Consider the following 54,082-nt stretch of genomic DNA (forward strand, 5'->3'; position numbering starts at 1 on the left):
GTGATCAATGTTTTTGTTCTTGAGTGAAGATTGTTCTTGGGTGATAATGTAGGTTCTTATTTTTCAGTGGTGATTAATGTTCTTGTTCTTGAGTGAAGATTGTTCTTGGGTGATAATGTAGGTTCTTGTTTTAGAGTATTGATGTTTGTTCTTCTTGAATTAAGATTTGTGTTCTTGAGTTTAAATAAAGTTCTTGAGTGGCAGTGAAGATCTTGAGTGATTATATATATATGTTTTTATGGTAATTATTGTTATTGAATGTAGGTTCTTGTTTTAAAGTAATGAGGTATTTTTCTTGATTGAACTTCATGTTCTAGATTGAAGCTGTTTGATCTAGAATGGAAGTGAAGTTTTTGAGAGGTACTGTAGAATCTTGTCATATGTATGTTCTTCACTTGAGGAGGTAATATGTGTGTTCTAGAGTGGAAATGAAAGTCTGAGTTGTAGTATATGTTCTTGAGTGGTAATTGTATGTTCTTGTTAATAAAATAATGTTCTTGATTTCATATGTATGTTCTTGGGTAGTAATGTATGTTCTTGAGTGGCAATGTATGTTTTTGAGTGGTAATGTATGTTCTTGAGTGGCAACGTACGTTTTTGAGTGGTAATGTATGTTCTTGAGTGGCAATGTATGTTTTTGAGTGGTAATGTATGTTCTTAAGTGGCAAGGTATGCCCTTGAGTGGCAATGTATGTTTTGAGTGGTAATGTATGTTCTTGAGTGGCAAGGTATGTTCTTGAGTGGCAATGTATGTTTTGAGTGGCAATGTATGTTTTGAGTGGTAATGTTTGTTCTTGAGTGATATGTATGTTCTTGAAAGGTACTGTTTGTTCTTGAGTGGTAATTTATGTTCTTGAATGGTAATATATGTTCTTGAGTGGCAATGCATGTTTTTGAATGGAACTGTATGTTCTTGAGTGCCATTGTATGTGCTGGAATTCAGTAATGTTTGTACTATACATGTGACAATGCAAGATAATGATTTTGTGCAATACTCTATTTGCTTACCAGCAGGCTTTATAGTTGTATAGGATCTACCATTTTACCACTATGTTTGCAAGCCTACATGTTAAACTTGTGTTGAAAATTATTATGTTATTTGATGATGTGTTATTTGATGATGTCAAAGACATTTCTCATCAGAACATTTATAATAATCTTTAGTGAAGATATACATAGAATATTTGCATGTCTAATCATTGTTATGTTATGTACAAATCATTGTTAACCATTCCCAATTAAATATAACTCTTGTTTCTTCAAAAAGAAATCAGGGTATTGCCACAACTTAACCTTGGTCCATCTTCACTAACATTGTAAGCCTGAATTTGAGACTTGGGCTCAGACAATTGAAATCTTAATTATTTCCAAATATCTATTATATAACATTGTTTATACAAAAAATGTCTGTTTGAATGTAGAACATTTTTGTTTGTAAAAGGCATAACCACTTTTATCATCTTCGCTCCTATAGTAGCATTTTTACAACAAAATCTTTATTTTGCTTTTTTGAGCCTGGCCAAGTGTCAAGATAAGACTTAAAATTGTTAGTAAATACGGGCCTCGCCCTGTATGTAGGTGTGTAATTTTTGGCAGGTGATATGGGGAAGAAAAACACTTGTATTGTTGTATGTAAATAGATAATCAGGTCGTTACAGATATAGATTTATCTTTTAAGGCCACTTATATCTGTCATTGGGCCATTTGTTCAGAAATTTGTTAAAGTTAAAAACATGATGAATGACATCATTGTTAACTTTTAAAGCTGCACTCTCACAGATTGAACATTTTGACAACTTTTTTATTTATTGTCTTGGAACGAGCCAATTTTTGCGAAATTCTATGAAAACCAGTCATATAAGATTGCTGACAAAAAATAGATCGCAGATTTTTATATGTAAGTTCAAAAATTGATGTTTATGCATATTTCTTAAGCCGTTAGTTTAAGCCATAAAACACTAATTTTTGAACGGAAATAGAAAAATCTGCGATCTGATCTTTTGTCAGCAATCTTTTATAATTGGTTTGCAGATATTTACGCAAAAATTTGCTCTTTTCAAGACAAAAAATAAAAAAAAAAGTTGCAAAAATGGTATATCTGTGAGAGTGCAGCTTTAAAGGTAAAAAATAATATGTTGGGCTCCTAAGTTTATAAAAGGCAAGTTCATTTAAAACAATTATCTCAAATCGTGTTATATAAGGAATACGAGGGAACATAAGCCTACAATGAGACCTCCAGAGGAATATCGATTTGAAAGTTAACAACGGTGATGTTAACAATGTTGTTAACTTAAACCAAGTTCTGAACAATTGACTCAATGTCACTAAAACGTTGCATTCAACTTGCTTTAGTGTATTTATAGACCAAATCTCAAAAGAAAATATGATAAAATATTTATATGAATATATAGGTCAGATTAAGTCAATACCATTGTTAATATAGTCCACATGCTGATAAATATTTTCTTTTCTTCATAAGGCCACACTAAATGATTTGTTAAATGGTTTTACCATCCCTGTTATTTTAGAAAAATTAAGTGTTTATAAACATTTTTGAAGGACTGCTCCTCTTTTTTCAGAAGAAAAAATCGAGAAAAAAATGTCCGTTGAAACAATAGATCTATATTAAAAAATTAATTAACAAACTTAAATACCATAAGAATTTTGTCGCATCAAATCAGGCAAAATGTAGGTCTCTGGCCTTTTAGAAAGGCTGAAACAGTTTTTAATTTTTAATATCTTGAAAGTGATAATTGTATTATATATTAAATTATTATAAATAATTGTATAGAAAAAAACAAGTGTGCTTTTGCCCACTTCTGTTTTTAATTGTATTTTAATGTATTTTCATTTCACCCACTTGATTCCATTGTTTTTCGCCAGAGTATATCGAACAAGACATTTGTTGAATGTTTTTTTATTCTTTGTGTATACAGGATGATTTATACCCTCTTGATTATGTAATTATAAGCTGAATATCCAATGTTCTCCCTCTATTTATTTGTTTTATGTATCAAATTGTTACAGATGTGTGATTTTCTACAATAAAGAACACTCACTAAAATAATGGGCGTTTGTTCAAATCCAAGATAAATATTCTTTCATAATCCAAGGTCAATATTTTTTCATAATCCAAGGTCAATATTCTTTCATAATACAAGGTCAATTTTTTCATATTCCAAGGTCAATATTCTTTCATATTCTAAGGTCAATATTCTTTCATATTCCAAGGTCAATATACTTTCATAATACAAGATCAATTTTTTTTCATATTCCAAGGTCAATATTATTTCATAATACAAGGTCAACATTCTTTTATAATACAAGGTCAGTTTTTTCATATTCCAAGGTCAATATTCTTTCATATTCCAAGATCAATATTCTTCCATATTCCAAGGTCAATATTCTTTCATATTCCAAGGTCAATATTCTTTGAGCAAACTAGAGCTATCACAGAAAGTGATTAATGATTTTAAAATCTGATGTATGACAAAGATATGGTAGGGACACAAACTATTATCAGTAAGGCTTATATAGCAAAACATACTCAGTTCAGAAGGTTGCTGTGACCTTGACCTTAAATTAGGGAATCCTGTCTTCAACCCATCTTCATCCTATTGTAGTCACTACTGCCAAATAATTTTGAAATCTGACCATGAATGAGAAAGATATATATGGACCGGACACTATTTTTTTATCAGTTAGGCTTATAGAGCGAGACATACTAAGTTCAGAAGCTTGCTGAGACCTTGACCTTGAAAGTACGGAAACAAGTCTTGTGCATGATTTGTCCTTATGTTTCTGCAGTACTGTTACTTCTGCAACATATTTTGAAATCCAACCATGACTAAGAAAGATATATAGTAGATGAAAACAGAACAGACCGACGGACACACTAAGTTCAGAACATTGCTGTGACCTTGACCTTGAAGAAGGGAAAATCTAGTGAGTGACACATCTTCATGCTTTGGTGGTAACTTCTGCCAAATAATTTAAAACCCTGACCTTGGAAGCCTAGAAAGATATGGAATGGGTGAAAACCGGACGGACCATAATACACACTAAGTTCAGAACATTGCTGTGACCTTGACCTTGAAGAAGGAACACCGGTCTTGTGCACAACACATCCTCATGCTACGGTGATCACCATGCCAAATTAATTGAAAATCTGACCTTGAATGAGAAAGATATGGAACGGACAAAAAGAAACAGATGGACGGACGAACGAACATGATCATCACACAATTCCTATGTAGTCCCTACATCACTTTATGAAGCTGGGATTTAATGTCATAACAGGTAGTTTATGTCATAACAAGAAATCTATACGTTCCAGCACTGTTTGTCTGTTTATTATAAACAGCATATCTATATTCAAGACAATGCAATGTACAATCCAGTCAATTGTTTTGTTTTTTAAATTGTTCAATAGGTATAATAACACAAAAGTATTTCGGCTCATTTGTTTTGCAATTGTCACACATGCTTTATTGTAAATATTTGTTCCTTAACATTTCTTTTTCTTCGCCTTCAATAATGTATCCATCACCAAATCATGAATCGGTAAATAATAATCGGCATGTCGATTCTTGCGAATGGCTTGGTACGCTTTTGAAGTTCTAACAAGTATTTGTGAAGGGTACAGTAGGTTGTTGAAAATAGCCGTTTCCCAGTCAATACCAGCTTCGACATCCCGTAGAATCTCCAACTGTTGAACCGGTGTTACGACTATCTCATCTCTGTTAGGATTATTTGTCAACCTGAAAATGCATAAACACATATACAATTACACGTGTATAGAGCAAAGAGTTTTCTATGTGGTTGACTGGTTAGCGTAGTGGTTTACGCACTCTCTTCTCACCAAGGCGACCTGTGTTCAAATCCCAGCCTGGGCACATGTGAGTTTGGTTAGTGGTCACCAAGCCGGACAATTGGTTTTCTCTGGGCACTCCAATTTTCCGTACAACACAAGACCAAACTCTCGCGCAACATTGTGCCAACGAGAGTGACTTTGTTTAAATTATCATAACTTATCATAACTTTCTACACAATCGTTGTAAAATACATAATGTTAAAACTAAAAAGTATTGTTCAATATTTATAGCACTTCACACAGTTCATGAGGTATTTAGAGTCTTGCACACAATATAGTAACAGTAAAAGTTGCACTCTCACAGATCGACCGATTTGACTTTTGTATTTTTTGTCTCAGAATCAGCTCAATTTGACATCTATGCCTTCAATTCAATCATATACATGTATTAAGATAACTCACAATATAACAGATCTGAATCGTTTGGAAAATGCCAAAAAAATATTTTTTCTTAGAGCGCTAGTCACGCTTTTAGCCATTAATCACCAATTTTCAAATGATTTTTAACTTGTGATCTGATATTTTCTCATCAAAATTGTTTCTATATTTCACTGTATGTGATTGATACCCCCAATTGCCGCCCTGATAGGAAACCGCATGGAAAAATTTAGAAATGCCATCTAAAATGTCAATGCTGTGGAGGGGGGTATTTTTATCTTTTTTTATTTTTAAACCTTCTTCTTTAAATAAAGATATTTTTATATTCTGCAATAACAAGCGTACATGGCAATATATTTACGTACTAAGTTTTTCAGTTATGCAAAAGGGACATTTTTTGATTTCAGGATGGGGGTCATTTTTTTCTAATTTTTACGATAACGATTTTTAGACCAAACTATGAAAATAGATATATTTGTAACTATGAAATGAATCTGGTCTATTTTGGCGCTACTTTCAGTAAAGAAAAACAAACATGTTTATCAAATCAAATGAAAGAGGTGACTTACATTACAAACTTTGATATCGGCAATGTGGCATGCCTAATGTTATTTCTCATGGCGTATTCTAACACAAGATCTTGCCGAATTTCTAAACCGAAGTTGAATATCACAGGAATATCGTCCGTGTTATTTTCATACACATTGGGTGAAGAGTTCGAAATGAAGACCAACTTTTCCCGTGGAAAAATTTCTCTTTCCTGATGTACATGATGAAAATTTGATGAAGGAAAGTCCTTTTCCGATTGTCCAATGTTAATATTTTTCTGACATACAAAGTGCAAATTCAAAGGACATTTATGACTTCTGTTCATATCAGTATAAATGTTTGTTGAATAGTTGTTAAAAGCATTTCGGCAAATGCTATTAACTGATATATGTTCACGAAATGAGTTAATCCCTTGACAATTCACTACGACATTTTTTCCAAAACAATTCGCTAATCTGTCATTCCAAACATTCGCTGACAGTTGACGTGAAGTGTTATCCTCAAAATCCAGATAAAATGGATTTTGTAATGAAGTCTCACTCTCGGTAGCTTTTACAAACTCTTCGTCATTTTGGATGTGTCCGAGTTTAATTCTTTCAAGAATCTCTTCCTCTTGTTTGATCGACTTGTAAAGCAAGCTGCTGGCATTTGGATCCAGGTTTCTCAGCGCATACCAATCTTCTGGTCTCATAGATTTGGGCATCTAAAAATATATAATGAAATTCATAACTAAAATGTTGGATTGTAAAAGTGCTTGCCTCCCCCATTGTGTGGTCGTAGCTGAAAAATAATCGTTGATGGACATGAAATTGGTAATTTTGAACTTGGGACAAACCTATAGTGACCTTGTTTGACCTATTCACCCCTATTCAATAGTGAATATCTACTGCATGAGATCAATGATCCTATAAATATTAACAAGAGCTGTCACAGAGACAGCGCGCTCGACTATTCTGCCGCTTTTTGGTGTATGGATTGAAAAGTTTTGGCGAAACATGCAAGGATCACTGTTAAATTAGATTTCAATCTAATGTGCTGAGAAATTTACATAAATTTAATTTGAAAATATTTGTGGTAAGCAAACTTTAATGTAAATTCTAAGTCGTAAAAGGGGCTTAATTTTGTCAAAATGCATGATAGAGTTACCTCCTCCTGTGTACAGGTTGGGGGCATGATGGTGAACAAGCCTGCTAAGTTTCAAAGCCAGATGTCAATGGACTTTGAAAATATTTGAGGTGGTACAAAAACTCTTACAAAAACTTTAACATAAGTGGTTACGCCTACGCCGACCCCGACGCTCGGGTGACTAGGATAGCTCTCCTTTCTTATTCTTTGAATAGTCAAGCTTTAAATTAATGGATGTAAGAAGTACCATCTTGTTTAACTGATCTCAAAATCAATAAGAGTCATCTACAAGTCATGACCAACTGGCATACCAAGTATGAAGTTCCTTGGTGCAAGTATTCTTCAGGATATAATAAAGCGGAAACCTGATTATTCAGCTTATGATCAACGCCTAAAAATCATATTTTACCTGAAGGTAACGGCAACCTTGACCATCAACCTACTGATCTGATAACCAATAGGGGTCATCTACTGGTCATGACCAACTGGCATACCAAGTATGAAGTTCCTTTGTACAAGCATTCTTTAGAGTGAGCTGAAAACATTTTTCAGCTTATGTCATCACAACCTTGGAAGTTGACCTACTGATCGCATAATCAATAAGGGTCATCTACTAGTCATGAACAGCTGGCTTACCAAGTATGAAGTTCCTGGTAGCAAGCATTCTTTAGCTTATAAAAGAAGGAAAACCATCTTCCAGCTTATGGTCCCCACCAAAAAATAATTTTTTAACCTGTTGGTAACGGCAACCATTGACCTACTGATCTCATAACCAATAGGGGTTATCTACTGGTCATGACCAACCTCCATAACAAGTTTGAAGCTCCTGGGTCAAAGCATTCTACTACGTTATAGAGGGGAAACAAAGTGTGACATACGGACTGATGGAATGAAGAACAGGACCAAAACGATATGTCTCCCCATGAATGTGGGAGAAGTAATATCAGTCTTAATATAAGTCATTATGACATTGCAGGCCTTGAGGTCATGCAACACAATTTGCATTGCAGGACCGTGTTGGTATTTAAAGGACCAATTAAAATTTTAGTCCTGCTTTTATTAAAGATTCAAATAAATCTTAGTATATACAGATACTGTCATTTACAAACATATTCAGTCTACAGATTGGATGCCAAATTTGGAACTTTAATCAGTACTGTTTGTGTTTTATTTTTCATAGAAAAAAAATCAGTATTTCTTTAAACATGCCTTTTTAGAAGAATAAAAAACAAATCCTTCAACCTGAATCTTTTTGGGCATGTGACCAGAAACAAACCTATTTTTTATTTGGCTCTAAGTTTTATTTTAAGTGAATGTTCAAAGAAGCTGGCGCATGTACACTGGGTAGAATAGAGGCATTCGATAGGGAATTCATGATGAACACTTAGAAAAGAGGCAATTCTTTCTGGTCTTCTAAAAGATAAGCCAGCCCCAGGCTGTGTTTGGCCTGCCAATTGCAACCTAATCATTTAGAAGATAAAAATAATAGCATATTATACTGTGTAAAGAACAAAAATGGTGTCTGCTTATTTGGACATTTTTCAATGAGTTCTACCTATGGTATTAATGTTTTTTTACCCAATTGTTCAGGTATTTTAATTTTGCCCCGTCCTATTTATGCTGCGTCCTATACATAGTATAATATGGTTGCTAACTATTACCTATGGAGTTACCTATGGAGCCATTATTTATGAAATCATTCTAGTCAAAATAAAATAGATGTGAACATGTATACATGTACCTGTATATTTCCCGTAGCCTTCATAACCTCGTACTGAATTTTCAGGACTTCAAGAGGGTCTCTCTGTCCTGGACTATTGTCATGTCTGTATACATTAGGGTCTGCACTGCTCTTTTTGAACTTCTAAATAATATATGTAAATAAAAATATACCGGTATAAAAAACAAGAGGGCCAAATGGCCCTGAATCGCTCAACTGTCATATATTGCACATTCTTCCATTATATACAAATATTGAAAACCTAAGCCTATGAACACGTATAGAGAAAACCCATCAGCCCCGGGGTGTGGCCAATTTTGACCCCAGGGCCATAATTTGAACAAACTTTGTAGAGGTCCACTAGACGATGAATCATGCCAAATATCTAAGCTCTAAGCAACGTAAGTTCAGAGGAGATGATTTTTTAAGTTTTCACTATAAACATATAGAGAAAACCCATGACCCCCCAAGGGGGCGGGGCCAATTTTGACCCCAAGGCCATAATTTGAACAATCTTTGTAGAGGTCCACTAGACGATGAATCATGCCAAATATCTAAGCTCTAGTCCAAGTAAGTTCAGAGGAGAAGATTTTTGAAGTTTTAACTATAAACATATAGAGAATACCCTAACCCCACGGGGCGGGGCCAATTTTGACCCAAAGGCCATAATTTGAACAATCTTTGTAGAGGTCCACTAGACGATGAATCATGCCAAATATCTAAGCTCTAAGCAACGTAAGTTCAGAGGAGATTTTTGATATTTTTTACTATCAACATATAGAGAAAACCCATGACACCCCAGGGGCAGGGCCAATTTTGACCCCAGGGCCATAATTTGAACAATCTTTGTAGAGGTCCACTAGACGATGAATCATGCCAAATATCTAAGCTCTAGTCCAAGTAAATTAAGAGGAGAAGATTTTTGAAGTTTTAACTATAAACATACCAAGTATACCCATGACCCCCAGGGGCGGGGCCAATTTTGACCCCAGGGCCATAATTTGAACAATCTTTGTAAAGGTCCACTAGACGATGAATCATGCCAAATATCTAAGCTCTAGTCCAAGTAAGTTCAGAGGAGAAGATTTTTGAAGTTTTAACTATAAACATATAGAGAATACCCATGACCCCCAGGGGCGGGGCCAATTTTGACCCCAAGGCCATAATTTGAACAATCTTTGTAGAAGTCCACTAGACGATGAATCATGCCAAATATCTAAGCTTTAGTCCAAGTAAGTTAAGAGGAGATGATTTTTGAAGTTTTAACTATAAACATATCAAGTATACCCATGACCCCCCGGGGCGGGGCCAATTTTGACCCCAAGGCCATAATTTGAACAATCTTTGTAGAAGTCCACTAGACGATGAATCATGCCAAATATCTAAGCTCTAGTCCAAGTAAGTTCAAAGGAGAAGATTTTTGGAAGTTTTCACTATAAACATATAGAGAAAACACATGACCCCCAGGGGCGGGGCCAATTTTGACCCCAAGGCCATCATTTGAACAATCTTTGTAAAAGTCCACTAGACGATGAATCATGCCAAATATCTAAGCTCTAGTCCAAGTAAGTTCAGAGGAGAAGATTTTTGAAGTTTTAACTATAAACATATAGAGAATACCCATGACCCCCCCCCCCCCGGGGCGGGGCCAATTTTGACCCCAGGGCCATAATTTGAACAAACTTTGTATAGCTCCACTAGACGATGAATCATGCCAAATATCTAAGCTCTAGGCCAAGTAAGTTCAGAGGAGAAGATTTTTAAGTTTTCGCTATAAACATATAGAGAAAACCCATGACCCCCCGGGGCGGGGGCAATTTTGACCCCAAGGCCATAATTTGAACAATCTTTGTAAAGGTCCACTAGACAATGAATCATGCCAAATATCTAAGCTCTAGTCCAAGTAAGTTAAGAGAAGAAGATTTTTGAAGTTTTAACTATAAACATATCAAGTATACCCATGACTCCCTGGGGCGGGGCCAATTTAGACCCCAAGGCCATAATTTGAACAATCTTTGTAGAGGTCCACTAGACGATGAATCATGCCAAATATCTAAGCTCTAGTCCAAGTAGGTTCAAAGAAGAAGATTTTTGAAGTTTTCAATATAAACATATAGAGAAAACCCATGACCCCCCGGGGCGGGGCAAATTTTGACCCCAAGGCCATAATTTGAACAATCTATGTAAAGGTCCACTAGACGATGAATCATGCCAAATATATAAGCTCTAGTCCAAGTAAGTTCAAAGGAGAAGATTTTTTAAGTTTTCACTATAAACATATAGAGAAAACCCATGACCCCCCGGGGCGGGGCCAATTTGGACCCAAAGGCCATAATTTGAACAATCTTTGTAGAGGTCCACTAGACGATGAATCATGCCAAATATCTAAGCTCTAAGCAACGTAATTTCAGAGGAGATGATTTTTTAAGTTTTCACTATAAACATATAGAGAATACTCTAACCCCCTGGGGCGGGGCCAATTTTGACCCCAGGGCCATAATTTGAACAATCTTTGTAGAGGTCCACTAGACGATGAATCATGCCAAATATCTAAGCTCTAGTCCAAGTAAGTTAAGAGGAGAAGATTTTTGAAGTTTTAACTATAAACATACCAAGTATACCCATGACCCCCCGGGGCATGGCCAATTTTAACCCCAAGGCCATAATTTGAACAATCTTTGTAGAGGTCCACTAGACGATGAATCATGCCAAATATCTAAGCTCTAATCCAAGTAAGTTCAAAGGAGAAGATTTTTGAAGTTTTAACTATAAACATATAGAGAATACTCTAACCCCCCGGGGCGGGGCCAATTTTGACCCCAGGGCCATAATTTGAACAATCTTTGTAAAGGTCCACTAGACGATGAATCATGCCAAATATCTAAGCTCTAGTCCAAGTAAGTTCAGAGGAGAAGATTTTTGAAGTTTTAACTATAAACATATAGAGAATACCCATGACCCCCAGGGGCGGGGCCAATTTTGACCCCAAGGCCATAATTTGAACAATCTTTGTAGAAGTCCACTAGACGATGAATCATGCCAAATATCTAAGCTTTAGTCCAAGTAAGTTAAGAGGAGAAGACTTTTGAAGTTTTAACTATAAACATATCAAGTATACCCATGACCCCCCGGGGCGGGGCCAATTTTGACCCAAAGGCCATAATTTGAACAATCTTTGTAGAAGTCCACTAGACGATGAATCATGCCAAATATCTAAGCTCTAGTCCAAGTAAGTTCAAAGGAGAAGATTTTTGAAGTTTTCACTATAAACATATAGAGAAAACCCATGACCCCCAGGGGCGGGGCCAATTTTGACCCCAAGGCCATAATTTGAACAATCTTTGTAAAGGTCCACTAGACGATGAATCATGCCAAATATATAAGCTCTAGTCCAAGTATGTTCAGAGGAGAAGATTTTTTAAGTTTTAACTATAAACATATAGAGAATACCCATGACCCCCCGGACCGGGGCCAATTTTGACCCCAGGGCTATAATTTGAACAATCTTTGTAAAGGTCCACTAGACGATGTATCATGCCAAATATCTACACTCTAGTCCAAGTAAGTTCAGAGGAGAAGATTTTTTAAGTTTTCACTATAAACATATAGAGAAAACCCATGACCCCCCAAGGGGCGGGGCCAATTTTGACCCTAGGGCCATAATTTGAACAATCTTTGTAGAGGTCCACTAGACGAAGAATCATGCCAAATATCTAAGCTCTAAGCAACGTAAGTTCAGAGGAGATGATTTTTTAAGTTTTCACTATAAACATATAGAGAATACTCTAACCCCCTGGGGCGGGGCCAATTTTGACCCCAGGGCCATAATTTGAACAATCTTTGTAAAGGTCCACTAGATGATGAATCATGCCAAATATCTAAGCTCTAGTCCAAGTAAGTTCAGAGGAGAAGATTTTTGAAGTTTTCAATATAAACATATAGAGAATACCCATGACCCCCCCGGGGCGGGGCCAATTTTAACCCCAAGGCCATAATTTGAACAATCTTTGTATGGGTCCACTAGACGATGAATCATGCCAAATATATAAGCTCTAGTCCAAGGAAGTTCAAAGGAGAAGATTTTTGAAGTTTTCACTATAAACATATAGAGAAAACCCATGACCCCCAGGGGCGGGGCCAATTTTGACCCCAAGGCCATAATTTGAACAATCTTTGTAAAGGTCCTCTAGACGATGAATCATGCCAAATATCTAAGCTCTAGTCCAAGTAAGTTCAGAGGAGAAGATTTTTTAAGTTTTAACTATAAACATATAGGGAATACCCATGACCCCCCGGAACGGGGCCAATTTTGACCCCAGGGCTATAATTTGAACAATCTTTGTAAAGGTCCACTAGACGATGTATCATGCCAAATATCTAAGCTCTAGTCCAAGTAAGTTCAGAGGAGAAGATTTTTTAAGTTTTCACTATAAACATATAGAGAAAACCCATGACCCCCCGGGGCGGGGCCAATTTGGACCCAAAGGCCATAATTTGAACAATCTTTGTTGAGGTCCACTAGACGATGAATCATGCCAAATATCTAAGCTCTAAGCAACGTAAGTTCAGAGGAGATGATTTTTTAAGTTTTCACTATAAACATATAGAGAATACTCTAACCCCCTGGGGCGAGGCCAATTTTGACCCCAGGGCCATAATTTGAACAATCTTTGTAAAGGTCCACTAGATGATGAATCATGCCAAATATCTAAGCTCTAGTCCAAGTAAGTTCAGAGGAGAAGATTTTTGAAGTTTTAACTATAAACATATAGAGAATACCCATGACCCCCCCGGGGCGGGGCCAATTTTGACCCCAAGGCCATAATTTGAACAATCTTTGTAAAGGTCCACTAGACGATGAATCATGCCAAATATCTAAGCTCTAGTCCAAGTAAGTTCAGAGGAGAAGATTTTTGAAGTTTTAACTATAAATATATCAAGTATACCCATGACCCCCTGGGGCGGGGCCAATTTTGACCCCAAGGCCATAATTTGAACAATCTTGGTAGAGGACCATTTGGTGATCCTACCTACCATATATCAACGGCCTAAGCCTTGTGGTTTGGGGGAAGAAGATTTTTAAAGTTTTTCTTTTTGGTTGTCATGGCAACCAGAGTTCTGCATGGAATTGAATTCTTTGAACAACTTTGATAGAAGACCACCCAAGGACCATCCCTATGAAGTTTTATTAATATTGGCCCAGCGGTTAAGGAGGAGACGTCTTTTAAGTAAATTGTTGACGGACGACGCACGATGCACTACGCATGACGCACGCTGGACTCCGGACAAAAGGCGATCACAAAAGCTCACCTTGTCACAAAGTGACAGGTGAGCTAAAAACACACACACATTGTTTTTTTTTAAAAATTCACAATATTATCTAAACCCTTCTGCATTACATCATCAGTTGACAAAAATATACATGTTTACAAGTGACAGGATAAAAAACAATCAGAGAAAGGAAGCAACATCAACAGTATGATGAGTTTAGTGAGAGCATGCTGTTTTATTAAAAAAAAAAGTATTTGCTAGATTTTCATCCATTTTTTTTAAATGGGGGATGGGGGGTGACATTTTTTCTTTCTTTTTTGATGACAGTTTCACCTTTGAATATGTGTTCATGTTCTTGCTTATTGCATACAAAACTTTAAACATGTGCAGACGAGCCATAAACACAATAGTAACATTTCTCCTTTTTCAAATGTGAATGTTATACATTGACACCGTAGGTATGAATAAACACCACTTCCAGACAGTACCAGACAGGTATGCAAAAACAGACTGAGTTCAACATTTTTTATTTGAGTCAATAAAACTAAAAAGCGGCGAATAAAAAGAGCAGGGGGCGGGGATGAAAATCTAGAAATTAATTTATAGTCGCCTTCAAAATATTTTTAGATATGAGGCAATCGGCACACCATATATTAGTAAAATAGATTTTTTATTCGACAATGGATTTTTTTAATAGATTATATCGATAGTGGGCAGTAATTAAAAATTGCTTTTTACTTTCATTAATTGTATATGGAGCAGAAATAATTAACTTGCATCAATTGGGATTTATGTTTATAAAAAAAAAAAAACTGTGCATTTAAATGTTGACAAGTTTCATGAAAATTTGATTTAAATGTTAAATTTATGACAGAATGGGGGGGGGATATAGCCATCAAACTAACTTCAAAAGATAGGATGTCCATGCTTGTCTGTTTTTATCAGTAGATCAAGGTGCAGAACTGTGCAAATATCTCAGAGTGATGGAACTTGCTTATAAATATTGGGAAAAAATAATATTTTCTTAAGCTTCAAGAGGAGCTGAAAAAATTTAAGCCCTATATATTTCTATAAACAGTAAGTAGTTCCAAATGTTTTTGCTGGATATCCTTACCTTGCCCAATGGCAAAGATAAAAAATATCCACATGGAACAACCTTTTCTTCACTTGTAACACAAAAAAGAGTTCCAGCATAAAAAATACATTTTTACTATACGGTATTTAGTTTAACTGAGGTGGGAATAATAGTATCCACCATGGCCGCTTGTGTAAAATAGTTCATACCAACTCTTGCAAAAGGGTGTTCTCGGAAAATCAGTAAACATCTTTTTTGTAAAAAAACCTATGCTTGGGTTGGGATGAACCTTTCTTACACTCTCGACCAATGAAGATACTTATTATCTAACATAATATTTCACACACTCTCTAGTGAACATATACCTGGGATGTTCTTCTTCTGGGTCGCAGTTTCTGCAGCATGTAGCTGAAATGCCTGTCCTTTGAAGTTTGGAACTGTTCGTGAAACAACAGTGGGTATCGATCAAACGCTTCATTTCGACAGCTTCTAACAAACTGGAGAAACATGAAAAGAAATATAAAGTCAAACAAGCGTTTTATCAATGTTATATAGTTGTATTGCCCAGCTGAATTAATTACGTATTAAAAGACCACTCATGTAAATTTGAAATTAGGGAAACAAAGAAGTTATTTGTTTCCACTCATGCACCAGTCAATAGCAACCATGCCCCCCCCCCCCCCAGGATCGGGGTATACCACTGATAAAGGGGGAAATGGGCCATGTTATTATCTTCCAGGTGGCACTGCATTGCCAAGTGAATGTGGTAGGGGGGGGGGGTGCGCAAAAAATAGCAAGGAATGGGCCTTAGCTAGGATGTCCCTGGGGTGCAGGGGCATTTGGCGGAGATTTGACCAGCAGTTTGTCCACGCAGGGCGAGGTTTACCTGGGATTGGCTGGACCAAAAGTCCCCACTATTCCCAGGACCAAAAGGAGGGGGGTGGGGGTGGGGGTCCGATTGGTATATAAATCCAAGATTAAAAGTTTAAAACAATGTGATATTAGTTGTCATACATTGAGAAATTAGCAATTATATAGTTATGCATTTATATATATATATCTCAATTAATTGAAAATAACAAGTGAAATACCTTCACTAATGTTTTATACACTTGAAAACTCGGTCCAGATTTTGCTCCAGACAGTAGTGACATATTGGACTCAAGTCTGAAAAATATCAGAAAATCCTGTCAGCGTTGCTTACTTTCCCTTGGGTAGTGATAAGTATACCTTATTACACAGAAATGGTGAATGATAACAAATTAAGAGTTACCACAAATTAAATAAAAAGTTATGTGCAACCTCAATGTACATACATGTATATATTTATATCAAAATAAAAAAAGTATCCCTGAAGGCACATTATTGTAGCTATAACCACATAACAGGCATATGTTGACAAGCATCAGTCCTTTTTTTACATGACTGAAATAAGTATTGATTTTTTGAGAAGATCAGTAGAGTGACTGATATCCAACTTTTAACTCTTTTAACTTTGAAAGGCTTAAGAATATTGATAAAACTGGATTGAATGACAAAGGCGATGAATGCAACAAGTCTGCCAATACCAACACTGGAAGAAGCATGGCTAGAGTAGAGTGGCATGACTGTAGCCTCATCCACCTAAATGGCTATCAACGAGTCTTTTGACAATTTTATCACTATGGCAGACTTGAGACGTTACAGAGCAACAAAAGAAATGTCAAAGTAATAAAAATGTATCCCTGTTCTCTCATTAGTGTAGCTAGGCAGCAACCTGCCCTGTGAGTTTCTCCAAAAGTACTATTCCATTTAAAAAAAGCCAGTACTTCAGAGTATTTTTGGTTTTGGCAACTCTTATGTTAAGGGAATATATATATGTATAATGCATGTTCAAATAATAAAAAAGTTCCCTTACATGGTATCGTCAATAACACGATTTTTGTGGTTACCACACTACAGGCAGATGGTTATTTTTTACCTGGGTTGAGAGTCAATTTTCATACAACCAGACCACGGACCCGCAGTGGATTATACTTATTGCTAAGCATCCTGACAGATGATGAAAATAAATAGTCGCGAAATTGAATGATATTGAGAGTGGTGCTAAAAGCCGAGACCCGGTGTCGATATTGAGAAAAGCCGGTATGACTGTTTATGATATCTACCAGAGTATGTTGATACCGGGTTTTTCGTCACAAACGGTACCGGGTAATATAATATTCCCTTCATTCGGAACTCCTCGGCCATTTTTTCAAAAACAACCACGGATGTATGCCGGTACATCTGTTGAAGTAGTCCGTATTTTTTTTAATAAAAGCATTAATTAAATGTAGTGTTTAAGAGTTGTATTAATTGCTCTCAGTTTAAATTGATTGCCAGTGAAGTGTATTATTGCAAACATAGTTACGATTCCCAAGAGTTAAGTCATAACATTTAACTACTAAATAAGATTACAACGCGATCTATTTGCAGCGGACTTAAACGTACCACTTTTTAAGTATGTAAACCGTCCATATACATCCGAGGTTGTTTTTGAAAAAAATGGCCGAGGAGCTCCGAATGTATTCCCTTAAGAAATTCCGGTATCGATAGGCCCGGTATCAATGTCCCCAACAATCAACCATGGCCTTTAAAATTGTTATTTATGCATGCATGTTTATTTATTTTTTCTTTCACTTAAATATGCTTAATTAATATGCAATTAATCATGATTAGAAATAATTATTACTATGTCACATGATATATAATCTAAATTTAACTTATCATGTAAAAAGAAAAAATATGTTTACGTTTCTTAATAAATATGTTTGAATCTTGAATCGTTGATTATGTTACACAAATACAACATAATAGTTAGTTTGATGAACGAAGAATAGTATGATTAACCTGTATTAATATGTTGACAGTCCCCTTAATATTCACAATTTTAACAAGTTGTAAATCTTGAATATAATACATTATAATTTGATAATAAATGACTTTTGGTTTTTATTGTGATATTTGAATAGAAATAATTCATTTGAATTAACATCCAGTGTTGATCTTCAAAACGCCGACGTGCTTATTCGTTTTTTCTCGGTAGGTTTAAATCTTATATGTATGAAAAATCGTAAAAAAGAAAATTCCAATTTTGTTGTCTGTCAAGCCTTTAAAACATGTTTTTTTTAGTATACATTTCTTATAATATGTTAACTTCAAGCATGAGCAGCAAGATATTTCCCCTTGTTTATTGCACTTGTCTCACGGCATGGGGTCAATTTCCTGTGTATCTGTTTATTGGTCCAGTGCCTTTTAAAGTTGACACTTTCAGATGTGACAATATCATTGTCTGACTAATACATATCCAATTCTTGTATAATCATTATACATACGGGATTTACATCACAATCGGTAACGGATAATAAAATACTATCTTCAGAAATCCCGGTATCGATAGGCCCGTTATCCAATGTCCACCGATGGTCTCGTGATGCATGTTTAAATTATAACATTGATTGAAAATGCGTTTGGCACATAATGGTTTGTGCAATTACCTATGTTTTTTGTGTTTGTTGATATTTTCATTATATGCTTACGAACTTATATCAATCATGCGTGTTTAAATTATAACAATAATTAAACATGCGTTGTGCACATCTTTTTCCGTGCAATTACCTATGCATTTTGTGTGAGAGTTCGCTATTATTTGTTATTGTCGCTAGTTTGCCTATCTTGCAATTCAAAAATATGACAGTAAACGATTTTAAATGGTTGTTTATAACTCAAAAAAATACAATCAAGATACAATAGAACAATCAAGCATACCGCCAACATCAAAGATCATTATCCGATAATGATACCTTCAGAAGGCAATACAAAAGCGGGTCATGTCATAATGAGATTAGTCATCTGATAACATTGCGGTAGCACTCAATCCGGTATCGACAAGTGGTACCGGACACCGGGCGATACCGGATACAGGGTAACAGCTTTTAGCACCACCCGATATTGAGGGGTCGTGCTAAAGTGCTGACCTATTAGCTGACGATATAGAAAAAGAGGATATTTGCTGACCAATTGCTGACCATATATGTTTTATGTTTTGGTTGACAAGTATTCAAGTTATAGTAGTGAAAGACAAACACAAGACGTGAGTCTGCTACTAAGTTTATTCCACAAGTGAAGTCCAGTGGTTAAACAAGGGTACAAGTATTAATAGATCTATAGTCTGTTTCATAATAGAACATCTCCCTGTTTTAAAAAGGAAAACATATATGATATTCATAATGTTCATCAAATCATTATTTATATGTTTTATCAACTAACAGTATTCAACAGTGTTTTAAAGAGCTTCCTTCTTTGTAATTTGATACATACATATACATGTGTCTTTTAATTAAAGTGTTATATCTAAATATATTTTTAAGTAAAACATTGTCTTTTTATTTAGACTTCACTATCTGATGTTATTGTTCATTCTCAATTCACCCATTCACTTCCTACATATTTTCGGTTGTCACGCACTAATCGTCCAGCCCTTGTTGAATATCCAGAGTTTACTGGCGGGTCATTATTGTTATCTGGAACATTTGAGTGTTTTGGGGGAGACACAGGGGTAACAGGTATTTGCTCATGTTGCAAAACTTGCGCTTGGAACGGTTCAATGTCATTCGTGTTTTCGCGCGTTTTGTGTAATACTGACCGATTTCTTCGATAACTGCTGCCATCAGGCATTTGAACCTGATATGATCGGTCACTGTGAACTTTCACAACTTTTCCTAATTTCCAGATTTTTCCGAATTTTACACGGACAGATTGACCTTCACATAATGGTGGTAACGATCGTGCTGACTTATCAAAATTTGACTTTTGTCTTTGTTTCGATTCGATCATTCTTTTTCGTACTTCATGATCATTCACCAAAGTTGGTTTTAATGCTTTGTTTGTTATCGGCACGATTGATTTTGTTCGGCGCCCTAACAATAATTGACTTGGTGTGTATCCGCATTTCAACGGAGTATTGCGATATTCTAGTAACGCTAAATAAGGATTAGATTTAGTGTCCTTGGCTTTTTGCATTAACTTTTTCGCGATACCTACACCTTTTTCGGCAAGGTCGTTACTTTCGTTACTTTCGGCAAGGCCGAACACCTGGAGATGAGGTTCGGTGTTCGAAACCCCACTCTTTCGCGAAGTTTTTAAATTCAGCGCTGGTGTACTGGCTAGCATTATCTGATACCAATACATCGGGAATTGACATTCGCGACATGTGTTTTTGTAATTTTAGAATTACTGTCTGTGACCTTGTGATTGGTAGGTAATCTACTTCAAAGAATCTACTGTAGTAGTCTATTGTCAATAGGTATTCTTTTTTTCATGAAAATGGAAAAGATCCGTCGCGATTTTTTGAAATGGCCTGTCCGGGAATTCAGTTGTGATCAATGGTAGCGAAGCATTCGCATCCCTGTGGGCAAGGCAGATTGGGCAGGTTGTTACATAATCAGTAACTTGTTTAGACATGCCTGGCCAGAATAATGAGTCTTTCGCTCGTTCAAGCGTTTTTGTAATTCCCAGGTGGGATGAGTGAACCTTTTCTACAAGCTCATTTCGCATTGATTTCGGGATAACAAGCGTATGACCTCGAAATATCAGACCATCCTCTGTGCTTATCTCATCGCGATGAAATTCCACGATACTTGGATCACAGTTTGACCTACTCTCTGACCAGCCTTGACTTATAGCCCGTTTCAATTTTATCATTTGTGGGTCTTTAGCAGTTTCGGCGCGTATGATCTCGAGTCGTTTGTCTGTGACATGTAATTGTTTTTGCACTGTATGAACATGATAGTCCAAACCGTCGATCATTCCGGGAAATGTATCGGGTAATGATTGTCTCGAGAGACAGTCACTTACAGGTATGTTTTTGCCGGGTACGTGGCGAACATTTACCTCGTATTTTGACAGTGCGAGTAACATTCTAGAAAGGCGCGGCGGGGCAGCCGACAATGGCTTTTTCATTATCGCTGAGATTGGTTTATGATCGCAGTGCACAATAACTTCTCTGCCATAAGTTAATTGATGGAATCTTTTTAATGCAAATAAGATCCCGAAGAGTTCCTTTTCTATGACAGCGTAACCTATTTCAGTCTGCGTTAATGACTTACTTGCGTACGCGATGGGTTTTCCGTCTTGCATGAGACAACAACCTAGTCCATATTTGCTTGCATCCGTTTCGACGACAAGCGGCTTTTTAGGGTCATAATAACCTAGCACTGGGGCCTGTGTTATTATTTCCTTGACCTTTGAGAATGCTTGCTCTTGTGGGGCGTCCCACAGGAACTCTACGTCCTTTTTCAGGAGGCTTCTGATAGGCGCGGTAACCTCTGCTAGGTTCGGGGCGAATTTTGATAGGTAATTAACTAATCCTAATAGTGTTTCAACCTTTTCGCGGCAATCCGGCCTTTGCAATTGCGTAATTGCCTCGATTTTCTTAGGATCGTCCATGAGTCCAGTGTCGGTGATCACGTGACCAAAGAATGGAACTGATTTCACACCGATTGAACATTTCTGTGCGTTGAATTTTATCCCGCGTTCGCGTGCGCGTAGCAAGACTTGATTGAGGTTTTTGTCATGTTCCTCAGGGGTTCGTCCCCAAATCAAAATGTCGTCTACCAGCGGGTGAATGCCTGATAATCCCTCAAATATTTCGTTGACCTTCTGACAAAAAATGTCAGACGATGCTTTACATCCATACGGCAAACGTAAGAATCGATATCTTTGAAACGGCGTTGCGAATGTAGTTAGGTAAGAAGATTCTTCGTCTAATTGTACACTCCAGTATGCATGTGTCAAATCTAATAGGCTAAATTGTGTCGCGCCGGCGAGTTTAACGGTCACATCATCTAGCGTTGACATTGCGTAGTTCGGTCTGCGTATCGAGTCATTGAGAGGTTTTGGATCCAGGCAGATCCGTAGCTTTCCGTTCGGTTTTTCAACCACTACAATTGGATGAACCCAGTCGGTAGGTTCCGTAACTGGCGATATGATTTCGTCTTTGAACATTTGATCAAGTTCGGCTTTTAAACGCGACTTTAAAGCTTCCGGTACGCGTCTGGGTGGCGTTATTACCGGTATAGCGTCTTCACGTAAATACAGTTTGCTTTTTCCGGGTAGTATACCTACGCCCTTGAATAGGTCACTATATTCTGACATGACGTATTCTTTGTTAACTGGCTGGCCATGCTCTCGGTCAATTGCGTAAGTCAGTTGTATTAATCCTAGATCTACAGATGTCTGTAGCCCGATTAACGGCGGTGCATCACTGCTTACAATATAGAACGTTGTGTTCACGGTTTTCGAACGATATTTGCACGCGAGTGTAATTTTACCGTCGACTTGTATTTTGTTACCAGAGTAAGACGTTAGATTTGATTCGGAGGCCTCTAATGGCGATTTGACATTGAGCTTTTCAAAGTGGCGTTTTGGCAAAGTATTTACGCTGCTTCCTGTGTCAATTTTGAAACTAACGTTTTGAAAATGTGGACCAATGCGTAAATTTACAAATGCACGATCTGGGGCGGACGATTGTGTATGACTTACCGTATCTAAAAAGTAATTATCCATCCAGGAATCCTCCTCCTCTGAATTGTCATGCACACTCATCTGCGACACGTTATTTGTCACTTGGTGCACATCTTTCTTCGACCGGCATACAATTTTCCAGTGATTGTATTTCTTACACCGTATGCATTGTTTTCCATATGCTGGACACTTCCTTCTGTCTGATTGGTTGTGTATTGTCCCACATTTTCCACAAGTCGGTTCTTTCCTCCTATTCTGCGGCGAATTTTGCGCTCTTGGCATCTCAGGTCTGCGTCCATGTCCACGTCCACGACCTCGGCTGTTGACGTAGTTGACATCTTGGGGTGATCTTGCATTAAGAATATTCATCTGTTGTTTACAATATTCAAAATTTTGAGATAGTTGAATGGCCCTTTCTAAGGTGAGTGTTTCGCCCTCATTGATTAGTTTCTCTCTTAGTTTTTGATTACTAATACCAAATACAATTCTATCTCTGATCATTTCGTCCACAGTATTTTCTTGATATCTGCATTCCGTTATTTTTAACTTTAGTCTGGTAACGAATTGTTCTATGCTATCCTCTCCTTGCCTTTCGTTGTTAAATTGGAATCTGGCGAATACTGGGTTTAGTTTCGGCTGAACATGTTTCTTGAATTTTGTGAAGTATGTGTCAAGTTGTTTCTGTTCTTCATTTGTTAATGTCCATGATTGTGAAACATCTTGTCCTTTTTCTCCGACCCAAATAAGTAAGAATGCTACTTTTTCTTCTTCGGTCTTGTCTTTTAAAGGTCCTGCGAATATCAGTTTTATGTGCCTTTCAAATTTTTCCCACGTGGTCGGCAAGTTTGTACTGTCCCAATTCATCACAGGTGGAGATATTCCAGATAGAGCCATTTTGCTGATTAGTGTTCACTTATAAGAGCTTTTATTTTATAATATCCATTTTTGTTGACGTGAATTCGATAATTTCTGACACCATGTTTTATGTTTTGGTTGACAAGTATTCAAGTTATAGTTGTTCTCAACAGCTGGTGTAAACGTTGGCGTGTGATGATTAATACGTCAAAATCAAAATGCATGCACTTCCGGAAAGGACGTACTCAACGAACACAGTTTAATTTTCACATCGGTGAAAATGTCCTTGAAATCGTGGACAAATACAAATACCTCGGTATCGTTTTCCAAGATAAAGGCGACTTCTCGTTCACTTGTGAAGGTCTCTCAAAAGGGGCCGGCAGAGCACTTGGAAGTGTCATCAGTAAAGTACACACACTGAAGGACCTTGGATTTAAACCCTATGAAAAATTGTATAACGCATGTGTTGTGCCCGTCATGGATTACTGTAGTTCGGTGTGGGGATACAAGCAATTTCAATCATCGGATAACGTCCAAAAACCGTGCCCTACGTTACGCTCTTGGTGTTCATCGATTTGCTCCAATACCCGCCCTAACCGGGGACACCGGATGGATTCCCACCCGCTACCGCAGATGGAGTAATATGCTACGCCTCTGGAATAGACTCGTGCTAATGGACCGAGACCGGCTATGCGCGCAAGTATTTGAAACGGACTATAACAGATGTACTACAAACTGGTCAAGCGAGGTCAAGGAGATCATGATGCATATCGGATTATTGGATAAATTCAATGCTAAGCTACCTGTTGAAATCCCGACTGTGCATATGCTTGTGCGAAATCATTACATTAATAACATTTGGTCAACAGATGTAGGATCCATGCCAAAACTACGAACATACCGTGAATTTAAACAAGAATTTAAATGTGAAACGTATTTGAGCTCGGCTCTTAAGAAGAACGAACGTTCACTACTTGCTCAATTTAGGACTGGTATATTGCCACTACGAATAGAAACAGGTCGTTATTTAGGTGAACCAGTCAACTCCAGACTCTGTAAACTTTGTGATTCCCAAGAAGTGGAAAACGAGTGCCATTTTGTCCTGAAATGTCAATTGTACAATGCTCCAAGAACTACATGTTTAGGACCACTTATGTCCAACGATGAATTTGTAAACCTCTCTGATACAGGCAAAATCACATATCTCATGCAAAAACATGTCAGACAGTTAGCAAAATATATTGTGAAGGCATACACCATAAGGAGAAATACGTTATATTCTTAACGCATGAATGACATTGTGTTTCTATTCAATATACATGATAATGTTTATTTATTTTGCCTCCATATTTTTGCACATGTACACGTTTGCTTTCGCTTTTTTCATTTAATCTTTATCGAATGAAATTATTACCTCTTTGAACAATCTCCATATTTATAACTCATAGATGCTACATATGTATAAACTTGATTATCTATACCAGATTAACTGCACTGTAACATACAAATTTAAAAATGTATATCTATAAATATATGCTTTACATAACGTTAATATTTAGGTGACTTATAGGTCCGATGGACCGGGTGTAGAATGTACTATATGTTTGTATTGAAAATGTAATTATGTTATATACACATGTCACTATAATAAACAATTTACTTACTTACTTACTTACTTATAGCAGTGAAAGACAAACACAAGACGTGAGTCTGCTACTAAGTTTATTCTACAAGTGAAGTCCAGTGGTTAAACAAGGGTACAAGTATTAATAGATCTATAGTCTGTTTCATAATAGAACAATATAGACAAAGAAGGAAAAAATATTATTGAAATTATAAGTTTTTTTTGGGTGGGTGGGTAGGTGCGTGCGTGCGTGCGTGCGTTTGGGTGCGTGGGTGGGTAGTTGGGTTGGTGAGTGAGTGAGTGAGTGAGTGAGTGAGTGAGTGAGTGAGTGAGTGAGTGAGTGAGTGAGTGAGTGAGTGAGTGAGTGAGTGAGTGAGTGAGTGAGTGAGTGAGTGAGTGAGTGTGTGAGTGAGTGAGTGAGTGAGTGAGTGAGTGAGCGAGCGAGCGAGTGAGCGAGTGAGCGAATGAGTGAGTGAGTGAGTGAGTGAGTGAGTGAGTGAGTGAGTGAGTGAGTGAGTGAGTGAGTGAGTGAGTGAGTGAGTGAGTGAGTGAGTGAGTGAGTGAGTGAGTGAGTGAGTGAGTGAGTGAGTGAGTGAGTGAGTGAGTGAGTGAGTGAGTGAGTGAGTGTAATATAGAACAGTTTGGATATAATGAATTCAACGTCTACATGTGATATATCCACTGGTGCTTTTACACAATGATTATGATACCATTGGGAACACTTCTTACACTGTATTTGATCACCTTTATTTATAGAAATTTAACCTAAAAAAACAAAAGTAATTGGAAACTCAAGTAATAATGTCAAGATGTTTTAATGATTCCTGTCGTTATTATATTTTTAGAATAAGGTAAGTATTAGAAGGCCTACAAATGAGCATGCCAAAATGTTTCAAGACATTTTGATGGAGTGGGGGGATATTAAATGCTTCTTAATGGACTGGTTGGTTGTTGCAATGCGTTTTCTTGGACAATGATTCTTAAAATGACACTCTCATTTAAAATCAATACATACACATGTATAAAAAAAACATAAATTCTGAGTAATAAACCTTCAACTTATTACTAGATGATGCATACATGAAAATATTAATACAGGTAACAAGTTTAGAACCGTGTATTTAAAAGCTGAAAACGCAAAAATATTACATGATTGGTGAATGCTTAAAGATTTACTGCGATCTAGCATTGTTTCATAAGGTAGAAATACCGTGTTTTCTGCACCGTTCTTTCAAATTAAACAAAGTATCCTTCATAGGAACCATTCTTTTGAAATTAATTAATCCTTTTTGGTAAATTAAAACAATTGTATTAAACGTGGTAAAACTTAGTTGGGTGAAAAATTGCATCTTTAATGAACTAGTGGATTGATTTTAACGCGTCTAAATGGACTGGTTAGGTGATTTCAATGCGTATGATGGACTGGAGGGAATGATTCAATGCTTTTTGATGGACTGATTGATTTATTAAATTTTATTTCAATGCGTTTTGATGGACTGATATAATGATTTCAATTATCCTAAATGGCCTGGTTGATTAATTTCAAGGCGTTTTATGCACTGGTGGAATGATTTCAAGGTTTATGATGGACCTGAAGTGAGAATTTAAGTCTTTTTGATGGACTGTAAGAAGGACTTGTATGATTCGAAGACGGCATTCGGATCCTCCCACTGCGGGTAGTGTCCTATCGCTGCGTCTAGTACAGTAATACTCGGGGATGGCACTACTTTTCTGCAAATGAAAGCGTAGATAACAGTTATACCCGCGGATGGCACAACTTTCCTGCGAATTGAAAGCGTAGATCACAGTTATACCCGCGGATGGCACTATTTTCCAGTGGAAATAAAAAGTAGATCTCAGTAATAATCCAGGATGGCAATACTTTCAAGTTAAAATAAGAAGTAGACCCTAGTTATTATCGGGAATGGCACTACTTTCCTGTTAAAAATAAAAAAGTAGACCACAGTGATGAGTCACTACTTTCCTGCAAAATGAAAGCGTAGATCACAGTTATATGATTCATATACAGATAAAAAGATATTAGCGATTTTTTGGCGCCTTTTCTAACTGTGGAATTTGTGGCTGCGTAGCTATGAATTCCAAAACCTCATTTAGTAAGGCTGCACCAAAAATCATATGCGATTTTTTGTGTTTATCATTTAATTCAAATGAGTTTAACATGAAAATGCTTCAAAACTATTTTTTTAAAAATACGTCAGCCTTTATTGTGCGCCTTAAATGTGAATAAAAATAATTAATAATAAATCGGTTAATATAACACAATAAAAGATGTTTAGCATTTACAGTTTTCACATAGAACTTTGCGTACATGCTACTGACAAAAACAAAACAACGCAATTGTAGAAGGCTTAAGTAGTTTGGTTATCATAGTTATCGAGTTTTGCCTCTTAAAAATATGAAAAAGTCATGCAAAGAATTGAAATTAGCTGTAGGTTAATAACCATTCAAGATTTTAACATGATTCTTAGTATACAAATTACCAGTGAGAATGTGCAAATGTGAAACAAGGCCCTTAACTCTTGCTTTAATAAGTGCCGATTCTTTTTATATTTTTGTCCGAATCATGTGAATTCATCCGCCTAGTCGCGTAAAGTCAATTTAAAAAACAAACATTAGGTGCAAACATTGAGAGTAGGTCGGTAAACCGAAAACAAATACTTTTTTGATGCCTTTGAAAATTATAAACTTATTTATAACATGGAATCAAATTCATTAGTTAAATTTATATCATTTAAATGTTTTGTCGAGATGCATGAGTTTATTTAACAAGACATTTTGTATTTTAGATTGATAAAATATCTCAACCAACGGGCAGAAAACAAGGACAGATGGGTCGGTGCACTTGTGCAAACGAAACTTCCGGGTGATAAACTTCACATCATTTTGTACATAACGAATTGCTCTATTGGCAAAATAGTATTAAAGTTTAAAGAAAGAGTGAATAATTTTACAATTAAAAGCATGAAAACTATAGACTAAAAGAAATATATGAAAATCGAGGACCAGGCAGTATGCGATTTGGCGGTTCTTCATGAAGATGGCCGACATTCGGCAAAATTGACTAAAAAACAATGATTCTATTTGTAATACTCAGCGAACTATTTAAATTATTTAATGATATATATTCTTATTTCTGTTCACATGATATATGGGCCATCTGATTCAGTAAACCATGGATACGCCTTCGTTGATCATTACAAGTAAAAAAACATTTTCACACATATATTATTGTGTTATACAACTGATTAAATGTATGATTTAGCTTATTTTATTCACATAAAAACAAGAGCAAACAATAGAAAAAGAAAATAAGTTCAACACCATGCAGAGTGTTACTGCGATATTCTTTTTCTTCCATAGAAAAGAAGTTCAATCCCAAAGTGTTACTGCGATATTCTTTTTCTTCCATAGAAAAGAAGTTCAATCCAAGAGTGTTACTGCGATTTTCTTTTTATTTCCACAGAAAAGAAGTTCAATCCAAGAGTGTTACTGCGATTTTCTTTTTATTTCCACAGAAAAGTAGTTCAATCCAAGAGTGTTACTGCGATTTTCTTTTTATTTCCACAGAAAAGTAGTTCAATCCCAGAGTGTTACTGCGACATTCTTTTTATTTCCACAGAAAAGAAGTTCAATCATAGAGTGTTACTGCGATTTTCTTTTGATTTCCAAAGGAAAGAAATTAAATCCCAGAGTGTTACTGTTTTTTCACAGGAAAGTAGTGACATCCGCGAGTATAACTGTCATCTCCTTTTTATTTTCACAGGAAAGTAGTGTCATCCGCGAGTTTTCCTGTCTTTCTTTTTATTTCTACAGGAAAGTAGTACCATCTGTGAGTATAACTGTCATCTCCTTTTTATATTCACAGTAAGGTAGTGCCATCTGCGAGAATTCCTGTCTTCTTTTTTATTTCTTCAGGAAAGTTGTGCCATCCGCGAGTATAACTGTCATCTCTTTTATATTCACAGGAAAGTAGTACCATCCCCAAGTATGACTGTACTAGACGCGGCGATAGGACACTATCCCCATTGGGAGGATCCCAATGGCGTCTTCGAATCCTACAAGTTCTTCTTGCAGTCCATCAAAAAGCCTTAAATTATCACCTCAGGATCATTAAAAACCTTGAAATCATTCCACCAGTGCATAAAAAATAATTCATTCCACCAGTCCATAAAAAAGCCTTGAACTCTCTAATATATTTATCTTAAAGCCTTGAACTATTTCCCCAGGTAATTGAAATGATCTTGAACGTTCTTCTCCAGTCCATCGAAAAGTGCTTTAATTTTTCATCATATATTCAATCGATCAATCATAATGTCCATGGCCTTGGAATACTCGAAATATTTGAACGACGTGAATACATTTTAAATTTTCATAAAATTGTTAAACAATCAACTATTTAATGAAAGGTTTTGATATATTTTAAAACTTAAAAAATTGAGAAAAAAGCCGCCTTCGTATTATCAATATTTCCAATCTCCTTTGAAACAGATTACTTTACCCATTTCTATTAAATTCTTGCATAAATTCGTGAAATGTCCATAAAGTAAAAAAGCCAATAAAGGTCTTGAACAATTTTTGCCTTTATTTTGGGGAGTTTTTTTCTCATATAAAGAAATGAAAGTTTAATGTAGTTGACTGCTTGATAATTTGTATGTGAGAGTTAATGTTGGTTATGATTTCCTTAACAATAACCTATATTATTTTTTTGTTTAACGGTGTCTTTTAATTTTAAATGAGTATGCTTGTATATCCGTGTGTTTGATAGGGTGAACATCTTCACATTTGTTAGATGTTATTTGATTTGTGATATTCTTGCACTGAATACCGTTGTGTTAATCTTGTATGTGCACTTGTTTTTGTTGAACAAATAGCTTATTTACCATAACAGATAAATACATACATGGCCATCATGTGCTTAAATATTGATGAGTATTTATCCTGTACACTTTTGTTTGACCATGATTCATAATAACCTTAAAGGGACTAGACACCAGATGGTCCAAAAATCGTCAAATACAGTATTTCCTCAAGACTAGCCTAAAATGTCGATACGAGCTGGTATGAGGCCTATAATTCATTATTTTACAGTACTAAAAAGATTTATCGCTGTCTCAGCTACGTTTACCCGGTTAAAATTCTGATTTCCCAGTATATAGTGTATACTTTTAGCATGTGAATTTCCCGTGATTAGCACAGGTACATAAACCGACGCGATTTTTGGACTAGGGCACTTGTGGCCTAGTTTATAGCCATACACGCGCTATCTGCATTCTCAAGCCGCATCTGGGGGTCCACTGACGTAATGTATTCATACGCTGTATTTTGATTGGAATGCCGTTAGCGAATTTGAATAATCAAAGTAGTACCAGAACTGATTACAATGAAAACATCCAATAAAAATAGTTCTCCTAACAATTCAAGATAACTGTATGTTCTTTTAATGAAGCACAAGAAATTCATACGTAGCGAGTGGGTTAATCGGGTTAACTACATGAATATTCTTGCATACGGTCAGATTATATGCAATAAGAATATGAAGATATTGGAAAAGTATGCATCGATAGTTTTCCGTTCAATGCTCTGTATTGATAGACTGGTACCCTCTTTCTCTTTTATCCGAAAAGAAACCAGTATCAGCTAACCGCGGTGCCCGTCGCTCATTCGAAATGTCTTGTGAATTCATTCGTAAAGCGAATAAAGCGTGCGGTCTAAGTAGAAAACAACCAGGAAAATTGGTTTAAAAAATATTGTTATCCTTTGCATACAATGTTGGTATTCCGAAGTCGGTCCCTGTTCTTTTTTTCGACATAATTTGCATGTTTCCGTGATATTTTATTTTCGATACAAAGTTTTTTTAACTAATCATCGCATGGCACTTAGCACATTTTTAAATACAACATGATTTTTGGTATTTATTGTTCAAATACTATTAATTTTAACTAAAAACCATATGCCGCGTACCTGTATAACTTTATATTTTTGAGGAAAAAGTAAATCAGGGTACCAGTCTACTTATTGACCTCAAAATTTACTCTGATCGGAGCGGCCGAATGATTCAGACATACATGTATGTTATCACTACTTCCAGATGCTGATGATGTGAATTTCATAGTGTTTTATTGAGGAAATTTATCAATAAAGCCGCTATTGAATAATTACCACCATCAAACGGATTTATTTTCATCTTACCGTGGGTAGCATTTTTAATTCGACACGTAAATTTTCAAGCAATACCAATTCGTTTGAAAAAATCATGTTATTTCAATTTTGCAAAATGGAGATAAAAAATATCAAATATGCGCATACTTATTTATGAAGTTTCATTCTAAATGAAGCCAAATGTATGAATATGTGCACAGCATCTGTGAATAAGATGATTGTTTACCTATGTGCATAGAAAAGTCTTGGAGCCACTCTCAGTGTAAGTACATGACATTGTGATAAACCATCGCCATTGATAAAACAATCTTGCATGCTCAATTTTGATTTCCTCTCTTACCACAGGGGAAGGTTGCGTTGTTTTGACACAAAAGTTTTGATAAAGTTATGGCCTCTTAAACAGGGTCATGTCGGCAAATATATATGGAAATTCAGGGTCAAGTCGTCCCCCTTTACAAAGATAATAACATAAATTTAAAAAAATGCCAATTATCACAAGTTACAGTTACCACATCATATTCTTACTAAAAATTGATAAAAACAACAACAAAACGGACAGGGGTGTGGTGTGTCAAAACAACACAACCTACCCCTGTGAAATGTCAAAAATAAATATCAACATTAAAGTTATGGAAGCCAGAACTTGTGTCCCCGGGTGATTGCGGTGGTTTTGTCTTCCCTCAAAATATATCAGGGAATTGCTCTTACCTTAGGTCCCCAGGGTGCGGGGGGGGGGTATTCACGGGATTTTACCACCAGTTCGTTCTCACAGGGCAGGGATTTTACAGGGGATTGACTGGACCGAAAATCAAAGTACCTGCTATTCCCTAGGGGGGCGAAATTACAAGTGACTGGTGCATAGTTTACAAGTTCTTTTTCTGAAGACGCTTTGTGCTCACTTTTTGTTTTCTAGCCAAGAAAGAAAATCAAAAATCAGTGAGAGATACTGTATGGTGATGCATTGTTGTTGATAGATCAATATAAATTTGTGAAATATTTGAGGGAAAGGTATTTGGTTAAATAACTTACAAGTGTAACTTTTGAGTTTTATTTAACAATGCAGTGCCGAATATTGTGGAGATAGAATTGAATTTGTCATGATTAATTAATCAGTTGACTTGTGGCGTTTAGGGAACAATATTAAAATCAAAATATTCAATAAAGTTCCCTTATCAGGCAATGTCCGGGACCGGGGGGGGGGCATGGTTACAATTGACTGATGCATTAGCTTGTGTATTCAGATAAAGTTAAGAATATATATTTATTTATATAAGTTATACTTTGCAATCTTAATCAAAGATTTGAAAAAGGTATCCTTTATCAATAAATGCAAGTATACATAAATGACTGTGCAAATCTTTATGTATCATCCAAATATGAGTACCTTGCAGGGTGAATGTTATTTGTAAAAAAATATACTAAGTGAGCTTTCAAGATTACCTTTCCAATCGCATACACAATGCAGTTTGAAACCTGGATAATTAAAACAAATCTTGGTTGTAGACCATTACTATTAAATATTTGATAAGTAACAGACATTATAAGGTACAGTTTAAAGGGGCTGTACTCAGTTAATCTTCTCTGAAACTGCAAATAACAGACATTTGATATAAAAGGATTTGATCAAATTAAAGAAGTATGTGTGCCCCCCCCCCCACCCCCTTACTCTACACATACTTAACTAGATTTTTCAAATTACCTTTGCAGCTTGCAAGCAGTTTTAGTCTAAAGTTTAAGCTAGCCCATTAAACAGTGACCCCATGTGATGTGAGCCGATTTTTTCAATGCTTAGAATATGGTTGTCAACATTCCCCTGAATGAAGCCCTAGTCCATCAGTGCTTTCAGCACTTTGATTCAATTCACTGGGATTTACGTGATAGACAAACCAAGTGAATTTGGCATTGGAAAATATGCAATCAATGCGAAGGACATCAATGCGTTATCGGTTTTATGTAATTTTTTGACAATTTTCTTTTTTTCATACAATGGTTTTATCTGGTGTCTTGTCCCTTTAATCTACCTGTATATGCATTTAATTTATGTCCCCCCCCCTTTAACATTTGTCTGACGCATTTGTAATAAACAATAAACTGTATGTACAGAATGTATTGCTCACACTAAATGTGTGCAAACTTGTTGAGTTTATTTTAAAATTTAACTTCTGAACTAAACGTGTACGGACCCCATTCACGAATACATATACGGAACGCCACCTGTATGGACTTTTGTACACTGTACCCGTAGCCATTAATATATACATGTATGGAGTTTTCAATATCTATGATAAAAAAAATCCTTTTATTAACGTGTTTTTAACAAGAGAACATATTTCATCCGTAGCATTTTTGGACAAAAATACGTATGTATGTACGGAACCCGTACATACGCATGTCCGGGATGAAAGTACAGACCCCGTACACTCGCATGTTCGGGATGAAAGTACAGACCCCGTACACTCGCATGTTCGGGATGAAAGTAAGGACCCCGAAAAGTGACGTCATCAACGTCTGAAGTAAGAACGTAGTCACCATGCCAGCCGCCGTCTAAGAACCAAGTACTATACACCGATCTTGGGGAGGGGTCACATGAATCCCGGTATATCCCAGTTATTGATATAAATAATGTGTATTGGCTGCCATAAGCGTGTAAAAATAATGACAAAATATAAGCTTTTATGAATGTTTATTTGTCACCTAACACCTTATTTATGACATCCTTAAATAATAAATGTTTATTTGTCACCTAACACCTTATTTATGATATCCCTATCATAAATTATGTGTGATTAATAATAAACAAACGGAAGCTTTTCACCTGTCTTTATAATATTTTATTAGCATAAAGATTTCAATCTGTAAGATATGCGCAAGTAAAAAAGTTACTACATGTACATAATCAATATATACCTACCCCTTTTACTTCTTTTTCATTAACATTTTGTGTCAAGATTTTCATTTCAAAAGTAATATTTCATACATTTGGAATTGTGTGTACTCATTAATTTATTGAAGATTAAAAAACAAACGTTTTCGTTTGTCTTGAAAAAGTAGACAATGTATGTAATGAAAGTTAATTTATATTATCAAATTTAACATTAAGAGTTATCCATTTACCAAAAATCACTTATCTATATGACTCATTTTGCAAAGTTCATATTAATTAAAATATCTTTAAATTAGGCATATTTCTCAGTAAGCAAGGTGTGAGAAAAATTACAAAAACGATTTTTCCCTAAAAAAACAAAAGACATTTTATCCAATTAATTATATCATAAACGTGTTCTTTTTTTATATAGGTCATAAAATAGTAAACTTAAAACTTAACTTTATTTTAATACACTTAAACTTTAAATTCAATAGTTTGCTCTTATTCTATATTGTATGCGTTTCTTAACACGTTCTTTGTGTATGTTGTATGCAAAGTTGGAAACCCTTCTTTGCATTTGTAGTATGCGTTACTATATAAATATGTATGTATGTTGTCTGCGTTTTAGTCTGTACCCCAAAATCAGTCACATGACCTATTACGTATGTGAGAGATAAGTCGTCATAGTTAAAATCTATACGAACGATACTCAAAACTCACATACATACACAAGTATCGTAAAGTGGACCGTTTGCCGCAAAGTGTTATTACTTTCGTTTCAGGCATAGAAAATGAAAGTGTAAATATCAAAGAGAAAACTTTGATTGATTTAATCAATAATATAAGAAACAAAAAGTTTACCACAGAGCTATCATTACCAAAATTAATGTGTACATAAATATGACATAAAAGACTCGCTAGAAACTGCCCTAGAGGTCATGAACTAAATTCAACATTAAAATATGTCTCTTGGACAACATATAAAGGTTTTGGCCGTTCTTCGACTAAATGCCTTTTGAGAACTGTTTAAATACAAACGTAAATAACATTCTGAGGACATGTATTGCAGTCTAAGGGAACGTAAATACCATCGATATGAACATCATCTCAGTCTATCCAAACGTGAATTCAATTTAACAGAAAACTAACGTTTGTATGGAATTTGTTTCATTAAAGATTGACGCAAATGTAAAGAAATAAAGAGTCATTAAAAGGTTGATTTCTCTCATTAAATATGTTCAATTTCTTCATATATTCTGATTTTATACAAAAAATATTATCTAAAGGATACAATTTGTGAAGAAAATGATGTCGAAATTGTTTACGACCGAAATTTCACGGTGCGGGGTGATACAGGAATCCAGTGGATTTCACGTGGAATCCACTCAAAACGTGAAATCCACTCAGAACTCATTTATTTTAATTAATAATATTTTTTATTATTGTAAACATATTGGAAAGTGCCTCATGAAGGGTTTATATTTCAAATTTTATTGAAATTGGTCAAAAAATGAAGAAATAAGAGCAATTTTTCGATTTTTTTCGAAAATAGATCGTCAGAAATCGAGGTGAAATCCAGTTTTCGACAAGTGAAATCCACTCATAACTCATTAATTTTAATAAATAATTTTGCGTTTTTGTAAACTTATTAGAAAGCGCCTCATAAAGGGTTAATATTTCAAATTGTATTGAAATTTGTCAAAAAATGAAGAAGAAAGAGCAATTTTTCGAAAATAGATCGAAAATCGAGGTGAAGTCCAGATTTCGAGAAGTGAAATCCACTAATAACACATTTATTTGAATATGTATTTTTTCTTTTTTGTATAAATATTAAAAAGTGCCTGATAATTGGTTTATTTTTTGAAATTTTATTTTTCGAAAATAGATCGGAAATCGAGGTGAAATCCAGTTTTCGAGATGTAAAATCCACTCATAACACATTTATTTTAATTATTTTTTTTTCTTTTTTGTATACATATTAAAAAGTGCCTCATAAGGGGTTTTTATTCCGAAATTATTGAAATTGGTATAAAAATGAAGAAGTAAGAGCAATTTTTTCGAAAATAGATCGGAAATCGAGGTGAAATCCAAATTTTGACAAGTGAGATCCACTTAAATTTTTGAGACGTGAAATCCACTCATAACTCATTTTATTTTTACAAATATTTTTTTTAAACATATAATTGAAAAGGTTTATAATTGATTTATATTTCAAATTTTATCACAACACATTTATTTTGAAATCCACTCATAACACATTCATTTGACACCAACATTTTTTAATTGAACATATAAATGCAAAAGGCCTCATAATAGGTTTATATTTCAAATTTTATTGAAATTGGTCAAAAAATAAGAAAGTTGAAAAAATAGTTTGAAACACTATCGGAAGTCGAAGTGAAATCTACTTTTTGAGAAGTGAAATCAAATTTTGGAGAAGGAAATCTTCTTAGCATAAGGAAATAAATACAATCAAGTATGTATTGGATATTAATCAAGTAGAATCGCTCCTACGTTAACGTTATCAGCTATGACTATCGCGGGTTATTATTAGTCAGAACCTTGTAGACATGCATATCGAGTGACAATGTTTGTTTAGTTAAAGGACAATTTATTGGGGTTGTGAAATGCATTTAAAATATTGACAAATTAATAGTTATGGCATTTTCTATAAACATTAAATGACATAAATCAATCTTGTGTAATCCGTTAAATTGAAAATATAAATTTATTCAACTTCTGCTGATTTTTATATATAATAAGAATTAAGGATTTACATGTTTTAGTTCTAATTTGTTAAAATTATATTTACAGCCTAATAGACGCCCAAGAATAAAAAGGTTTAGATCTATTTTCTTATTTTTTTATCAATTTCAATAAAATTTGAAATATAAACCGATAATAATGCATAATTATTCAATTAAATGTTTAATTAAAAAATACTTGTTACAAAATAAATGATTTATGCGTGGAATTCACTTCTTAAAAAGTTGATTTCACTCTGATTTCCGATCAATTTTCAAATTATTTCTGTATTGAACTTTCTTATTTTTTGATCAATTTGAATAAAATTTCAAATATAATCCGATTATGAAGCCTATTTCATTATATGTTCAAAAAATATTTATTTGTTCAAAATAAATGAGTTATGAGAGGATTTTACTTCTCAAAAAGTGGAGTTCACTTCCAATATCCGATCTCTTTTTAAAAATATTCTACAACTTTCTTATTTTTGACCAATTTTCTTTTTAAAAATATTCTACAACTTTCTGATTTTTGACCAATTTTAATAAAATTCAAAATATTAAACGATTATCAAGCCTTTTCAAATATTTATTCAACAAAAAGAAATATTTGTTAAAAATAAATGAGTTATAAGTGGATTTCACGTCTCAAAAAGTGGATTTTACTTCTCGAAAACTGGATTTCACTTCGATTTACGATCTAATTACAAAATATGTCTACAACTTTCTTATTTTTGGATCAATTCGAATAAAATCTGAAATAAATCTATAATGAAGATTTTCAGTTATTTGATCAACAAAAATAAATGAGTTATGAGTGGATTTCACGTCTCAAATAGTGGATTTCACTTCTCAAAATGTGGATTTCACTTTGATTTACGATCTTTTTACAAAATATGTCAGCAACTTTCTTATTTTTTGATCAATTTAAATAAAATTTTAAAAATAAACCTATTATGAAGCCTTTTCGGTTATTTAATCAACAAAAATAAATATTTCTTAAAAATGAATGAGTTATGAGTGGATTTCACGTCTCAAAAAGTGGATTTCACTTCTCGAAAAATGGATTTCACTTCGATTTCCGATCTTATTACAAAATATGTCAGCAACTTTCTTATTTTTGGATCAATTCGAATAAAATTTGAAATATAAACCAATTATGAAGCCGTTTCAATTATTTGTTCCACAAAAAGAAATATTTGTTAAATTTAAATGAGTTATGAGTGGATTTCATGTCTCAAAAAGTGGATGTCACTTCGAATTCCGATCATTTTTCGAAAACTTGCTCTAACTTCTTTTTTTTGGACAAATTTCAATAAAATTTGAAATATAAACCCTTCATGGGGTTCTAATAAGTATACAAAAAAGAAAAAGAAATATTTATAAAAATAAAAGAGTTATGAGTGGATTTCACTTGTCGAAAACTGGATTTCACCTTGATTTCCGATCTATTTTCGAAACAAATCGAAATATTGCTCTTATTTCTTCATATATTGACCAATTTCTATAAAATTTGAAATATAAACCCTTCATGAGGCACTTTCCAATATGTATACAATAAAAATAATTATTATTTAAAATAAATGAGTTCTGAGTGGATATCACGTTTTGAGTGGATTTCACTTGAAATCCACTGGATTCCTGTATCAGCCTGTACCCGAAATTTCACGTTTGTATAGAATTGAGATGTCAATGCTTTTGATTGTATAGATTTGAGACGATAAGGTGTTTATTTAACTTCCTGGTTGGAAGAGAAGGCCAGGGAGAGGACATTTATAAGTTAAACCCTAAATGTGACAGGACTATGGCATCAAATTTTGAATCCTCCATTCAGAGGGGCTGTGATTTCATCCACGATTTCGTCTGTTCCCCATGCGAAGAAGATGACTTGAACACGGAAGCTCAATATTTCTGTAATCAGTGTACGAAATATTACTGCGTAAAACTGTGTCCTAGTTCACAACAAGCTATTCAAGAGACACTCGGTGCTCGACCGGACGGACATGACGAAATGGGCAGCAGCACCAGGGATGGTGGACGTCCTCGAGAGATGCGAGAGGCACCCCGGGGAGGCTCTCAAGCTGGTCTGTGGTGACCATGACCAGCTGTGTTGTCCCGTGTGCGTTGCCATGGATCATAGGTATATTTCAAAGACAACCATTAATTATTGTATTTGACATAAATGTGTACTTTAAAACTATGCTCTAATCTTATTGGTCATTATTGTCAACTAAGACTTGCTTTATAGCACACTTCTTGAACTCGTTGAATAAACTGTCTGTGTGTCTGTCCGTCTCTCTGTCTGTTTGTCTGTCCGTCTGTCGGTCCGTCTGTCCGTCTGTCTGAGCGTTTGTCTGAGTGTATGTCGGAATATACATGTAGCTCATTGAGCTAATATTTCTTGTTAACACATACCCAACTTTAAATAAAGATTATAGTTTCTTTGATGTCTGACTGTGTGTCCATCTGTTTGTCTGTGTGTATGCAGAATATTACAGTTTTATCTGTTTGTGTGTGTATCTGTCTGTGTGTGTGTGTGTGTGTGTGTTTGTGTCTGTCTGTCTGTCTGTGTGTGTTTGTATGTGTGTATACAGGATATTCCAGTCAGTGGTTTTGCGATTCTCCAGTCAAATTTTATTAGTTAATTGCAAACAACAGCTAAATCATCGAAATTTAATGGCCATTACGCCCAGCATGAATTGCATGGGAGTTATTATTTTGGTCAGTTTTTGGAAAAATCTAAGTTTCTTAGGTTTAACGCTTCATCTCAATTTGTATATTTTGATACTTGTCAAAACTTAAACAAATATTTCAACAATAGTTTTTTTACTATATTTACAGAATATAGACATGATTTTCTGAACTATAACTAAGCTAAGAATTAAATCTTTGATAGTGTTTATAATCTCTTGGGCCGTATTTAACTCTCTAAACCACACCCTTGAGTTATGTTTAAAGATTGAAAACATCAAGTACAAGTGTAACTAATTAATGATTATATTTCTTGAACTCGCAACATCTAAATGTATCAATACTAGTAGCGCCTTAAGCTTTGATTGTGTCGATTAATTTAACAACTTGATTACAGTATTGTTGTTTTAAGGGGCTATTAGGATTTGGCCTTCGTAAGGATATATTTTAACCCAAATCACGACCCAGTAATAATTCTTTACGAGCCAAATGAACCAGTCAATTGTAACCACGCGACCCCCCCCCCCCGGTCCGGGCCGGGCCGGGGATAGCCCTTACCTAGAGTCCCTGGGGTCGAGGGCATTTGTCGGGGATTTTACCAGCAGTATATCCCCGCAGGGCGGGGATTTTACCCGTAGTTGGCTGGACCGAAAGTCCCCGCTATTCGCCGGACCTTGGGGGGGGGGGGGGGCGTGGTTACAATTGACTGGTGCAAAACTTTATCGACTACCGGGTTAGTTGTCCGGTTAGCGCAGTGGTTAGCGCACTCGCTTCTCACCTAGGCGACCCGGGCTTGATTCCCGGCTTGGTCGCATGTGAATTTGGTTTGTGGTCACGAAACCGGACATGTGGGTTTTCTCCGGGTTCTCCGGTTCCCACCACAACACAAGACCCCACTCTCGCGTGAAATCGTGTCAACGAGAGTAAATAATAAAATGTTGAAATAACATTTTTTTTTACACAATCGTTGTATATGAATAAATAATATATATATAAAATAAATATGTTTAAACTTATATTTTGACTCCTGTACACGAAGAAAAATGATTCGGGGAGTCGTTTTTCTTTGAATGTAAAAATCTGCGGAAATAATGTTTTTTTTCTTCGAACCTTCATCATTATAAATACATAAATGAAGGGTCTTGCATTGAGACAAAAACGTAGTCCCTTCGTCCACAACTGCATATAGTTAATTATCGCGAGATTAGCATCAGTAGTATTAGGTATTGGATAGTTTGTAGTTGTAGAAGTAGCTGGTGCTGTTGAAGGGGCAACAACAACAACAACAACAGTATCAGCAGCAGCGACAGTTGTTTCAGGGGATGCAACATCACTTTATCGGTGGTGGTACTGGTTGTGGTGGTGGTGGAGGAGGTATTGTGGTGCTGGCGGTCACAGTGGCAGTAGCAGTAGCAGTAGTGGAAGTATTAACAGCAAAAGCCGCAGCATTACCAGCATTATTACTAAGATTTGAGAGCACAGTTTTAAATGACCAAACATGTTGACCTTATATATTTATTTAAACTTCAATAGAACATAGTCGGTTCTGTTCGGGGTTGTATACATTTTTACAGACAAGATCGTGGGGAATCATTTTATTATTTGTTTGGGGGAGGTGTAGGGGAGGATGGGGGAGTAAGTTTTTACATTGGTCACGGTATGAAGACAATGCAAGATGCACACAAAACAAAGCAATTTTCTTGATTGAATCATTTGCAAAACAAATCTTTTTTTAAGAAAATGAATTTGCAATGCCCCAGAATGTGTTCATAATGATGTAAACATATTTCAAGTAAATGTTACATTCGGAGGTTCAGTTTCACATATGATGTATTTTCAACAAGTTTCGATTGAATTTTCCATTGTGTTTACGTATACAGTCGAACCCGTTGACTCGAATTCGTTTGGCTCGAATTCCTCCTTGGCCCGAACTGGATGTTATGGGCTTGTTTCATTATACTGGAGATAAAAACTACCGCTTGGTTGGAATTTCCTGAGACTCGAGGTATTTTCGCCGGTCCCTAGGAGTTCAAGCCAACGGGGGGGGGGGTTCGACAGTAGTATAGGGGCCCCTCCGTATTCAAATTTGCATAATGACATCATCAGTTATAAATAGCCCTGCGTAGTCAATAGTAGGGGTCACGCCAGTCCACAATAAAGTAGGGGTCACGCCAGTCCAACTCTTTTGAGCGGATGATATTGAATAGCAGCAATGAATGAAGAATCTTTACGGGGACTGATTTAATGTATCAATAAAGTAGGGGTCGCGCAAGTCCAGCTTTTTTATTAATGTTAATCATGATATTGAATAGCAGCAGTGAATGAAGAATCACAAAGCTTGTACTTTACGGGGATTGATTTAATGTATCAATGAATTAGTAGCAGGGGTCGCGCAAGTCCAGTTTTTTTTTTAATAAACAGCGGATGACATGTTAATCATGATATTGAATAGCAGCAACGGTTGAAGAATCACAAAGTGTGTACGAGGACGGTTCGTCTTTATTAAACACTTGAAATGTCAATGATCACTTAAAAACCTGTGCATGAATTCAGCACTTATGTTAAGAGCTCCTTTATATAAAGTCTTGACCCTTCGCGCCTATCATTGTAGTGAGATCAGTCATTAACACACAAAGAAGTCAACTTCAGAGGTAACTACATTTATTGTACATACCAATTTGAAAATAAATGAACAAAACCTTGTACACAATTTTCAATAATCATTTTCTCAAGGAAATTCACTAAGATGTATGTTAGAAATATGAGTATGTACTTGATAGTTTAAAAAAAAACATTGATAAGAATAATGTAAATTCATAAGTAATAATGTTGGTTAAATGTTTGAAGCAATAAAACGTTATCTAGGCGACCATTTACAAAAGTCTTTGTTACATTTCTACTGGTTTTATAAAACGTATTTCAAACAAAATTTCAGATAATCACTTGAAATTGTTAATCTTTGGAGACTACACGCCATAAGAAAGAAAAAAACACAGGCACTCTACAGGCAGTTCTTTGTGTCACTACACAGGCACTATACAGACAGTTCTTTGTGTGTATTTTTGATAACAGCAGATGACGGTTAGGGTCAAGTGAGTGTTACTTATCTTGTAGCAGCTGCTTGGTGAATACAAAGCTGGCTAATTGATCTAGAGAAAAAGCGTTTCCTACTGAGATTATTAGACGCCGTGGAATGTATGTTTTATTTTCTTTGTGTGTAACTATTTTTAATAACAGCAGATGACGGTTAGGGTCAAGTGAGTGTTACTTATCTTGTAGCAGCTGCTTGGTGAATACAAAGCTGGCTAATTGATCTAGAGAAAAAGCGTTTCCTACTGAGATTATTAGACGCCGTGAAATGTATGTTTTATTTTCTTTGTGTGTAACTATTTTTAATAACAGCAGATGACGGTTAGGGTCAAGTGAGTGTAAATTTGGAGCATTTCATAGCTGATTAAACGCACGGTCCGTGTCTCATTGACCACACTTTAACTGTCAAGGGTTTGAGTGGTTGTGTAAATTAACCCTTTGTCCCGTCACTTGAAAAGGCACTTATAAAGTCCGATTCAATGAACGATATCAATTTTCACCTGCCCTATAAATTGGAGAGTAGAATATTGCTCTCATTATTGTGCGAGCCCTGTCAAAACGACCATAATAATTAAAGAAGCAACTCTTGCAGGTAAATCATATGTATTGTACAAACCAATTAATTTGACAATAAATGTACAATGTTAAAATGTTGTATGTATAATATTTACAATAATGAGAGTTAACAAACTTTGAGAGATTATAGTACATTGCATTATTGTATGTATGACATATTTTTAACACATGATTTTTTTACTAGATAGTTTTTAATAAAAAACAACAACAATGTTTTCCATAGGAGAAATGCAAATGTTGATTAAATGAAAGTCTATGAAACAATAACAAACTATATTATATGGTGGTTTTTTTTTCCAAACTCTTATCAAATGAGTATATGTATCAGTTACATTTCTACTCTCTGGTTATTAAAAAGTGTGCAAAATGAATATTTCAAACAAAGTTAAACGTCAAAGTTTAACGTCCCTAAAAACTTGTGTACATGTCTCTGTAAAAGGTTTGTTAATTATGTTTTTAACTTACCTCCGTTAAATCAATTACGTTGTGTGCATCAGACCGATCTGCAGACATGGCGTAAGTTGAAACTTTAGACCACTGAATGATATCGGTGTTTATCAATGATGACATATGATGTAAAAACAGTGTTTTAACTGCTATAAACAGAGAGTAGAATTCTAACTGATGATGCTCATGATTAAAACCTTCCAGGAAATGGCTAAATTCGTGTAGAAACACACTAATCAGCTGATCAGTACAAGGAATATAATCTAAATTCAGTACAATCATAACCGTTGTTGAATCCTCTGTCTTAATTGTAAAGCCAATGGCCTTAGTGTCAGATGAATTTATGAACTTGATTACCAAGGTTTCAAATTCGGTGGACCTTTGACCAATTAATTGCGTATACAAATTGAATATTTCCTCTACTATACGGAATGCTTTGTCAATTGAAAAAATATTTTTTTTATAAATTGTATCGTCAATGAGTCCATACCGAATTTTGTATAAATTATCAGGATACCTGAACCTTTTTTTCCGTGCTTTCTGTTTGTTTGGATATTGTTGTCCATCGGGTATCACCTTGATCAGTTTCAATTTCTGGACAACATATTGTCCCATTCCAGTTTGAACCAACATCAATAACATCAAACAAGCACTAGAAAAATATACGCCTTCTGATACATCACATAAGTATGGTATGTGGAACCTTTGAGCGACCTGAAAAAAAAACCCAACAACAATATTTAAAGGTATTATCCTGTTTAGAGACACACGTACACACACACACACACGCACGCACGCACGCACGCACGCACGCACACACACACACACACACACACACACACACAGAAACACGCACGCACGCACGCACGCACACACACACAAAAACACGCACGCACGCACGCACGCACGCACGCACACACACACACACACACACACACACACACACGCACAAATAAAGAGAGAAAAAACAATGATAAATTGTGTTTTAAAAACCAGCGGTTTGATTATTTACTATGGTTTAAATCAATGTTAAACTTCACTGCACCTGAACAGTCAGATTGACCAGAGACTTAGTAATTGCCAACCGCTGGTTCATTTAAGGACACATTAATCTCACAGAACTGGTCAAGCGATTTTATGATTTAACAGGCAACCCCATGTTAATATGTTCCTGTCTATGTTCGTTAAGGGAATTGTAGATAAAAAGACTTATTTCAATTATAGTTTTTTCGTAACATTTTAAGAATGATATTTTATCTTTATTATGATACACTTTTTATTTTTATTGAAAGGAATTTTTCTCTTCATTACATAAATTTTGAAAACATCTAATAGTTATCTACAATGACTGTTAAGAATTTTAGATATAAAGCAGCACTCTCAACACAGTTTAACTTGTTTATGTATAACAATACAACCAAACACCGACATACTGGTTGGCTACATTCATTTTGACCTGAGTAGCTTACTGTACAGGGGAATAATCTTTAATGTTTTTGAACATGACATGGTTAACAAAGTATTCTCCCATGATCTGAGTAGCTTACTGTACAGGGGAATAATCTTGAATATTTGAACATGACATGGTAAACAAAGTATTCGCCCATTGATTCACCTGTTAATTGAAATTTTGTCTAAATTGGGTCTATTCTTGAATTATTCCTTGAAAAGAACACTGAATTTTTCCAGTTTTTACCATTTTCCTTCGCTTGATGAATTATGATGATAGTTGATGTGTAGATGTGGATTGTTAGCTTGTAATTGGTATGCATTAGGGTAGCGAACAATGTCACTTTAACAAAAATAGAAAGAGTTGTTGTTTTACCCAACAACTTTTAGTTAAAATTAATGAATAGTGATGAATCATAGTGTGAATTAAAGCATACTGATTGGACTTGCTACCAATGTTGTAGAAGTAGATCAATGATTTCCGTACATGTAATTTCATTGACTAATTCCTGATTACCCATATTAAAAACATGGTTTTGTCGCATTGTGACGTCTCTTATTCATTCTTATTCACTGTCAGAAAAATATTTAAACCTAAATTCGCTAATTCGAATCTGTCTATTTTGAAAATATTTTGTCTATACTATATATGTGTATTTTATCAATCTTTATTTCCAATTCGAAATGTACACACTGTCAATTTGTGTCCATATTTGAAATACCCCCACAAGATAAAATATCAAACCTTACTTCTTTTATCACAACTAGATTTACATAAGTCAACTAAGACTTCATACAATTTAATCTATTCGAAATAGTAATTTTTTAAATCTTATTTACAATAAAAAGTTGACAACAATTTATTGTTATTTGTGTGATGTAAAAATGAGAAGCCATTTGTTTGAAAGCCAAGCTAAGCTTAGTTTAACGTGATTATTTAATTTGCCTTAATGACTTACCAGGTATTTCACAATCGCTATGAAATGATTATATGTATGGTTGAACATGTAAGTCTATAAATAGACCAGTGACTTCATTCATGTTACTATAATTAACTATTCTAGTATGTAAATATACCCACATTTAATCATGTTCATTTCTATTGTGTTGTGTTTAATTATAGTAGTGTTATATATTGAGTGTTACATTTAATAAGGGCGTCCTGTAAACATTGGAAATCATTTTACAGAAACATGGATCTACTGACCTCAACCCTCGAATTCATGCTGAACACCATTTCTAGTGAAGATGAACTGATGAATTTTGCCGCTACATGGGGTATTCAAGAGGCTTCAACTGTACGGTTACGACTTTTACAGATACGAAATCCTGAGTACGGTGGCACCTTTGTCAATGAAGAACTTGACCTCATACTTCAACATTTTGGGGGAGCATCTACATCAACTGATCAACAAATTTCTTCTGCCATGAATGCCGATTTAGACTTGGCATTTGATTATGTTCAAGAACAAGATGAAGTGGAGGGTGCCGTTCAAGCTATTTTGTTTGACGATGAAATAGAAGAGGCATCACATGTTTGTGTTGAAGACGGCCCATGGAGTCCGGTGACAGCTGTTCAATGCGGAGCAGGAGACGAACCGGGTCCGTCCAATAGATCCGACCATCTCCACAAGGCCCATCACATGAATTGGATACACCTAAACTAAAGTATACTATAAGAAAGAAAGGTGTGCGAACCTTTGCCAAAAATGCGGCAAAGGATACGACCTATGAAGTCAAGATAGATGAAGAGTATCACGGTCAACGTCTCCACGATGTACGAATTGGTCTTCACCAAATGTTTGACGATCTGTTAGGTCAGGCGCGGGGGAATTTAGCGGGAAATGGTTTGGGTAGGGTCATCATTCATCACGGGGGACTCCACGATCCGATCATTATTCCATTACAGAAATGGAGTGAACTCTGTGCCGATGTGGTCATGTCTACTATCGAAAAGGTACTTAATAGTAACCAGGGGTTGGCTATTGACTCAAGTTTTGAAATAACTATAGGATCGATCAATTTACCCAAAGGAGGCACTAGACAAAGAATCATTAAACTTAAAGGAAAAAATAATTCTTTACAACTCAAAACTTCCATCGTGACTATAGAAAATGAAGATCAACTGTGTATGGCCAGAGCTATAGGGGTCAGCTGGGCAAAATTAAATAGATGTTCACCGGAAGAATGGAAAGAGATTGTCAAAAACAGAGGAAAGAAAAGTAATTTGGAACTGATTCTGAAACACAACAAGGTTCCAAAAAGTTATTTTTCGAATTTGCTGATAAACAAACGAAATGAGCAGAGACAACTTGCAGTCATACTCAGTCGAATGGCGAATGTACCTCTGGATTGCCCAGCCAGTCTCAGTAACATAGAAGCCTTTGAAGAAGTTCTTGGTGTGAAAATAATGATAATCAGCGCCCGATTAGGTAACAAATTTATCACCAACCCTAATACAGGCGAACACCCGTGTATATATCTGTATTTGGTCGACGACAATCATTTTAACGCCATAACCAGTATCACCGGATTCTTCAGCGCAAGATACTTTTGTGACAAATGTCTCAAACACTACAACAATCTAGAAAGACATGAATGTGAGATTAAATGTCTTGTATGTAAGAAGGACAACTGTCTCATGTCAGAAAACACCGTGATATGTAAAGACTGTAACATGAAATGCCGATCGCAAGAGTGCTTCGATAGACACCGTCAAGGACCAGAGGGACTTAACCGTCAGCGAGATGACGACCAAAGTAAAGAGGTGTCACAGTGTGAGACATTCTGGAAATGTCGTACCTGTTATAAAGTCATAAATAGGACAAAGCGTAATATAAAAGATCATAGATGTGGAGAATACTTATGTAATTCTTGTAAAACATATGTGCTCGAAGATCATCTCTGCTTCTTGAGAGCTACACCATACAAACAAAACGATTCTAAATTTATCTTTTTTGATTTTGAATGTACTCAAGATGAAGTATTAGAATGTCAAGAAGGATACCGTCCAGTTGAGTGTGAACACAGTCAACCAGATTGTAATACTTGCCTTAAATGTCAGAACTGTAAGTCTTCTTGGTGTGGAAAGTCGACTCATCGACCCAATTTTGTTGTCGCCCAAACAGCATGTGATGAATGTAAAGACGAGGCGCCAGACACACCGTGTAAAAAATGTGGAGATCGTTGCGAAAACTGTCAGAAAGAGGAAAAGGAACCTTGTTTGCCGAGTTGCGGACAGCGTGAATTTATTTTTGAAGGTTGTGAGACGTTGGAAACCTTTGGGACCTGGTTATTTTCACCTCAACACAAACACTATAAAGCCATTGCTCACAATATGAAAGGATATGACGGTTATTTTCTACTTGAGTATCTCATTGACCAGTCCATACGCCCGAACAAAATCATTTACAGTGGTTCAAAAATTATGTATATGACGATAGAAAAAGGTCTTAACATCACAATTATAGACAGTTTGAATTTTCTCCCCATGAAGCTTGCTGCCCTGCCAAAGACGTTTGGCTTAACAGAGATGAAAAAGGGTTGGTTTCCTCACTTATGCAACACTAGGGAAAACCAGACTTATATTGGACCGTACCCAGACGCTAAATATTACGGATATGATTTCATGAGTGCCAGAGAACGAGAAGAATTGTTGGCTTGGCTCGATTCTAAGAAAGAAGAGACCTTTGACTTCCGAAAAGAAATGCTTGAGTATTGTCGTAGTGACGTTGATATTTTAAGAAAAGCTTGTTTAACCTTAAAAGATTTGTTGAAAACCGCCACGCAGACTTCTGCCTTATTAACGAAAAAGAAAAAGGGCAAGATTGTTAAAGAGATGTGTCCCGTCTCTGTTGACCCCTTTAACTATTCAACCATCGCTTCCGTTTGTATGGGTATCTTCAAAACCAAGTTTTTTGAAGAAGAATGGGAGGTCAAAATCAATGACGCCAAAGAGTGGACACCTGCCCGATACATTGACGGTAACTTAGAAATTCTGAAGAACGATACTTGGATTAAAGAAGGGCATCTAGAAGACGACATTATCAAAACTAAACGGTTTATAAAATCTCCTATTGCTCAAATTCCGTCTGTCAGAAAAGACAGTTTCAGTCGGATGTCTCTACAGTGGCTGGAGTTGATGTCCAAACAAGATGGTATCACTATTCAACACGCTCTCAATGGCGGAGAAAAGACATTACCGGGAACACGGTACAAATTGGATGGCTACTGTGCCGAAACCAATACGGCTTACGAGTACCACGGTTGTGTCTTTCATGGTTGTCCCGTCTGTTACGCAGAGGACACAATTCACCCATTAACTAGCCGGTCAATGCGAGAACTCTACGTCAGAAGCAAAAAAAAGACGTATATTGAGCGTCTAGGAATGACCTACAAATGTATTTGGGAACATGAATTTCAAAATCAACTCCATTCTGATCCGAAACTTCAACAATATGTGACCTCTTTGGACTTTACTGACCGACTGGATCCCCGAGATAGTTTCTTTGGTGGTAGAACCAATGCCAGTCGGCTTTACTATAAAACTACAGGTGATGAACAAATCAAGTACATCGATTTTACTTCACTCTATCCGTGGGTCAATAAATACTGTCAATACCCTGTAGGACACCCTGAAATAGTAACATCAAATTTCAAAACAATCAGTGACTACTTTGGTATTGCCAAAGTAAAAATACTACCGCCTAGAGGACTCTATCACCCAGTACTTCCTTACCGTTCAAATGGAAAACTCAAGTTCCCACTATGTAAAACATGCGCCGATACAGAAAACCAAAATGATTGCATCTGTTCGAAAGATGAAAGGGCGATAATTGGAACCTGGTGTACACCGGAACTTCAAACGGCTGTACAGCAAGGATACACAATCATTCAAATCTACGAAGTGTACCATTGGTCTGACACGACAAAATACAATCCCTCTACACAAGAGGGGGGTCTGTTTGCCAAGTACATCAACACCTTTCTCAAGTTCAAACAGGAGGCAAGCGGCCCTCCCGACTGGATCAAAACTGAGGAGGATGTCCTCAAATATATCAATGACTACTTTCAAAAGGAAGGCGTCTCGCTACAGAGTGATATGATCCTTAAAAATCCCGGATTGAGGGCGTTGGCCAAGTTGTGCCTCAATAGTTTCTGGGGTAAATTCGGACAACGTCTTAACATGCGACAAACACAGTTTTTCCACCAGTCGGAAGTGGACAAGTTTTTTCAAATATTCACTGATCCTATGAAACAACCGCAAACTTTCACATCGTCGCTGAAGACACACTTCAAATGGAATGGACGTACAAAAGACTGTCTCCTGTGAAGATAACAAACCAACATTTATTTGGCCACATTCACGACCTGTTGGGCCAGACTTAAACTCTACAGTGTATTAGAAGATTTGGATCGTCGAGTAATCTACTTTGATACCGATTCTATTGTCTACGTGAGTCAACCCGGTCAGTACGATCCACCACTAGGTGACTATCTGGGTGAACTCACCGATGAGCTGAGTGAAGGTGAACACATTGTCGAGTTTGTGTCTGCAGGTCCAAAAAACTACGCATATAAGACCAATACAAACAACGAAACCTGCAAAGTGAGAGGTTTCACTTTACATTTTACAAACAGTCAAATGATCAACTTTGACAGTGTGAAACAGATAGTTACATGCCCAGAAGCGCTATCAGCAGTAACAGTAGTTAATCCGAGAAAAATATGTAGGGACAAAAGAAAACGAAAGCTCTACAATAGAAAAGAAGAAAAAACATACCAAATGGTATACACGAAGCGTAGAAGAATAGACAACTTTGATACGGTACCTTATGGTTACTGAAAGTAATTAGTTTTGGATTGACCTTTGTTTAACATTGTAAATAAGATATGTACGTGACTATTTGTTTTTTATATGGTTTTGGCATGTTTTTGTACTGTTATTGAATAACCATTTTATTACCTGATTGTACATATATATTTGATATTGTTTTACTGTGGCATGTGTTGTTTGAAATAAAAGAACATATACGATATTTCTCAGCTTTTTTTTTTTAGTCACACAAATTAAACATTATAAGGGTCAGTTACAATGTACAAGGACCATCGTGGACAAATAAGACGTGTTTGAATAAACCATGAGCAGTAAACATGACCTGTCACATGAAGTACCGACACCACCACTCCAACCATTACCAACATCACCACCACAGAACAACAATATCCACCCCCACTCAGCGTCCAGTGAAATACCCTTACTTCCGTTCAAACCGTGTTCTAGTATGACTGTAGTGGGGCCAACCGGAAGTGGAAAAACTCGGTGGGTGAACCGGTTGTTACATCATCTTGATATGATGTATGGAACAGAGCCACCCCAGAAGATCATGTGGTGTTATGGAGTGTATCAGTCTCTTTACGATGAGATGGACAAGACTATACCCCATTTCGAACTTCATCCGGGACTTCCGACACAAACAGAAGTGGAAGAGTTTGCGAATGGAGACCATTGTTTGATTATCATAGACGATCTCATGCATCAGGTGGTTGAAAGTAAAGAGACACAGTTGCTGTTTACGCAAGGGTGTCATCATCGCCGTCTGAGTGTCATCTACTTGTCCCAAAATATTTTTCAACAAGGTAAATCAGCCAGAACAATCGCTTTAAATAGTTGGTATACTGTGCTGTTCAAAAATGTACGGGGTACGTCTCAGATAATGACCTTGGGACGTCAATTGTTTCCAGGTAAAGCCAATGCGTTATTGGAAGCTTATCAAGACGCAACAAATGACGTCTTTGGTTATTTAGTTTTGGACTTAACGCCAATGGGTCAAGATAAGTATAGAATGAGAACAAAAGGTGTTCCCCCGCGAGAACCCTATAATCTACACACTATTATAAGGGGGATAGAGCACTTTACCATTAAAGATGAGTCGACTTGTCAAAAAACATTGGAGCTACTTACAGCTTCTGATGAATACGTCCAAACAGCAACGAAAAGTACTGTTGGATACCATTACCAACGATCAGTTGCGAGCGTTGACCCAGGTCGTGGTAAATTTGCTTGGAAGTATTCTCCCTATCACACCGTCACAAAAACAGAAGCTTAAGAAACACAAAAACATTATTCGCCGAATTGGAGATACGAAGCTTGGTAGTAAGAAGAAAAAAGAACTACTGTGTAGACAAAGTGCGCTTATTGCTCAACTGTTGAAATCTGTGGAACCGCCCTACGGGACCTTATAAAATGAAATTTATACAAAAATCAGTGCTGTTAAGTTACGACAAATACCAAAGGTTACTGAACCGTCCTATCACAACCCCTACATCACAGACAGGAGGAGTAGCTGAGATTGAAACCATGGAACATGTAGAAACATCAAAGGACTCTGGCTTGACCATTTCAGAAATCTTGGAAGTGATACCAAAACGGTATCGGTCTAAAGTAGAAGCGATACTGACCTTTACGTCACGAGATCCAAATGACACAATAGGGTGGAATTCAAAGGGAGAACTTATTTATAAAGGGTCCACAATTCTTGGATCTCATATAGTCGACTTGCTGAAAGACACACAGTATCAACACAAAAGTTACACGCCCGTCGGTGCCACACAATTTTACCAGGGACTGAAAGAATTACATATACCCGTCACTCTCATTGTTAAAAGTGATATAACATTGCGACCCCCAGGACGCCCAGTTGAAAAGAAAGAAAGACAACCTAGAAAAAAGTGGATACATGTATAATGAATTGGAAAGACTATTTAGCCACCATCTACTTCAACCCCAACCATCCTGCCAGTTTTTCGGGACCAGACAAAATCTATGAGGTCGTTAAATCAGAGTCCAAATAAAAATTGGGCGTTACAGAATCCGAAAATGGTTACAAGACCAAGAAGCTTACTCACTCACTCGAGGGGCGAGACGACATTTTCAAAGATCAAGAGTTATTGTGAATGGGATAGATAGCATGTGGGATATGGATTTAATGGATATGGTTTCATTGTCCAAAGAAAACGATAATTTCAAGTACGTACTCGTGGTTATAGATATCTTTTCTAGGTACACTTGGTGTCAACCATTAAAAGTGAAAACAGGGACGGAAGTGATTCGAGCCTTAACAAAAATATTAAATGGAGATAGAAAGCCAAATACCATACGGACCGACAAAGGGAGCGAGTTTAAAAACACACAAGTATCTAAGTTTTTAAAAGGACTGAATATAAACCATATTGTGACACAAAATGAAACCAAAGCCAACTACGCGGAACGGGTCATCAAAACCATTAAGCACAAACTGTTTAGATACATGTTAAAAACAAGAAAAAAGGAGTATATGAACAAGTTACAGGACTTTGTCTATAGTTACAATCACACCGTGCATAGAAGTCTGGGCAAAAACCCAGCGTCTCTTGGTAAAGACAACGAAAGTGAAAGTAGACTACAACAATACCTACTAAGACAAAAAGGTCAAAAGAAAAATGTAATGAAAGAGGTAAAGAAGAAGATAAAAAGAAAAATAGGATATAAGTATAAATTAGGTCAAACGGTACGTATTTCCACGTCAGAGGAATGTTTGATCGAGAATATTCCCAAAAGTGGACAGGGGAACTCTTTAAAGTCAAGTCACGATATAAAAGAGAGGGAATACCTGTTTATACACTCGAGGCTGGGATGGTGAGAGTATAAATGGAACTTTTTATGAACCAGAGTTACAAGCGGTAAACATCAATGAAACCACTGAGTATCATATCGAGAAAGTGCTGAAAAAGCGAACGCGTTACAAACAAAAGGAAGTCTTAGTGCGCTGGTTACACTGGCCAAAGAAATACGATTCGTGGATTCTAGCAAAGGATGTGACAGATTATAGTTTATAAGGGTTGAGGACGGTCTTGATTTTTATACCATAATCATGACGACCAATGCTCTTATTATGGATTGTTTGGAAGAAGGCGAGGAAAGGGTGAAAGGCACTTTTAATGTCATGAAAGGAATAGGAATTGTTACTGATTGCCTTAGTATGTGTC

General features: G+C 36.0%; 4 protein-coding genes across 5 annotated transcripts; 2 read left to right on the plus strand and 2 right to left on the minus strand.

Moving 5' to 3' along the window:
• Positions 1–2,446: 2,446 nt before the first annotated feature.
• On the minus strand, positions 2,447–17,067 carry LOC128216838 (uncharacterized). Of its 2 annotated transcripts, none has more exons than XM_052923519.1 (6): positions 16,952–17,067; positions 16,083–16,158; positions 15,357–15,488; positions 8,667–8,789; positions 5,821–6,503; positions 2,447–4,760 (listed from the first exon to the last, which is right to left on the minus strand). In XM_052923519.1, the coding sequence occupies exons 1-6, from the start codon at positions 16,972–16,974 to the stop codon at positions 4,508–4,510; spliced, it is 1,290 nt and encodes a 429-aa protein (XP_052779479.1). In that variant the 5' UTR covers positions 16,975–17,067; the 3' UTR covers positions 2,447–4,507. The 2 variants fall into 2 exon arrangements, with proteins under 2 accessions (XP_052779479.1, XP_052779480.1); XM_052923520.1 differs by having other exon boundaries at positions 16,889–16,955.
• Positions 17,068–20,307: 3,240 nt separating this feature from the next.
• On the minus strand, positions 20,308–23,427 carry LOC128216229 (uncharacterized protein K02A2.6-like). The gene has a single exon (XM_052922799.1). The coding sequence runs from the start codon at positions 23,425–23,427 to the stop codon at positions 20,308–20,310; it is 3,120 nt and encodes a 1,039-aa protein (XP_052778759.1).
• A 15,059-nt stretch (positions 23,428–38,486) lies between these two features.
• LOC128218113 (uncharacterized) lies at positions 38,487–49,373 on the plus strand. The gene is made up of 2 exons (XM_052925662.1): positions 38,487–38,942; positions 46,245–49,373. The coding sequence occupies exons 1-2, from the start codon at positions 38,806–38,808 to the stop codon at positions 46,720–46,722; spliced, it is 615 nt and encodes a 204-aa protein (XP_052781622.1). The 5' UTR covers positions 38,487–38,805; the 3' UTR covers positions 46,723–49,373.
• LOC128216230 (uncharacterized) lies at positions 48,546–50,387 on the plus strand. The gene has a single exon (XM_052922800.1). It carries the CDS (start codon positions 48,546–48,548, stop codon positions 50,385–50,387), a length of 1,842 nt encoding a protein of 613 aa, XP_052778760.1.
• Positions 50,388–54,082: the final 3,695 nt, after the last annotated feature.

Source organism: Mya arenaria, chromosome 14 (assembly GCF_026914265.1).
Source record: "Mya arenaria isolate MELC-2E11 chromosome 14, ASM2691426v1".
Classification (NCBI taxonomy): domain Eukaryota; kingdom Metazoa; phylum Mollusca; class Bivalvia; order Myida; family Myidae; genus Mya; species Mya arenaria.

Excerpts from the sequence above, each read along its gene's own strand:
- LOC128216838 (XM_052923519.1), bottom strand. The coding sequence starts at position 16,974 with ATGAAAATTGACTCTCAACCCAG. Across the intron at positions 15,489-16,082 it reads TGTATAAAACATTAGTGAAG|TTTGTTAGAAGCTGTCGAAA; the intron begins GTATTTCACTTG and ends ATGTTTCTCCAG. Across the intron at positions 8,790-15,356 it reads CCAGAAGAAGAACATCCCAG|AAGTTCAAAAAGAGCAGTGC; the intron begins GTATATGTTCAC and ends TATATTATTTAG.
- LOC128216229 (XM_052922799.1), bottom strand. The coding sequence starts at position 23,427 with ATGGCTCTATCTGGAATATCTCCACCTGTGATGAATTGGGACAGTACA.
- LOC128218113 (XM_052925662.1), top strand. The coding sequence starts at position 38,806 with ATGACGAAATGGGCAGCAGCACCAGGGATGGTGGACGTCCTCGAGAGA. Across the intron at positions 38,943-46,244 it reads TGCGTTGCCATGGATCATAG|AAACATGGATCTACTGACCT; the intron begins GTATATTTCAAA and ends ATCATTTTACAG.
- LOC128216230 (XM_052922800.1), top strand. The coding sequence starts at position 48,546 with ATGAAGCTTGCTGCCCTGCCAAAGACGTTTGGCTTAACAGAGATGAAA.